The following is a 72,089-nucleotide window of genomic DNA, read 5'->3' on the forward strand; positions in this document are numbered from 1 at the left end:
AAATTAAAATACAGAACGTAGGTACGTTTGAACATTTTATTTCGGTTGTTACAATGTGATACATGTACCTTTGTGAACTTATTATGACAGCGTGATTACCTGTAAATACCACATTAATGCAATAAATGCCCAAAATGATGTCCGTCAACCTCAATTCATTTGGCAATACCTGTAACGACATTCCTCTAAACAGTGAGTAGTTCGCCTTCCGTGATGTTCGCAGATGCATTGACAATGCGCTGACGCATGTTGTCAGGCGTTGTCGGTGGATCACAATAGCAAATATCCTTCAACTTTACCCACAGAAAGAAATCCGGGAACGTCAGATCCGGTGAACGTGCGGGCCATGGTATGGTGCTTCGACGACCAATCCACCTGTCTTGAAATATGCTATTCAATAGCGCTTCAACCGCAAGCGAGCTATGTGCCGGACATCCATCATGTTGGAAGTACATCGCCATTCTGTCATGCAGTGAAACATCTTGTAGTAACATCGGTAGAACATTACGTAGGAAATCAGCATACATTGCACCATTTAGATTGTCATCGATAAAATGGGGGCCAATTATCCTTCCTCCCATAATGCCGCACCATACATTAACCCGCCAAGGTCGCTGATGTTCCACTTGTCGCAGCCATCGTGGATTTTCCGTTGTCCAACAGTACATATTATGCCGGTTTACGTTACCGCTGTTGGTGAACGACGCTTCGTCGCTAAATAGAACGCGTGCAAAAAATCTGTCATCGTCCCGTAATTTCTCTTGCGCTCAGTGGCAGAACTGTACACGACGTTCAAAGTCGTCGCCATGCAATTCCTGGTGCGTAGAAATATGGTACGGGTGCAATCGATGTTGATGTAGCATTCTCAACACCGACGTTTTTGAGATTACCGATTATGACGCAGCTTGTCTGCTACTGATGTGCGGATTAGCCACGACAGCGGCTAAAACACCCACTTGGGCATCATCATTTGTTGCAGGTCGTGGCAGACTTTTCACATATGGCTGACCATTTCCTGTTTCCTTAAACAACCTAACTATCCGGCGAACGGTCCGGACACTTGGATGATGTCCAGGATACGAGCAGCATACATAGCACACGACCGTTGGGCATTTTGATCACAATAGCCATACATCAACACGATATCGACCTTTTCCGCAATTGGTAAACGGTCCATTTTAAGACGGGTAATGTATCACGAAGCAAATACCGTCCGCACTGGCGGAATGTTACGTGATACCACGAACTTATACTATTGTGACTATCACAAAGCGAAAAAAGTGGTCCAGGTAAAACATTCATATTTCTTTACGTACTACGCGAATATGTAATAAAAAATGGGGGTTCCTATTTAAAAAAACGCAGTTGATATCCGTTTGACCTAGGGCAGCGCCATCTAGCGGGCCAACTGTAGCGCCATCTGGATTGCCCCTTCTAGCTAGACAAGTTTCGTTCTTTGTAGTTTTTTAGTTTGATGCTTATTTCGTGAGATATTTGGCCCGGTTCACTATCAGTGGACCACCCTTTATATGTGTTGTGTGCTAATGTAGTGTCAGATTCGATTGCGTGTTGTGACATAACAATTCCTCCGGCCTGGAATCTCATTGAGTCGAGTGGAATTGTCTTCAGTGATGAGTCCCGCTTGATGACCAGCGAAGACCTGTCTATAGACGCTCCGACAGCGGAGGCAGACCAGCCCGTCTGTAGTCCGCCAGCCGCCCGACGACCCGGAGTGCTGGTCTGGGAAGCCATTTCTTTCCGTAGCAGCACCTCATTGGTTGTCATCCGCTTCCAAGTTACAGCACAGCGGTACGTTCACAATACTCTACGTCCAGTTTCGTTTCTCTTCAGAGAAAGCCATCCTGGGCTTACAATTCAGCAAGATAATGCTCGTGTCACCGGATCTCTTCCCAATTGAGAAAATCTCCAGATTTTGACGATAGGACGCGCTAAGTAGACGGAATTTGGCACGATATTCCTCAGGAGGCCATCCAACAACTTTATCAATCAATGCCAACCCGAATAGCTGCTTACATAAGTGCTTATTTACTTGCTCAACTTGTGAAGCGCTTTCTCTTGGATAGATTACCCAGTTTTTCTGAAATTGTAATCGTTTCTTTGTGTGTACATGTACAGGGTGTTTCAAAAATGACCGGTATATTTGAAACGGCAATAAAAACTAAACGAGCAGCGATAGAAATACACCGTTTGTTGCAATATGCTTGGGACAACAGTACATTTTCAGGCGGACAAACTTTCGAAATTACAGTAGTTACAATTTTCAACAACAGATGGCGCTGCAAGTGATGTGAAAGATATAGAAGACAACGCAGTCTGTGGGTGCGCCATTCTGTACGTCGTCTTTCTGCTGTAAGCGTGTGCTGTTCACAACGTGCAAGTGTGCTGTAGACAACATGGTTTATTCCTTAGAACAGAGGATTTTTCTGGTGTTGGAATACCACCGCCTAGAACACAGTGTTGTTGCAACAAGACGAAGTTTTCAACGGAGGTTTAATGTAACCAAAGGACCGAAAAGCGATACAATAAACGATCTGTTTGAAAAATTTCAACGGACTGGGAACGTGACGGATGAACGTGCCGGAAAGGTAGGGCGACCGCGTACGGCAACCACAGAGGGCAACGCGCAGCTAGTGCAGCAGGTGATCCAACAGCGGCCTCGGGTTTCCGTTCGCCGTGTTGCAGCTGCAGTCCAAATGACGCCAACGTCCACGTATTGTCTCATGCGCCAGAGTTTACACCTCTATCCATACAAAATTCAAATGCGGCAACCCCTCAGCGCTGCTACCATTGCTGCACGAGAGACATTCGCTAACGATATAGTGCACAGGATTGATGACGGCGATATGCATGTGGGCAGCATTTGGTTTACTGACGAAGCTTATTTTTACCTGGACGGCTTCGTCAATAAACAGAACTGGCGCATATGGGGAACCGAAAAGCCCCATGTTGCAGTCCCATCGTCCCTGCATCCTCAAAAAGTACTGGTCTGGGCCGCCATTTCTTCCAAAGGAATCACTGGCCCATTTTTCAGATCCGAAACGATTACTGCATCACGCTATCTGGACATTCTTCGTGAATTTGTGGCGGTACAAACTGCCTTAGACGACACTGCGAACACCTCGTGGTTTATGCAAAATGGTGCCCGGCCACATCGCACGGGCGACGTCTTTAATTTCCTGAATGAATATTTCGATGATCGTGTGATTGCTTTGGGCTATCCGAAACATACAGGAGGCGGCGTGGATTGGCCTCCCTATTCGCCAGACATGAACCCCTGTGACTTCTTTCTGTGGGGACACTTGAAAGACCAGGTGTACCGCCAGAATCCAGAAACAATTGAACAGCTGAAGCAATACATCTCATCTGCATGTGAAGCCGTTCCGCCAGACACGTTGTCAAAGGTTTCGGGTAATTTCATTCGGGGACTACGCCATATTATTGCTACGCATGGTGGATATGTGGAAAATATCGTACTATAGAGTTTCCCAGACCGCAGAGCCATCTGTTGTTGAAAATTGTAACTACTGTAATTTCGAAGGTTTGTCCGCCTGAAAATGTACTGTTGTCCCAAGCATATTGCAACAAACGGTGTATTTCCATCGCTGCTCGTTTAGTTTTTATTGCCGTTTCAAATATACCGATCATTTTTGAAACACCCTGTACATCACATCTACCGATTTCCGCCCCATTCGGATAATTTCTGGGTGGTGTGTCGCTTTTTTTTCATAAAGTCTATTTTATGGACTTCGATATGTTTATATTTTTATTCTATTCCCGCTGTCGTAGTTATTGAGTTATTCACATCGGCGAACGAGCGTCTGTGAAAGGCTGCGGCTGCGAGATGGATCGGATTTCCCAGGGTCTGCGCTGTCAGCTGTACTGTGCGAACTCGAATGGAGAACTTAAATCTCCGCTTCCGATTGTCGTCAGTATTCATCAAGGTATTTTCTCTGCCAAAAAGAAAAAAGTCCCACTTAGTAAACGAAAAACGAGCCTCTGAACCAGCTTTGTGACTGAATTCATGACTTTAAAACATTTGGAAACGATCACATCGATAATGACGAGATGAAATCGTAGGGTATAAACAAAACATCGGGGGTCTCCCAAGGAAGTGTTACAGGACCACTACGGACTGCAACGTAAATGATCTGGTTGAAACGTCCCCTTAGAAAAATTATGAATGACTGTGCTGGTAAACTTCTACGTTATTTGATTTTCGAACAGCTGAGCAAAACTCAACGTACTCAAACAGTTTTCTCTTTGAAACTTCCTGGTAGATTAAAACTGTGTGCCGTACCGAGACTCGAACTCGGTACCATTGCCTTTCGCGGGCAAGTGCTCTACCAACTGAGCTACCCAAGCACGACTCACGCCCCGTCATCACAGCTTTACTTCTGCCAGTACCTCGTCTCCTATCTTCCAAACTTTTTTCTCTTTACTTACTCTGATCATCACTAAAGTGACACACAATATTTTTAGCGCAACGCAGTCTGACTTTCAATAATCCCTACAAAAGAATGGCCCTGACTAACAATATACCTTTCATGAATCACTTACCTCATAAAAATCTTCGTTACTCGAACTACTGCAATACCGCGAGCGCCAATACTGCCAGCTAAATAAAAGATTCTAACTACTGAAGGCACTAACTACTGATAGGCATCGTTAGCAAATGTTGATAGAGAACAAACAATGTATTTACCTTAATAATGTTCAAAAGTCATCATATATATCTATCAATTCATGACAACTCTCTTTACAAATTTCCTTTTTCTGGCGGACACACATAGTAAGCTCTCAAAACTCTGGAATCTCTCTCTCCACATCCACCACTGCTGGCGGCTCACCTCCAACTGCCCAACGCTACGTGCTGTTCACATCCAACTGACCAACACTACACGGGCGAATATTCCAACAATGAATTCAACCAGCCACAGGCTGCACACAGCACAGTCAGCGATTTTCATACACAGCGCTACTTGGCGTTACCAACATAAAAACCTAAACAGCCTACTTACATGGTGAATATCGTCGAGAATTCCGTAAAATTCTTGGCGAGTGATGCTGTTCCACGTAGGAAAGCTGCAACGCCTGGAAACTGAATCGAAATGCGGGAAGACATGCAGAGGGTCAACACGTGGTGTAGGGACTGGTAACCTGAAGGAGATACGAATGTGACACAGGGGTAAAGACAACTCTCCCACCTCCCTTTCGCCACCAGAGAACAGTTTATTAAAAGAATGCGTATAGTTTTGCACATGCTGGTGTTTTTGAGCCTTTCTGTCCGAAGACTGGTTTGATGTAGCTCTCCATGTTACTCTATTCTGTGAAAACCTCTTCACCTGGTAGAACCAGAAAGGAACAGGAGCAAATAGCACTAAGGGTAGATGACACATTAGTAACCGATGGGCATAGTGTGGCAAATCTATTTAACAAGTACTTTATATCCGTTACTGATGAAATGGGATTGTCAGGATCAGTAAATAATGCCCTTGAATATCTGAAACTAGCCTTTAAAAATAGCTTCAGGTACATGAATATGTCACTCACTTCACCAAAAGAAATAACTTCCATAATAAAAACTTTAAAAACAAAGCATTCTAGTGGTTACAATGAAATATCAACAAAGTTAATTAAGGCATGTTCTTGTGAGTTTAGTACAATTCTAAGTTACTTGTGAAACCAGTCAATTATAACTGGGACATTTTCTGACTGGCTGAAATACAGAGATGTTAAGCCTCTATTCAAGAAAGGGGATAAAGAGATACCATCAAACTACAGACCGATTTCACTTTTGCCAGCATTCTCAAAAATTTTAGAAAAAGCAATGTACAGGCAGCTTCTCAACCATCTGACCACAAATAACATATTATCAAGAACACAGTTAGGATTTCGGAAGGGTTCTGATATCGAGAAGGCTATTTACACCTACAGTGAAAATGTACTTAATTCATTAAATAACAAGTTGCAATCAGTAGGTATTTTCTGTGATTTGTCAAAGATATTCGATTGTGTGAACCATAACATCCTTTTAAACAAATTAGAATTCTATGGTGTCACGGGCAGTGCTGCAAAATGGTTCAAGTCATACCTCACTAACAGGAAACAAAGGGTGTCAGTGCAAGGGACTAGTGAATTAAGTCATCAGTCATCATCAGAATGGGAAGAAATTACATGTGGTGTCTCACAAGGATCCATCTTAGGGCCGTTGCTTTTTCTTGTGTACATTAATGATCTCTCATCAGTTACACTGCCGGAAGCAGAGTTCGTTTTGTTTGCAGATGACACAAATATTGCAATAAATAGTATGTCGAGTGTAGTTCTAGAAAGATCTGCTAATGATATTTTCATGTATATTAATAAATGGTTTAAAGCCAACTCACTGACATTAAACTTCGAAAAGACTCACTATATGCAGTTCAGAACCTGTAAGAGGTTTCCACCCAGCATCTGCATAAAGTATGAACAAGAGCAGATAGAAGAGGTCGACAGTCTTAAATTCCTGGGATTACAACTTGATAATAAATTCAGTTGGGAGGAGCACACCACAGAACTGCAGAAACGCCTTAAGAAATCTGTATTTGCAATACGAATGTTAGCAGACATAGGCGACATAAAAATGAAAAAGCGTGCATAGTTTGCCTACTTTCATTCCATAATGTCATACAGTATAATATTTTGGGGTAAATCTTCAAGTCAAACAAAAGTTTTCAGAGTCCAAAAGCGTGTAATACGTATTATTTGTGGAGTAAATTCACGGACGTCCTGTAGAAACCTCTTCAAAGAATTGGGTATACTAACTACTGCCTCTCAGTATATTTACTCCTTAATGAAATTTGTCCTAAAAAATATATCTCTTTTTCCAACAAACAGCTCAGTTCATACATACAATACCAGGAACAAAAATGATCTGCTCAAGGACTTAAAAGCACTTACTTTAGTTCGAAAAGGGGTCCACTACTCAGGAACACTCATCTTCAATAATTTGCCAGCAAACATAAAAAATTTAGTTACAAATAAAGATCAGTTTAAAAGGAGCCTGAAAGACTTACTAGTGGCCAACTCCTTCTACTCCACTGACGAATTTTTTAATAGAAACAAATGATGTAGTGTATATATTCATACTATTAGTATTGTTATTCCAGCTTAAAAAAAATTGACATGTTCCACATCCACGAGGATCTCCTCAGCACGGATCTATGGAACGAAAAACTAATCTAATCTACCCTCTGCATACACCTGGGGTGACAAAAGTCATGTGACACCTCCTAATAGCGTGTCGGACCTCGTCTTCTCCGCCGTAGCGCAGCAGCTCCACTTAGTATGGACTCAACATGTCGTTGGAAGTCCCCTGCACAAATATTGCCTCTACAGTCGTCCATAATCGTGAAAGTGTTGCCAGCGCAGGCTGTTGTGCACGAACTGACCTCTCGATTATGTGCCATAAATTTTCGATGGGATTCATGTCGGGCGATCTGGGTGGCCGAATCATTCCCTCGAATTGTCCAGAATGTTTTTCAAACCAATCGCCAACAACTGTGGCTCAGTGACATGGAACATTGTCGTACATAAAAATTTCCTCGTTGTTTGGCAACAATAAGGAGACTATGCATGGCTGCATACGGTTTCCATGTACACGGACATAGCCATTCCCAGTCAATGATCGGTTCCATGTCAACGCAGCCCACACCATTTCGTAGCCGCCACCAGCTTGCACAGTGCCTTGTTGATAACTTGCATCCGTGGCTTCCTGTGCTCTGCGCCACACTCTTACCAACTGAAATCGGGAATATCTGACCACGCCAAGGTTTTCCAATCGTCTTGGACCCAACCGGTATGGTCACGAGCCCAAGAGAGGTGCTGCAGGCGATCTCGTGCTGTTAGCAAAGGCACTCGGTCGTCTGCTGCCATAGACCACTAACGCACTGTCCAAACGGGTAGGTTCGTCGTACATCCGACATTGATTTCTGCGGTTTTTTTAATGCAATGTTGTTTGTCTGTTAGCACTGACAACTCTACGAAAACGTCGCTGCTCTGCATTGTCCGTGGTGAGACGTAATGCCAGAAATGTGGTATTCTCAGCACACTCTTGACACTGTGGATCTTGTAATACTGAATTCCCTAATGATTTCCGAAATGTAATGTCCCATGCGTCTAGCTGCCACAAACATTCTGCGTTCAGAGTCTGTGAATTGCCGTCGTGCAACCATGATCACGTCGGAAACCCTTTCACATGAATCACCTCAGTACAAACGACAGCTCCACCAATGCACCGCCATTTTATACCTTCTGTACCGCGCGGGATTAGCTGAGCGGTCTCAGGCGCTGCAGTCGTGGACTGTGCGGCTGGTACCGGCGGAGGTTCGAGTCCTCCCTCGGGCATGGGTGTGTGTGTGTTTGTCCTTAGGATGATTTAGGTTAAGTAGTGTGTAAGCTTAGGGACTGATGACATTAGCAGTTAAGTCCCATAAGATTTCACACACATTTGAACATACCTTCTGTACGCGACACTACCGCTATTTGTATACAGGGTGTTAAAAAAAGGTACGGCCAAACTTTCAGGAAACATTCCTCACACACAAAGAAAGAAAATATGTTATGTGGACATGTGTCCGGAAACGCTTACTTTCCATGTTAGAGCTCATTTTATTACTTCTCTTCAAGTCACATTAATCATGGAATGGAAACACACAGCAACAGAACGTACCAGCGTGACTTCTAACACTTTGTTACAGGAAATGTTCAAAATGTCCTCCGTTAGCGAGGATACATGCATCCACCCTCCTTCGCACGGAATCCCTGATGCGCTGATGCAGCCCTGGAGAATGGCGTATTGTATCGCAGCCGTCCACAATACGAGCACGAAGAGTCTCTACATTTGGTACCGGGGTTGCGTAGACAAGAGCTTTCAAATGCCCCCATAAATGAAAGTCAAGAGGGTTGAGGCCAGGAGAGCGTGGAGGCCATGGAATTGGTCCGCCTCTACCAATCCATCGGTTATCGAGTCTGTTGTTGAGAAGCGTACGAAAACCTCGACTGAAATGTGCAGGAGCTCCATCGTGCATGAACCACATGTTGTGTCGTACTTGTAAAGGCACATGTTCTAACAGCACAGGTAGAGTATCCCGTATGAAATCATGACAACGTGCTCCATTGAGCGTAGGTGGAAGAACATGAGGCCCAATCAAGACATCACCAACAATGCCTGCCCAAACGTTCACAGAAAATCTGTGTTGATGACGTGATTGCACAATTGCGTGTGGATTCTCGTCAGCCCACACATGTTGATTGTGAAAATTTACAATTTGATCACGTTGGAATGAAGCCTCATCCGTAAAGAGAACATTTGCACTGAAATGAGGATTGACACGTGGTTGGATGAACCATTCGCAGAAGTGTACACGTGGAGGCCAATCAGCTACTGATAGTGCCTGCACACGCTGTACATGGTACGGAAACAACTGTTTCTCCCGTAGCACTCTCCATACAGTGACGTGTTCAACGTTACCTTGTACAGCAGCAACTTCTCTGACGCTGACATTAGGGTTATCGTCAACTGCACGAAGAATTGCCTCGTCCATTGCAGGTGTCCTCGTCGTTCTAGGTCTTCCTCAGTCGCGAGCCATAGGCTGGAATGTTCCGTGCTCCCTAAGACGCCGATCAATTGCTTCGAACGTCTTCCTGTCGGGACACCTTCGTTCTGGAAATCTGTATCGATACAAACGTACCGCGCCACGACTATTGCCCCGTGCTAATCCGTCCATCAAATGGGCATCTGCCAACTCCGCATTTGTAAACATGGCACTGACTGCAAAACCACGTTCGTGATGAACACTAACCTGTTGATGCTACGTACTGATGTGCTTGATGATAGTACTGTAGAGCAATGGGTCGCATGTCAACACAAGCACCAAAGTCAACATTACCTTCCTTCAATTGGGCCAACTGGCGGTGAATAGAGGAAGTACAGCACATACTGACGAAACTAAAATGAGCTCTAACATGGAAATTAAGCGTTTCCGGACACATGTCCACATAACATCTTTTCTTTATTTGTGTGTGAGGAATGTTTCCTGGAAGTTTGGCCGTACCTTTTTGTGACACCCTGTATCTACATATCGGTATCGCATTACTGTTGCCACTTCACTGTTTAACTACTGCAGCCGACGTCCATTTGAACCTACTTACTGTACTGAAGTCATGGTGCCTTTCTACAGTTTTTCCCCCTCTCCTCCTCCTCCCCTCATAATTCCTTTGAGTACCACAATCGCAATGCCTGCATGGCTAAGGGTGTGTCCTATCAGACCGCTGCTTTCTTTCAGTCAAGTTGTGCCATAAATTTATTTTTCTCCAATTCAGACCACATATCAGAAGCTTCTGCCCTCTTCTTGTCTGAATTTCCTAACCCTCCAAACACATACCTTGAGAAAATGCCTCTTTATGAGAAATGCTGTTTTTGCTATTGCCAGTCTGCATTTTTTATAAATACCATACTTCGGCTGTCCTCCGTCTTTTGCTGCACGAATAGCAAAACTCATCTACTACTTTTAATATCTCAGTCCACAATCTAATTCCTTCAGCACCTGCTGATTTACTTCGACATCATTTCGTTAATCTTGTTTCAGTTTTATTGATCGTCGTCTTATAATCTCTTTCAAAGACACTATCCAGTCCGCTCAACTGGTCCTTAGTGCATATGATAATTCTTACGCTGCTGTACCCACATATCAGTGAATAGAAAAATCATTTGATAACGCTTATTTGCATTGATTGCATTACTGCACTGTATTTGTACCTAGTCAGTTTGTACATAATACTCGCATTATCTGATATTATTAATGAGACATATACATCATTCAGTTTTGCTAAGACGAATAATTAGAGAGGCGCTCACTGAGTAATTAATTTATTTTTTATTGCCAAATTATAGACCTATTACATGATGTTTTAAAGCAGGTCATATTTATTACGGTTTTAGTTTTTCATCTTTTTTGTAATTTTCCTTTCTTTTGTTTTTTATCTATAACATTTCACAAAGAATAATACTTTTTAATATAACAATAATTTAGAGTTGAAATATAAATAAAATTTAGTTGTTTTAAGAAGAATATAGAAAGACCATTGGATAGAGGAGAGATTCGTTAGTGCCATGACCGATTGTGGCTGGTGGTCAATGCCTCGGAATGGTTTCTTCGAGCTGTTGACCGCCGGTCACAACAAAAAATTTTGAAGAAAATGAAACATCTACAGCCATCCTTATGATCTTCTTTATTGTGAAGCTACCAGTATCGGCGCTTCAATGCGCCATCTTCACGCCGTAGTTGAAGGCGAAGGGGTTATCACGATCCATATACTGTATATGCTGCATCAGTGGTCCACATACCTGGTTTACGCAGACTATCTGTAACTGTAGTGTCAGCACTCCAGTAATCAACTGCCAATTGAGTGGACAAACAGATTTGTTGGCCAGTAATGCAGTGAATATATGGATCGTGATACCCCTTCATCAGCAACTACGACCTGAAGATGGCGCATTTAAGCGCCGAAACTCCCAGCTATACAATAAATAAGATGATAAGGGCAGCTGTAGGCGTTTAATTGTCTTACAATAGTGAACGGCCGTGGTCCCCAAGACCTCCCGTCAAAATGATGGACATACAAAAACAAAACAGTTTGGTTAGTACTAGAGAAATAGTATTTCTAATCCGTTGTATTAGCTTTAGGTGTTCATCCATGTACAACATTTGGTGCTATCTTGGTTAGAAGGCCAGCACCATACGCTTGTTTGCTGTTACATCTCGTCTTCCTCCTCCTAGTCCGCCCCATTAGCTGCATGGTCAGCGCGTTGGAATGCCACGCACTGGGGCCCGGGTTCGATTTCCGTCTGGGGAGGGAGATTTTTCTCTCCTCAGGGACGGGGTGTTGTGCTGTCATCATCATTTGATTCCCACTGTCGACGCGAAAGTCGCCCAATGTGGCGTCGCACTTAATAAGACCTGCACTTGGCAGCCGAACTTCCCAACTGGGAACTCGCGGCCACCATTTCCGTTTTCCTCCTCCTCCTGTTGCTCTTCAGCGTCACAGTTTTCACCGTCACTGTGAGTGTCGCTGTCCACTCTCTGGAGATTGTTGTTACGTTGCACATAGGCATGTCTGTTATGTCGTGTCCGAAGGTACTCTTCATTTGTTGCTTTTGAAATACGGTTCGTCAATGCGTTTAGTTGTGCCTATCGGTCTTCGTCTCTTATTGTTGTGCGTATATGTATGTCTGTTTCTGTGTAGTCTAAGTGTAGCACATGTCTACTGCTCGCGTATTGGCCGCAGCAGAAGACAGTGTGTTCTGGGGAACCTTCTTACCCGCATGTGCATGTACGTGTCTGCCTCAGATTCACGTGGTTTAACTGGGTGGTATAAAGTTCGCTTCCGGTTAAGAAATGTACCATACCGCAACTGGGATCGATATGTTTCATTCTCACCTCTGCCTTAAGTAAGAGAGAAAGTCGTGCAGTTTACGTCCCTTATCATTTACAGTCCACATCACAAGTGAAGTTCAGACGCAGTCCACGAAACACATTGGGACCTCCAATTAATTGCTGTTTATTAAATTGTCCAGCCAAGTCAATATCAATTGCTCTTAAGCTCCGATACACGGGTACACTGCGCCGCCAGCGACGACGGTAACCTAGACGTCGCAGAGGCATTGCTGTGGCACGTTTCGTGGACTGCGTCTGGACTTCACTTGTGATGTGCAAGCAGTGTTTGGAGGCAGTACATGGCTGACACTGGATGTTGTTTGGGGCAATCATGCAGATTATGGTGGCCTTGAAGCCTTTCCAGTCCGCCGCAGCTCGTGGTCGTCCGGTAGCGTTCTCGCTTCCCACGCCCGGGTTCCCGGGTTCGATTCCCGGCGGGGTCAGGGATTTTCTCTGCCTCGTGATGACTGGGTGTTGTGTGATGTCCTTAGGTTAGTTAGGTTTAAGTAGTTCTAAGTTCTAGGGGACTGATGACCATAGATGTTAAGTCCCATAGTGCTCAGAGCCAGAGCCATTCCAGATGCCAATATTATTACGTGGAAGACTTGGAGTATTGCTGAGACTACAGGACTGTTTGCTAAACAGCCTTATGGTACTCTTCTTCCTAGAATGCCTTTTGTTTTGTCTACCAGAAGAAAGAAGAAGTTGAATGCCGATGAGTACCTGTTTATACGGGCTAAAGTCGGCAATGGCAATTGTAAAATAAAGATCAATGGTGATTACCCTCAGCCGGTAAAAACATGGCGACGTTCTTCGGGGGCTGTGAAGGGGTTATTCTGTTTGATGTCGTCTCTCATGTTGTAACGATCAACTCCAAAGTTTGTTGTGCTGCCCTCAGGAAATTAAGGAAACGACTTCGGTGTGGTCGTCGCCACAAAAATGCAAACTAACTTTGTAACGTTGTTGCTTTATTTTGTTATGAAAGCGGTACTGATATTCAATAAAAGCGGGTTAAAAGCTGTGAGCTGTCTGGGGAAGTTAACCTTGCATTACTGACTAACTGTTTCACCAGGTATCCAGTCTAGCTTACCAAATTCCTAACCAGACTAACATTAATTATAATCTTTTAATAGTCATACGACAGCCGGTGATATAAATATAAAAGAGAATTTAAGTAAAAAGAAATAAATCAGTTTATATTTGGAAATTTATTTTAACATTGATCATTGAAATTTCAGCATATTAAACTTGATTCCTAACTAAACTGGTGCCTTATTTAGGATTGTGAAAATGTGAGATTGTAATCTTACGGAACACATCAAATATGGAGCCGAGATTGGGAGACTGCATACAACACTGCATTCATAAAATAACGCACGAAGAACGTTGAAACATATGCAAGAGGAAATTAACCACTACCAACCGATTCAATTTTCACCCAAAGAAGTTACGTTCATAGCACAATCCTGTCCGTCATATAATTACCACACACTGGTATACTAAATTCATATTAACTCTTTGTGAAATCTTCACGAAAAGAATAGCTGAGGGCTACTTTGATGGTTACACCACATGCTTCACTTGGTCAACTTGGTTTACACAAAGAGTGTAACTCCACAATAATTTTGATAATTAAAATAAATTAGATCGAAAAGCAATTTACGAAAGAAAAACCTCGAACTGGTTACTATCGTCTTACTATTAACCTGATGGGTCAAACAATTATATAAGCACGTGATAGTGGTCTCACAAAGTACATCCCACGTGGGTTGAACATAAAGAAAAGTTGCTATATTGAAAAATACTGTCAAGACGCGACGTTATAATCTGACGCACATTCGCATTTAAGATTGATAATCTTAGTTAGAGTTACTGATCAAAGTAGTGACAAAGCAACTACCGGAAAATAATCTGAACTTCACACGCGAATTACGCTGCGTTGCAATTTAAGATAACATTAGATATTTTAGAGCTAAACCTGAAATAAAGGTGATTAAATTTTCAGTTAGGCTGAACTTAAGAAATCCATTGTCCTACGGACTTAGCAGACACGCGCTTAGCCGGAGATCTTACCACTTCAGACGCTCGCCACGGACAGACTGACCTGGTCCCTTCCTGAGGGGTGGCTCACCAATACAAACGGAAGTAGTCAGAGGGGCAGCTTCCTATACCAACATGACAAAGGACGGACAGAACCATACTAAGGATAGAAACCTCTCTGCTTTTAGAAAGCGTAGCTACCTGTTCCGACGTTGGTCCTACTGTTCTCTAGCAGACAGGCTTGTCTGCTACCCTCAAGTATGCGACTAGAAATACATTTGCTCATTCATCCTCTCACACAGAAGGGAAGGAGGATGACAGTATCTTATCATATACAGTATATAAAAGAAAGCTGATGTAGGTTCCGTATGAGACTGTGTGACATGAATTACATATAAACTGTGTTTTAAAGTGTAGTAGTGTGACAGATCGTTCTCGTTTATGTGTAAAAGTAACGCGTTCCATTACTCAGTCTCCTCCCAGATAGTCAGAAACGCCACAGTAAATTTAGAAGAGGAATTTATGCCGTAAATGACAACAGATTCAAGAAATTAAACATGAAAGGAATCCAACAGAGACCTTTCAACTTGTCCAAGGCCCCACACAAGTTTGCACAACCCTGAGGAGCTCACAGAACTTCTTCCTCATCCACCCTGCAGCCCTACAGCCCCATCTGTTTGGTCCACTCCGTGGAAAGCAGTACGTGCATAAGGGGGAGGTCACTGACGCAGCAACACGTTGGCTCCGAAGTCGACCAGTAGGGTGCGGGCACACAGGCCGTCCCACTAATGTGTCGTAAGGCCGTCGCATTCAACGGAGAACAGATGTGCAGAACTATAGACCTATATCTCCAACGTCGATCAGTTCTAGAATTTTGGAACACGTATTAACTTCGAGTATAATGACTTTTCTGGAGACTAGAAATCTACTCTGTAGGGACCAGCATGGGTCTCGAAAAAGACGATCGTGTGAAACCCAGCTCGCGCTATTCGTCCACGAGACTCAGAGGGCCATAGACACGGGTTCCCAGGTAGATGCCGTGTTTCTTGACTTCCGCAAGGCGTTCGATGCAGTTCCCCACAGACGTTTAATGAACTAAGTAAGAGCATATGGACGATCAGACCAATTGTGTGATTGGATTAAAGAGTTCCTAGATAACAGAACGCAGCACGTCATTCTCAATGGAGAGAAGTCTTCCGAAGTAAGAGTCATTTCAGGTGTGCCGCAGGGGAGTGTCGTAGGACCGTTGCTATTCACAGTATACATAAATGACCTTGTGGATAGCATCGGAAGTTCACTGAGGCTTTTTGCGGATGATGCTGTAGTATATCGACAGGTTCTAACAATGGAAAATTGTACTGAAATGCAGGAAGATCTGCAACGAATTGACACATGGTGCAGGGAATGGCAATTGAATCTCAATCTAGACAAGAGTAATTTGCTGTGAATACGTAGAAAGAAACATCCTTTATCATTTAGCTACAATATAGCAGGTCAGCAACTGGAAGCAGTTAATTCCATAAATTATCTGGGAGTAGGCATTAGGAGTGATTTAAAAGGGAATGATCATATAAAGTTGATCGTTGGTAAAGCAGATGCCAGACTCAGATTCATTGGAAGAATCCCAAGGAAATGCAATCCGAAAACAAAGGAAGTAGGTTATAGTACACTTGTTCGCCCACTGCTTGAATATTGCTCACCGGTGTGGGATCCGTGCCAGATAGGGTTGATAGAAGAGATAGAGAAGATCCAACGGAGAGCAGCGCGCTTCGTTACAGGATCATTTAGTCATCGCGAAAGCTTTACGGAGATGATAGATAAACTCCAATGGAAGACTCTGCAAGAGAGACGCTCAGTAGGTCGGTACAGGCTTTTTTTGAAGTTTCGAGAACATACCTTCACCGAGGAGTCAAGCAGTATACTGCTCCCTCCTACGTATACTACAGCATCATCCGCAAAAAGCCTCAGTGAACTTCCGATGTTATCTACAAGGTCATTTATATATATTGTGAATAGCAACGGTCCTACGACACTCCCCTGCGGCACACCTGAAATGACTCTTACTTCGGAAGACTTCTCTCCATTGAGAATGACGTGTTGCGTTCTGTTATCTAGGAACTCTTCAATCCAATCACACAATTGGTCTGATCGTCCATATGCTCTTACTTTGTTCATTAAACGTCTGTGGGGAACTGTATCGAACGCCTTGCGGAAGTCAAGAAACACGGCATCTACCTGGGAACCCGTGTCTATGACCCTCTGAGTCTCGTGGACGAATAGCGCGAGCTTGGTTTCACACGATAAAATCAGAGAGATTAGAGCCCACACAGAGGCATACCGACAATGGTTCAAATGGCTCTGAGCACTATGGGACTTAACTTCTGAGGTCATCAGTCCCCTAGAACTTAGAACTACTTAAACCTAACTAACCTAAGGACATCACACACATCCATACCCGAGGCAGGACTCGAACCTGCGACCGCAGCGGTCGCGCGATTCCAGACTGTAGCGCCTAGAACCGCTCGGCCACTACGGCCGGCATACCGACAATCTTTCTTTCCACCAACAATACGAGACTGGAATAGAGGAGAGAACCGATAGAGGTACTCAAGGTACCCTCTGCCACACACCGTCAGGAGGCTTGCAGAGTATGGATGTAGATGTAGATTATTGGAAAACAGGATTTTGTAGCCAAAAGAGTGGGGAGGAATATGGTGTACTGGAATCCTGAGTAAAACCAACCTGCTTTCAGAAAAAAAAGCCTTGCATTACTTGCTGAATGCTCCCTGTAGGCTCCTCATAAACTGAACTTTATTAGTAGTTTTTAAGCCTGTTAGCAAGTCATTGAAAATTTGTGTTCCTGAATAATGGACACCTTTCTGGACAAAAGTAAGCGACTTTAAATCTTTGTGAAGACTATTATTATTTTCAGTACTGATTGTGTGAACTGAGCTGTTGGTTTGAAAAACATCTACATCTACATACATACTCCGCTAGCCACCAAGCAGTGTGTGGCGGAGAGCACAATTCGCGCCAAAGTCATATTTCCCCCCCTCTTTTCCACTGGCGGATCGCGCGGGGGAAAAACGACTGCCTGAAAACCGCAGTACGAGCTCTAATTTCCCTTATCTTTGAATGGTGATCATTGAGCGATTTGAAAGTTGGTGGTAATAATATATGCTCTAAATCCTCGGTGAACATCGAATTTCGGAATTTAGTGAGCAGCCCCTTCCGTTTAGCGCGCCGTCTATCTGCAAATGTGTCCCACTTCAAACTTTCTATGAGGTTTGTAACGCTCTCGCGATGGGTAAATGTTACCAGTCACGAATCTTGCCGCTCTTCTTTGGACCTTCTCAATCTCTTGAATCAGACCCAACTGGTAAGGGTCCCATACAGACGAACAGTATTCTAAGACTGGACGAACTAACGTATTGTATGCTATTTCCTTTGTTGAAGGACTGCATCGCTTCAGGATTCTACCAATAAACCGCAATCTAGAGTTCGCCTTACCAGTTACTTGTGTAATCTGATCATTCCATTTGAGATCATTTCGAATAGTCACACCCAGATACTTGACGGATGTTACCGCTTCCAAAGGCTGGGCATTTATATTGTACTCGCACATTAATGGGGATACGGTATATTTATAAAGACAAATTTCCTGCCGTCTGGTGTGGCCGAGCGGTTCCAGGCGCTTCAGTCTGGAACTGCGCGACTGCTACGATCGTAGGTTCGAATCCTGCCTTGGGAATGGCTGTTTGTGATGTCCTTACTTTAACTTCGCTTGATGGTTGAGGTCAAATCACTCCAGGCAGGCACACGTTTCTGGCCTCAGAGATTTTTCTGAATTAATTATACTTTGCTCCGACATGTTACTTTTTTTCGAATCATTATTCAGCACATCGTGTACTACCTTCGGAAGAAACACAGTTTATTCTACAGCCAGAAAAGTTGCTAGTAATTTGATATTACTCTTGCGACAGCATCAAAACTCTTTCTATCAAATCATGATACTATTTGTAGTTAATGTATGAATATGTAAACAGAAGTCAGTGATACACGTTTGGTGTTAAACAAATGCTTACAAACATTGCTCTGCATGTATTCTCAAAGCTTGTTACGAAACTTCGGCCTTTACACCGCTTTCGAAAGCGGGAGTATAACATATTTCAATATACCTTACGTAAAACTAGCCAATACCGACAGCGCCGCAAGTTCTCGTAGCAGCTGTTTCTGTCTCGTATTAAGAAAATTGTGGTACTCGTGTAACGTAACTGAGAATTGCATATGTTCTAATTTTCGCGTGAGAACAGACAATAAGCATATGTTCTAATTTTCGCGTGTGAACAGACAATAAGCAGCAAAAGATGCAGTACTGCAAGGAAATAATCTGACGAGAAAAGTATGACTTTTCGTGGTTGCAGATGACAAACTGTTTACGTCAGGTAAAATGAAGGATTAATTATTCGTGATAATTGCCACTATTTTAGGAGATTTTTATGCGTGGGCCCGTAAGTGATAAAGTATGTTTCTGGAAGTAGCAGCTCCACAGCTACTCTTTCCATACATGAATGACTAATATAACATGACACAGCAATACAATCTTCGTTTTTGTGGAAATAATTTTAAACATAATTGCCCGAGCAATTTCAAAAGCTGTCATCTTCAGATAAGGTTTTCATGATGTAAAATAATTTGACGGACCCCTGTTTCGAAGCATGTGGCGATATGGGGTCGGAATATAAAGGGGTAGCGTGTAGAAAAATATCCGCTACCAGTCACAATAAAAGGTTATTTATTTGTCACACGACGGGTTTCGGGCTTGCGCCCATCCCCAGGTGTTTATAGATTCATGTACGAGTTTATACTATTGGAGATCAATAAAGTTGAAGCACCATTATTACAGTTGATATCCAGCAATATAAACATGTACTTGAATGTTTAAACACCTGAGGATGGGCGCAAGCCCGAAACCGGTCGTGTGACAAATAAGTAATCTTTTATTGTGACTGGTAGTGGATATTTTTCTACACCCTATAAAGGAACAGTCACGGAGTTCGACAGCACCCACTATGGATAAAATTCATTTAAAGGGGTAGTGTCTTGCATAAGTCGGAATTTTGATGCCAGCTGCTCTAAAATCTGCTCTCTGCTATTCGCAGTGATTGAGTAAATACCATGTTCATTTCGTTTCTTTATCAGATATGCTATGCTGAATGTGTAGTCGGTACATTAACTGTCATTGGAGGAACTATAAATGCTGCAGTTCTGACTAAATTACAGCACGCCCCGTAATCGTACGCGCGTTTGCAGGCGGAGTAGCTGCGCGCGAGGCAGTCTCGCCTCGCGTGATCGCCAGCGCCCGCAAAGAACTCCGGTTTTTCTTTTCCTTAAAGACGATATTCTTGGAAGCGCGCCGAGGCAGATGTTTTCCGCGCGGCTAGTAGCGGGCGCACTCCCCCGCTGATGTGGCTCAGTAGCCCGGCCCGTGTCTGCGCATGCGCGCCCGAGCGGCAGCAAGTGTTCTGGGCCGTCGCCTCTTCTCGCCTTCCGGTGGCCGCGTCGCCTCCGCCTCCTCAGCTGGCAGCCTACCCATGCTGCCTCGCGATTCCTTGCCTCCTACTCCCCCCCCCCCCCCCTCCTCGTCCTGCTCGGCGCGTAACAGAAACCGGGCCGCAGGCTCTGCCACCGTTGCCACATAGCGCCTTCGCCTCCGCTCGGGGGAAAGGCGAGAAACTCACGAAAAGGCAACGCCGCCCCGTCTGGCTGGTGGTAGGAGACGGCCGCCTCAGCTCAGCTGCCTCACTGACTCATATGGGCCTCGAGGCTGCCACGGGCAGGACGGAGGCGCAGTCGCCACGCTTCTTCTGAATGGGCCAGTCGTAATCCCGAGTCTGCAGGGCAGCTCAACTCTCTCTCGCAGGCTAACCTTCTCGCCTGAGACTTTCAGCAGATTCTCAGAATATCTGCACAGCTCGCCGAGCCTTCGCCCTGGAATATCTCACGTCTGCTAGGTCGTTACGTTGCAAGTGAAGGCTACGACCAGCGCTGGCACGTGAATGAGTCACTGTTTAGCACTAGCTGGCGCTCGTAGTGGCCTTCGCTGAGTGCGAGCGCCGCCGTTGTGACGTCAGGCGGACGCGTGCCGGCGGCCGCGGCTGTGACGCCCGCGCTCGGCGCCAGAGGTCACCGTTTTCGCGAGGCGAGTCGGCCGGCGGTTGGCTGCAGGTGTCACGTGACCCACGCCGGTGTCGCAACGGACGCCCGCTTCGTCGCCAAACGCCAACGTTCCGTTCCCTTCCCTCTTCTCGAAATAGCCGCCGCTGCGGGCGGCCGTTGAGCTGGTCGCGGCCGCTCCTCGCGTCAGCAGCGGCACGACTGGCCCGCGTTTTCTTTAACGGAGAGGACACTGCACGACGGAAAAAGATTTAAACCGTGTTACCGTGCAAATATATTTAACACAACCCTTCCGCACTGGGACGTATTTTCGATCCCACGACTATACGTCTTCTGACGCGCCGCAGGCCGTGCTACCTCATCTTCCAATTGCTACACTTTGTTTCTGCATGACGAAATGTGTACAAATTTATCAGCTCTATAGACAGTCAGTGGTTTCAATTTTGCTGTGAACATTATACTACATCATATCTATTATTGGCGCGCAGATAATTACAGCAAACAGTGATAACGTTATTCATTACTCCAGTAAGTTCTGTGTACATTGGTATCGGTCATCAGATTTATTCGATAGATTCGTTCCGTCTGGCGGTAAATTCAGTCTTAGAAGTGAAGCCCTACGAAAAGCAGTATTACACGTTGAATAATTCATGGAAAGCAGAGTTATTAATCTGCACTTGTAACACAAGAAAGAACAACGGATATCTAGTTACCAAATATCGGACAAGTAATGTAATTTTACACAACTCGTATGTAAAGCAATTGACTATTAAGTAACGTTTTTATATAATCTGGATGGTCATCTTAGGATGAGATAATGCTTGAAACTTTGTAATGTCATCATCATCAGTGTTCTGCCTAAAGGCAGGTTTTCACATGGTAGTTCTCCAGGCTGTCCGGTCTTCTGCCATCCTCTTCAGGTCTGCATAATTTCCTCTTCCCTTTATGTCGTCTATCACCTTATATCTCCTTCTTCCTCTCAGTCTTCTCCCACAAACCAATCCTTCCAAAGCATCTACTAGCAACCACTCCATGTCCCAACCAGTTCTTTTTCCTTTCTCTTACAACCTTCAGCAGACATCTTCTCTCACCAACCCTTTCCAATACTCTTTCATTACTCACGCTTTCCATCCAGCTTATTCTCTCCATTCTCCTCCACATCCACATCTCAAATGCCTCTTTTTTTTCATCCTCTCGTCTCAGAGTCCATGTTTCTGCCCCATATAGTGCCACACTCCAGACAAAACATTTGGCAAGCCTTTTCCTTAGTCCTTTATCTAATTTGCCACATAAGAGTCTCCTCTTTCTGTTGAATGCCTCCTTCGCTATGGCAATTCGAGTTTTCACCTCCTGGTGGGGTCTTCAGTTATTGTGCTTCCGAGATATTTAAATTCACTTACTTGTCTAATGGTAGATTGTCCTATTTTAATATTGGACAGTCTGCGTCTTGTACTGAAGACCATACTCTTTGTTTTTGCTGTGTTTATTTACATCCCATATTCCACACAAGCTTCATTCAGATCTTTGAGCATGTTATTCACTGTCTGCTCACTTTCTGTCACTAATACCATGTCATCAGCAAATCTTATACATTCTATTCTCTTTCCACCAATACATCTTCGTCTTTTCCCATCTAAACTTTTCGCAATAATCTCTTCAAGGTATACGTTAAACAACAGTGGGGAAAGGCAACAACCTTGTCTAACACCTCGTCCAATGCTGCTTCCTTCTGACATTTCTTTTTCAATCCTTACCCTTACTTTCTGGTGTAAATATAGATTCTGTATCAGTCATCTCTCTTTCCAATCTACTCCTTTCCTCTTCAAGACATCCATCAGCTTGTTCCACTGAACCCTGTCAAAATCCTTTTCTAAATCTACAAAAACAGCAAAGACTTCTCTACCCTTTTCCATACATCTTTCCCCTTTGTAATGTAATAAAATAAAAATTATTTGTGACTCTTTTTCCTTGCTATCACTGTGATGTAATAGAATGAATATGAGCCGAGACTTATATAAAAAAGAAACACACAATAATGCAATGGCTCAGCATAAAAGAGACATAACTAATGTAGGAATGTTATTAACAGTGTAATATGTTGTTTAATTTAGCGCGACGTGTGTAAGCACTCAGTAAACTAGTTCAGTTCTCAGGGTAGTTACGTAATCGTCGATAATTAATTCAAAATGGCTCTGAGCACTATGGGACTCAACTGCTGAGGTCATTAGTCCCCTAGAACTTAGAACTAGTTAAACCTAACTAACCTAAGGACATCACAAACATCCATGCCAGAGGCAGGATTCGAACCTGCGACCGTAGCGGCCTTGCGGTTCCAGACTGCAGCGCCTTTAACCGCACGGCCACTTCGGCCGGCGATAATTAATTGTCCTTCTCTTATTTACCCAACACTAGACTCGTGAGAAGTCGTGTGCTTATTGCACCAGAGAATATTTGCCAAGTCTGTTCGATGTACACTACTGCAATACGTAACTTAACATCGTGGTTGCGTCTCGATTCCCCAATATAAGATAGTAAAAGTAGCATCTACAAATGAAATGCTATAATGGAACTGGAATCCTGTGACCAGACCTTTTCTGCCTGGGATGTTATCTCGTTATATAAAGAAAATCTGGAAGTAAAATTGTTAAATTGTTAGTAGCTGCCTCCGGTCTCGTGGGATCTGAAATAAAGTTAATTGTCCTAACCGACGGCACGTCTCGTAGATGAGCTGAAAGAAAAACGTTAAAGATTTTTCTAAGATGGCGCCTAACAAGGAAAATTCTTTGTTAAGGCCCATATCTACTTAAGACAATCCAGGTATCAGACTACCAATTGAGTGACCACATACACAAATTCTTTTGACAAAATAACCATTACATTTTTCGGGTCTTAAGTACAACTTACATTATCAGCTGGTACAGCAAGATGAGCTTTACACAAGAACGTCCTCTTAGGTCCGAATCCAAGCAGATAAGTGAAAGACAAAGGAAAGGTAGTTCATGCATATAAGCGCAAGAGTCCATGGAATAACATGTCCATTGTAGTTCTATCTCTTCTTCTTTGGCGTACTTGTCGATTATTTATAAAATTAACGCAATATTTAGTTTACATTTTTTTAAAACCCAAGTCCACCCAGGAGAAACAGTACAACTTGTACTAAGTGCATTTATCAGGGAGTTACGTTTAACCTGGAAAAGCAAGGAAATCCCTGGGAATTTCGTAAAATCTCAGGGAATTATGTGTTTTTAACCTAGCATTGGAATTTGAATGTGTTGAGGTTTATAAATCACAGATTTCAGAATACTTGATATTTCAAAGTATGTTAATTGTATCAATATTATTCCATGTTTAAAAACTGCGGTCATACTAACCTGGCCAGGAGGAAAGAAAAACCGTTACTGTGCGATACTCCCCCCCCCCTTTCCCATCCATCCAGTCATCGTTAATTATCAGGAACTTCTTATGACACCATCTGGCTTACGGAATTTTTCTTTTTTTCATGTGTGAATATCCACCCAGTATTAGTTTCACAGTGAAAGGCGAAATACTTTTGAAAATTTCATGGCAAATGGTTCTGGGTACACTTGCTACTGCTGGCCAATGTCCTTTACATGTTCTGTCCTTTTTTTTCCAGGCTGATACTAAATGATATGTCTGTATGTGTCGTCGGGCAGGACTCTCTGGGTGGGAAATAGAGGGGGGGGGGGGGGGGGGTAAGGGAATTGTTATACACCAGGCCCCTCGCTGGATACGCCCATGCCAACAAATTATATATGTAGCAAGTAAAGGTAATTAGCATAGATATGTAACTTGTACTGGCTTTTCTAATGTGGTGTAGAGGATTCTGTTGCCCACCATGACAGCAGATTCCTTTCATTCCACAAATGTCCAGTCCTCTCAGTAGTCTGGTATGAATTTTAAACACAACTATCCAGAAATCCCATTTTTAAGATTTTAAGAATTGATGTTACACTTACTTTCAGATAGGTAAATGTGGTATTGAGTGGCTATAGTCTTGAGTCCTGATCAGCCTACACTCATCACACGTAATTAACATTACGTTATGTCTGTCTTTTTTATTTGAAGATATAGTTGTTCACATGTATTGCCAGTTATCTTTTTTTCACTCTGATAAGTGGAGGACATCGTGTTTGCTGCGACAATATCCACTGCTTTATAGAAATTAAAAAAATCTTAAAAATCCGAATATATATGTATATATAGGCATCAAATGTTTAAATCGTTTCTAAGTACAGCGCTAAATTAGACCACAATAACAGGATAGTTAATTTGCTCTCTTTTCAGAACACTTTCCAAAAACTTCGACCTTCTTACGGTTCGTAGCACGGACCCTCATAGATTGTATCTTTAACGCATCCCCACAATGTCGCTACCTTGACGATGTTGATCGATTGTTTTTAAAGGATTCTGAGAGGAAGACAAACTGTTTGAAATTTGTTAACGCATCTGTAGTTTGCCACTTTCGATTATGCCTTTCACTAACCTGTTGAAGAGTAAGAAGTTCATTCCGGTCTACTACATAAAAACTAATGCACATACTACTTACTTACTACTCAAGCATTGTTGTTCATAAACATTTTATTTATGATTGCATTTTGTTGGTAGAGTGGTTTTTATGCGAAAACAAACAGATGAACACAACCTTATAGATGACAGTCAATGTTGATGTAACAGCAAAACCGTGGCATTTTGCAGCACGCGTTACTAAAATGCCCGAGACTGAAGCGAAGCGAATATTATACTCTCAGTCGGAAGCGACTTTCACCCGGCGTATGTGGAACTAGCGACCTCGGAAACTGATAGCAGTGGCTATTTTTAACTACGATATAACAAAGATCTGATGCCACAGTACGCAGCTGTCGTTCCTGCATGCCTCATTTCCTTCGATTCCAAGAATTAGCGCTATCGTAAAAATCCTGTGAATTACTGAGTCGGTTAGAACTCTTATCACACTAGATAGAAATGTTTCGTTATGTTTCAACGCCTGAGTTTTCTTGTGGTATAATGGAGACCAGCATTTTCCGTCCAACATTTACAGAGTTAACAACGCATTATTTTGTGCTATAAAAACAAGCTCACCATAAATTTCAGTGATGAATCACTAAGCAAGCAGTATACAGGTCGCCATGTGTTTCACAGTGAAGTACGCTAGCTACGACGTGGAAATTGATTCCCAATATATAAATGTCTGTAACAATAGTAAATCTGTGTCACACTTATTCATCATAATGAAACGACAAAAACATCTTAGATGAAATATTTTTCTTCCTTTGTCGTGCCGTACGACTTCCACAGTGCCACTGAAGCAACAACTCTTAATTAAATCAGAGAACTTCACATAAGTTATTTCCTGTGTGATATTTCTCTACAGATAATTTCTCGTTAGCTGTCACCAGTTTCTCAGTACGATGTTAATGAATGCTGTTCGAGTCCAAATTTGCCGCACTGTCGGCAAATACAATCAGCAATCTAGGTGTAACCATACTTAATTATTAAATGGATATATATACATAAAAAAAAAGTATTGCAGCACCCCGGTTCCCAGAACTCCTGAAGATAGACGTTGCCTGTGGATATTGTATCACAGGCACAGTCATCTGACCGCCTTAGACATACTGTTCAGCAAGTGCAGCAAGGATCAAATGGTTCAAATGGCTCTGAGCACAATGGGACTTAACATCTGAGGTCATCAGTCCCCTAGAACTTAGAAGTACTTAAATCTAACTTACCTAAGCGCATCACACACATCCATGCCCGAGGCAGGATTCGAACCTGCGACTGTAGCAGCAGCGCGGCTCCGGACTGAAACGCCTAGTACCGCTCGGCCACAACAACCGGCGTGCAGCAAGGTGGAGGTTCCCTGATGTTTTGGGGTGGCGTTATGTGGGGCAGACGTATGCCGCTGGTGGTCATGGAAGGCGCCGTAACGTCTGTACGATACGTGAATGCCGTCCTCCGACCGATAGTGCAACCATATCGGTAACAAAGTGGCGAGGCATTCGTCTTCATGGACGATAATTCGTGTCCGCATCGTGCACATCTTGTGAATGACTTCCTTCAGGCTAACGACATCGCTCGACTATAGTGACCAGCTTGTTCTCCAGACATGAATCCTAACGTAAATGCCTGGGATGGATTGGAAAGGGCTGTTTATGGACGACGTGACTCACCAATCACGCTGAGGGATCTACGGCGAATCGCCGTTGAGGAGTGGGACAATCTGGACCAACAGTTCCTTGATGGATTTGCGGATAATATGCCACGACGAATGCATGCATCAATGCAAGAGGACGTGCTACTGGCTATTAGAGATACCGGTGTGTACAGCAATCTGGACCACCACCTCTGAAGGTCCCGCTGTACGGTGGTACAACATGCAATGTGTGGTTTTCACGAGCAAAAAAAAAGGGCGGAAATGATGTTTATGTTGATCTCTACTCCAGTTTTCTGTACAGGTTCCGGAACTCTCGGAAGCGAGGTGATGCAAAACTTATTTTGATGTGTGTAGTTTACTTCGACTCCCTATTTCAAAGGCGCATCATAAAGCGGGAAATCCTGCACGTGCAGGGCGCAGCAAACGAGAGACAGGTTGTAGCAATAGACCGCCCGGTCTGGCCTCCCACATCACAGGTCTGTGCGCAGGTGGCAGCGACGGACCCCTGATGTCTCGTTATTCCCAGGCAATCAGATGACGTGAATGCGGCTTTTCGCGGATGATGCTGTAGTATACAGAGAAGTTGCAGCATTAGAAAATTGTAGCGAAATGCAGGAAGATCTGCAGCGGATAGGCACTTGGTGCAGGGAGTGGCAATTGTCCCTTAACATAGACAAATCTAATGTATTGCGAATACATAGAAAGAAGGATCCTTTATTGTATGATTATATGATAGCGGAACAAACACTGGTAGCAGTTACTTCTGTAAAATATCTGGGAGTATGCGTGCGGAACGATTTGAAGTGGAATGATCATATAAAATTAATTGTTGGTAAGGCGGGTACCAGGTTGAGATTCATTGGGAGAGTGCTTAGAAAATGTAGTCCATCAACAAAGGAGGTGGCTTACAAAACACTCGTTCGACCTATACTTGAGTATTGCTCATCAGTGTGGGATCCGTACCAGATCGGTTTGACGGAGGAGATAGAGAAGATTCAAAGAAGAGCGGCGCGTTTCGTCTGAGGGTTATTTGGTAAGCGTGATAGCGTTACGGAGATGTTTAGCAAACTCATGTGGCAGACTCTGCAAGAGAGGCGCTCTGCATTGCGGTGTAGCTTGCTCTCCAGGTTTCGAGAGGGTGCGTTTCTGCATGAGGTATCGAATATATTGCTTCCCCCTACTTATACCTCCCGAGGAGATCACGAATGTAAAATTAGAGAGATTAGAGCGCGCACGGAGGCTTTCAGACAGTCGTTTTTCCCGCGAACCATACGCGACTGGAACAGGAAAGGGAGGTAATGACAGTGGCACGTAAAGTGCCCTCCGCCACACACCGTTGGGTGGCTTGCGGAGTATAAATGTAGATGTAGATGTAGATGAATCGCTGACGACGTATCCCCTGTACGTGGTGGGGCGGGGCGGGTAATGAAATTGCGGCGTAAATGTTTGATCAGTGTCTCTCGTCGTACTCTTCACTACAAAAGCTCCACCTACCTCACTACGGCGTCTGATCACCAGCCCGCTTCTCTGCATACCTAGGTACTGGTCAGGCGACGTTGAAAGCAGCGTTGGTGAAAAATGTTGTCGATACTCACGTTGCAAATTCCGCGTAAACACCAGTAGCAAGCTATACTGTAATATCTTATAACAATCTTCGGGTGGAGGGCGACTGCTTCATCTCTTTAATAAAAGGTCAAAATGCTGAAACGAGTGTTTTTATTTTCTTAGTTCAACAAAAAACACCTGCCATCAACCCGAATTTACTTATCTAACAAAGGAACCTCCCCGTCGCACCCCACTCAGATTTAGTTATAAGTTGGCACGGTGGATAGGCCTTGATAAACTGAACACAGATAAATTGAGAAAACAGGAAGAAGTTGTGTGGAACTGTGGAAAAATAAGCAAAATATACAAAGTGAGTAGTCCATGGGCGACATAAGCAACATCATGGACAAAGTGACCTCAGGAGCGCCGCGGTCCCGTGGTAGCGTGAGCAGCTGTAGAACGAGAGGTCCTTGGTTCAAGTCTTCCCTCGAGTGAAAATTTTACTTTCTTTATTTTTGCATAGTTATTATCTGTCCGTTCGTTCATTGACGTCTCTGTTCACTGTAATAAGTTTAGTGTCTGTGTTCTGCGACCGCATCGCAAAACCGTGCGATTAGTAGACGAAAGGACGTGCCTCTCCAATGGGAACCGAAAACATTTGATCGCAAGGTCATAGGTCAACCGATTCCTCCACAGGAAAACAATTTTGATATATTCTATACGACACTGGTGACGGCATGTGTGTCACATGACAGGAATATGTTGTCGACCCACCTAACTTGTACACTTGGCGAATGGGTAAAAAGATTCTTCTACCTTGCCCGATTTAGGTTTTCTTGTGGATGTGATAATCACTCCCAAAAAAGTGATGAAAACATAAGAGTTTGTCACATAAACTGAAAATAAAAACTTAAACTTTTCACTCGATGGAAGATTTGAACCAAGGACCTTTCGTTCCGCAACTGCTCCCGTTACCACGAGACCACGGCGCTCCTGCTTTCGCAGTGTCCTTGACATTGCATATCTTCCCATGAACTACTCAGTTTGTATATTTTGCTTATTTTTTCACAGTTCCACACAACTTCTTCCTGTTTTCTCAATTGATCTTTGTTCAGTTTATCAAGGCCTATCCACTGTGCCAACTTATAACTAAATCTGAGGGGGCTGCGATGGGGAGGTTCCCTTGTAAGAAGATCACTGTTCTCAGTTCACAGTCACGCAATACATTTCACACGCAAGGAGTCAGAAATGCACTTGAGTCTGACCCGAATTCTAATATGATCTGCAGTCAAATATTTCGCTACAATGTATGAGTTTCACATTCAGTCCTTTTCAGTGGATTTATATTAAAGAAACTGCTCGCCAAATATTCCATAAGCGAATACGAAACATGTCACGCGGAATTTTTACTAAAGCCGAAAGTCCACATGCGGTTCTCTTTCCAACAAAACAATCCAAAAACTTCCAAACTTCACAAAACTGTACGTAAATGCAACTGCTATTATGGCCACACAATCTGGACCTGAGAAGCCAGTTATTTCTTCATTTTACACGTAATAAAGAACAAAGTGTTCAACATGACCTGCACGTCCGATAGCTGACTACCGACTCCTCTCCAGTCTGCTTGTCTACCAGTATAACTACCTAGCAGTGTGCGGGAACTGCTTAACTCTGATTGGTCGATCAAAATGATCAGCCAATCAGAACTATCCTTCGAGATTATTCTCGCGCCAGAACTGTCCTGCGCCAATCACTATTCACAGATGCATTTACGTAATTTCAATATGCAAATATTAATATAATGTTCAACAAGATCAAAGAAATAGAAAACTAATCTTGAAATAAATTTAGAAACTTATTGCTCTGAAAACGGCTATTCTGGATGCCTCCTCAGAAAAGCAATACGTCATAAGCAATGTGGGTAAAACACAATTTCCCACGACACAGTTACGTAATGGTGTATATAATATAACAATGAAATTTTACGTATGTCCCACATACACAGTCTCACTCATTCTCATTCATTCCACAACAGCAAAGCAAATAGTTATCAATTTTTTCTTGAATTTTTATCTTACAACAATGAAAAGTAGTTAAAGTTTTTAAATGTGAAAATCCTGATTAAATAGTGCTGTCCATTGAGAGTCCTAGAAATGTTTTCTAATGATACCAAAAGATAAACTATTATAGATTCTAACTGAATTTAATCTTATAAGTGTCGGGTTCTGATTTTTTAAGTAAATTTCTCTAACTCCGAAACTATGACAGATAGAAAGCATAAATTCTTAGACAATAGTCTCTTGATTAACAAAAGGTAGTGTACCGATGTTTAACTAGAATGAATTATATTTAATATAGTTTATTTAGATTCTTAGGGGTTTGAATACACAGATGCTCAAAGTGACACGAATACCGCTTCTCAAAGCTAGCACAGCGACAGGCGTGAATGACTCATTGCTAAGACACAACTTGCCGTCTCCTTCACAGCCAATGGCTCCAATGCTACGGGCTGTTCTGCAAAGTAGCTTACTGCAATAAAGTTATCTCGTATTGACTCGCGACGTTACAGTGGCGTTACAATATACAGAGTTTTAACTAGTGACTTAGATATCTTAGGTATTCATGAAACAACTTGACGCTTTATTAAATTTTAAACTTCTAAACAGTACGAGGTAATATTAAGAAGATACTTTAATTTTTTAGCACATACTATCTATTCTAAAGGTGACCTAATGTTCTTCCCATTTCATATAATTTATCTCTCTCACATACAATTTACAATGAGAGTTATGGGAACCAGCAGCCGTGCTATTGTTGACATTTTTATTGATACATAAACTTTCCAAAGCCCTAACATAAACACTTGTAGTTCAACTACGAGAATGAAAAAAAGAACTGAGTATTTAAAATGTATCGCAGGAATACGCACTAGAAAAAATGTGCGCAACGCACCTGGCGGTCGAGTTTAGGCTTGTTCTGAGCATTTGCGCCATGCATTCTCAGAGAGCCAATTAGCATTCAGATCACTCTGCTGTTAACACCGTAGTTTATACGAGCATTAGACATGATGGTAGCGAGTTGATTAGTTAATTTCTATTCCATTTGTTGCGAGTTGTCTTCGCTGACGGTGGTGGGAAATGATAAATTCTGCATAAGCAAGGGAGAGATATAATTTGAAGGATATACGCTTTTTTCAAGCGCAAAGAATGTGCATGCGCATACCGCAACTGCCGCTTGGAATCGGCAACGATGCAGTCCTCATCAGTGCCTCAATATGCGCGAAGCGCCATCGTTCGTGGTTCAGACTATAGCGAAAAATGTCATGTATTACGTAACACAGCCTGGAGACCCAAGAAAAGCGTTCCAAAATATATTTAATAAATTTCAACTCTATTTTCTTTCATTTGCTGTATTAGCCAACATACGCTTATCAGTTGCGTTTCTGCAAAATATAATTATAACTTTTCCACAGCACAACGTTACTGCAAAATGTCGTTTGTAATTTAAAATGTTTGGTAAGTCTCTCGTGTGTGGCGGTGTCGAAGGAAACGTCTGGTGGCGGGCGATATTGCTCTCGAGATTGCCAGCGATATATCGGTCGTGTGTGGGGTATTTGAGAACGTAGGCTTACGTATCGATGATCTAATATGTCTGAAAGGTGGCGGTGTTATACAGCATATGAAAATTTGTTTTCGTTGTGACGGTACATGTCGTGCAATAAGGATTATGCTATAAGGAAGTCAAGAATCAACTTGCTTTGCGTAATTGTTTTTTTTACACAGCTTTCGTAAGCAGAGGCGATTCTAGAAGTCGGTCAAAGGGGGAGGAAGTTAATGGCGAGGGGGGGGGGGGGTGAGGGGGGGCGGAATGGGATATCGCTTAACAAAGGGTTAGGTTAGGTTAGGTTAGGCCACCGACAAACTGGCAAAATTTGGTGTTGCTTAAAGTAGTTTTTGGTAACTGTTTTGGAGTTCAGGGTAAAAACGTGTCTACAGAATGTGTGTGACCGGGAAAATAATAAGATTTGACCCAGATCTCCGGCAATTTCGGAGTTTTTGTCTGGGGTCAGCAATTTAAGTATTGGTAGGCATTCCCGTAATATTCAGCATTCTTGAATCGTAAGTGGTACTCATACATTAATATACATCCAATGTATAAATAATAAGGCCCATTTTAAGTTAAATGATATTTATTGGTTTAGATAGTAAGCTATTTGCCACTCGCATTCTTTCGTTAAAATGTGTTTGAAATACATTTCAACCTATATTGCTACATAATTATAAAAAAAATGATTGACTCTGTTGAAATAATATATTAGCTGATTTCTGAAGTCATTTTATCCAAGGTAATACGATACTCCTTAGGGGCAGGGGAGCTATAGCCCCCATAGCCCCCCCCCCCCCTTTGCCACCGCCCCTCTTTGTAAGCACTTGTATTTGCACTTTTCACTGTTTCTATTTTTTTCCGCAGTTCAGTACACCTTGTTCCTGTTCTAATTCCTGCTCTGTGTTCAGTTTGTGATGGGCTGTTCATGGCCCCTCATACCTCTAAATTTGAGGGGCTGCGATGGGGAGTTTTCCTTGTGAGAACGTGCGCTGGCTTTCCTGCCTGGCTACCAGACAAGCATGGGCAGTTTAAAAGCGGTATATGTACACCTCTGGGCCGGATGCCCTTCTTCTCGCCTCCCTCACCCCCCCCCCTTTCCCCGTCTCACGGGACGGACGGAATATGTGTACGCCAACAGCCTGCGTGGTGAGAGGTGGGACTCGCTATTCACCTGGTGGGACGTGGAATACCGCCTAAAAACAACATCCTCTGAGTGGCCTTCACACCAGTCCACGCCGTTAATCCTCCAAGCAGCTTCAGTCTTGGCCGGGTGCACCTCCTCATCCCGGGAGCAGTGCTTTAACACGCACTGCTATCCAGATGTCACTTTCATTTCTGTTGAGCTTTCACCGTCAGCTATTGTCTACTGAGTTGTACAAGTCAAAAATCCATGGAGCCAGTTGCATATCTGGGAAGACGCACCATCATGCGGTCGCATCTCAATTATTAGTCAACAGTGTTACACAATGTCGAGTTCCGTTTGGATCCGACTCTTCATCTGCATCCATCATTTGCACGATATATGTGAATCAAACAACTTTTTGTCACACGACTGATTTTTTTCGTAAATTCTTTGAGAGAATGTTCTCGTCCAGGATAGCCATGTTGTTTGAGCTTACAGTGTACTCTTGGGTCCTGTAACGGACAGGTTTCATTAGACTTTGGGAATTACGGTAGCAAATTCCGCTTTCCGTGTGTAAGAACTTAGTAGAAAGCGTATACTGCTATTTCAGTACTGTTGTAATAGAAAGACGAGGCTTCCTCAGTGTTAGTAACACAGCTGGAGTCTTCGGGACGGACAGCAATGGGCATCCACAAAGTGTGTGTCGCACGATACTTGATGGCAATACGTTGTATGAAGGGGAGCTTGCACGCAACGATCTTTGCCGATGGTGACGTGCATAATTTACGTGGTAGTCCCCGCAACTAGCGATAACAAATCCGGCACAGGTCAATATCTGGAACGTCCGTGCATAACGGTATTAACTTGACAACATAACGCAGCTCGACAAAAACTCTGTATGGCATGGGGTGAATGATACGTTAGTAACTACGGGGACGGGTAAAAAAATGTGATCAGTTGTCTAATAAAAGTATTGAAAGGAAATCTGTCGCATACTGCCGCTCTATAGTACCGAAGAGTGTCAAATAGTGGGAGAGTACGTACACACGCTAAAGGATTCCTGCTGTGTGAGGATGACTCAGTAACAGCGTAAAATTATATTTTGACACTTTATATACTACGGATGTGGAACACTGCGACTATGATGAATAAAGGTTATCGGAAGAAATTGGAGCCAGTCCCATTTCTGATGGTCGAATTTTTTTACTTTACCATTCACGATTTCGAGTCACCTAGCGATTCAATATCAGGTGGTATACATCTCTTAATATTCTTTTATAGCGTTGTGGGGGTCGACAGGTAGAGTTATTTCCGACCATGTGGTTACTCTTGGTGCACAAATTACTTTGAAAAACATATTTTATGTTTTCCAGTTACGATAATTATGCAGCACTACGTACGCGATGTCACAATTAACGGCTCCCACTTGCTTTACAGAAGTGTTCGGCGTACCGTAGACAGCCGCTTTCAGCATTTGCGGCTCACCATTGAAAAGGTTAAGCACGCAATTCTTCTTGTAATGGCTATATCCATAACGCTGGCGTAATCCTGGATGGCTGAGAGCGTAAGTTTCAGCTTATCATTACCAGCTTGTCTGCCGGTGAAGAGATGTTTTCGGTTGCTCTTGAGCCAGTCATACAGGTGATATACGGTACGTCTTTGGGTATTGCAAGACGATTGGGGGGTTGGGGTGCTGTTGCTACGCTGTTACGTCATCATTTTCTTGCATGTCTTATTCAGTAGTTGGTGGCTAATCTACTGACCGTATGGGTGATTTGACCTGAGGTCCACCAACGGCCTGCTAAGTTCTCGTCATCGACTCACGTCAGACACCACACTATAGGGGCGTTATCATAAATCACCTGGTCATCGCCGTATTGATAGCTAATAAGCCCCGCCATATCCTCGTTATCTGGCTTCCTTGTATCAGAGTAGAGATAAATCATGACCGCTGCGATTGCTCAAAATTTCATGTTCCACAGAACGTGTATCTCTTTCTAAAAATACCCAAACTACCGCTTTCGCGTAAATATCCTCCCAACTCTAATAAAGTGAAACTACATTTCTACTATATTTTCCATGAAGCGTTTATGAGATTATACCTCCATTGTACGGTGGACTTTTGTGAATTAAGAAGACACTGAAGTTCTGTATTCTGTTTACGACTTATTTGGTGAAGTATGGCACTGTCGGGCATAGTTCAAAGCTATGTGGATATTTTCACTGCATATGTGGACACTTACATAACTGCAAATGCTTCTCTGTGGCCAGTCACCTTTTCCAGTCCTGTTTGTATCACGTATTCGCATGTACTCGCTATAACAACGTGAACTAAACAAAGATGGCGTATTAGGAGCTAACGGTGCCAACAGTGGCATATTTATATAATATTTTTAAGTTCTATATAATGTTGACGTTGTGTGCTTGTGTGTGTGTGTGTGTGTGTGTGTGTGTGTGTGTGTGTGTGTGTGTGAGAGAGAGAGAGAGAGAGAGAGAGAGAGAGAGAAAGAGAGACAGACAGACAGTGATAGATAGATAGATAGATAGAGAGAGAGAGAGAGAGAGAGAAATTGTACACGTAATACCTCCATGCTTTATTAACTGAAATAAATCACCTGGTGATTGACGTATAGTCATCCGACCCCTTTGTGGAAAGCATAATAAAAGCCACTGATATAGTAATTTCTACTTTAAATTGACATTCGATTAGGCATCAGGTTTATATCGCTCAAACTCGTATTTAATTCGAAAATAAACGAATTTTCCCTTGGATAATGATATTTCTTATCCTGCTTCAAGGGCTGGTAATATGTGTAAGCAACTAAAAGATAATTAATTTTGCCTAACGTATGGTATTACCTTGTCTCTGAAGTTGCTTCAGTTACTGAAAATGCTGTTGCTGCGCTGCTTCTTGTAACTGAAATTACTCTGTCTGTGATGCTGTATTGTGCACAGCAGACACAGTAGCCTGTTGTCCTCGTGAGAATAATGTGCATCAGTGGGATGACACTGGGACAAATTGTTCTGATTTATGATTTCTGGATGAAGAGATGCAATACCTAGGGCAGAAATTATTTTCAAAGGGTTGAATAAACGAGTTTATATTACAAAATATGTGATGAAGTCCGGCCAACTCGCTAACAAATAAACTTCAGTTTAGTCAAACTACCAATCACAAGTAAAGAATTGCTGTAAGTCACTCGCAGTATACACCGAGGTGAAAAAATGTTCAAATGTGTGTGAAATCTTATGGGACTTAACTGCTAAGGTCATCAGTCCCTAAGCTTTCACACTACTTAACGTAAGTTATCCTAAGGACAAACACACACACCCTTGCCTGAGAGAGGACTCGAACCTCCGCCGGGACCAGCCTCACAGTCCATGACTTAGCGCCCCTGACCGCTCGGCTAATCCCGCGCGGCACACCGAGGTGAAAAAATCAGAGGATTGCGACATGCAAATATACAGATGGCGGTAGTATCGTGTACACAAGGTACAAAAGGGCAGTGCATTAGTGGAGCTATCGATTGTACTCAGACGATTCATGTGAAAAGGTTTCCGACGTGCTTGTGGTCGCACCGGGAATTCACAGATTTTGAACGCAGAATGGTAGTGGCAGCTAGACGCAGCGGCGTTCCATTTCGGAAATCGTTGAAGAATTCTGTATTCCGAGGCCCATAGTGTCAAGAGTGTGGCGAGAACACCAAATCTCAGGCCTTGCCTCTCACCACGGAGAACGCAGTGGCTGACGGTCTTCGCTTAACGACCGAGAGCAGCGGCATTTGCGTAGAGTTGTCAGTGCTAACAGACAAGTAATACTGCGTGAAATAACTGCAGAAATCAATGTGGGACGTAGGATGAACGTATCCCTTAGGACAGTGCGGCGAAATCTGGCGTTAATGGGCCATGGAAGCAGACGACCGACGCGAGTGCCTTTGCTAACAGCGTATCTCCTACAGCACCTCGCCTGGGCTCGGGATCATATCGGTTGGACCCTAGACGACTGGAAAACCATAGCCTGGTCTGGTGAATTCCGATTTCAGTTGGTAAGAGCTGATGGTAGGACTCGGGTATGGTACAGAACCCACGGAGGCATGGAAGCAAGTTGTGAACAAGGGAAAGTGCAAACTGCTGGTGGTTCCATAATAGTGTGGGCTGCGTTTACACTGAATGGACTGGGTCCTCTGCTCGAACTGAAGCGATCACTGTCTGGTAAGGGTTATATTCGGCTACTTGGAGGCCGTTTTCAGCCTCTCATGGACGTTATGTTCCCAATCAACGATGGAATTTTTATGGAGGCAAAAGGTATATCGCAGGGACACAATTGTTCGCGATTGGTTTGAAGAACATTCTGGACAGTTCTAACGAATGATTTGGCCACACATATCGCCGGACGTGAATCTCGTCGAACATTTATGGGACAGTCCAGGAGGACAGTACGTGCAAAAAATCCTGCATTGGCAGCGCTTTAACAGTTACTGACGGCTGTAGAGGCAGCATGGTTCAAAATTTCTGCTGGAGGCTTCCAAGGACTTGTTGAGTCCATGCCATGACAAGTTGCTGCAATACAGCTGGCAAAAGGAGGCCCGACACGATACTAGGAGGTATCCCACGATTTTTATCACCTCTGCGTATTATTCAGTTTCTCATACAGACATGGCGGCGTGATTTCCTGGTATCATTAATGAGTGTTGTTTCAGTTTGCTCCGATCATGCAAATCTGGCCTGGCTCATAGACACAAGACTTCATACTTGTCAAGAAAAGACAAGAGAAGACTGCGTTAATTCAAGATTGTAATCGTGTATAATTTTCCAGCGACCGCAGTTGGGGTTCGATCCACCGGTCGCGTCAAGGGCAGCGTAGTTCGATCAAATGGCAACGTTATGTAACATTTATCACATGTATGAGCGTGTAAGAGAGTCCCCCATATTGGTAGCCCGTTCATCCCTCAGCAACCTTTCATACAAAAATCCTGGTAATTTAATTAAAACTTAAACATTGCGAAGACCAGTGCGTGTAACATGTTACACTGACCCAGAAAATTAAGAGTTGGTGTAGTGTCAATTTTTAAATATTAAGGACAGTACATATGAAATGACGAAAAAAAGAGTCTGTGAATAATATTAAATGGACAGGAGCGTCAAATTTATTATGAAAATTTATCAAATTAATTTCAAGGAAATATTATATAGTTCGTAATATAAAAAAAAGACATTATATGTAATGGATGAGATCGTAGTATATAACGTATAGACGCAATCATTATGATCTTTGTTCTTATATATAAAATGAAAAAAGACAATGAATTTTTCTTCTGCTGTTAGTCTGCTGTCTGTAAGGTACGATGGCATTTGTATTGGAGAGATTACGTATAGCGATAGCATTTGTTATTTGTTCTGTTTGTTCTCTTGCTTACGCGGCGTATTTAAAATTGCTATTTCGTGCAGATTACTTCAATAGCCAGCGTAGTAAAAAACACTCCAAGTCATTAAATTATTTAAAGTGGAAAAGTTCAATAATATTATTTCGGCAAAAACTAAATATTTTCAGAGATGCAATTATTTCCAGGTCAGTGGACTTGGCCGGAATTCCATCACGCTAAGAGCATTTGAAATGATTTGTAGGGAGCCTGGCTCTCAAGTAAATCATAACTACAAATCAGTTTTCTTATTACGGCCTCTATTGTTTTTTACGTAACAGTTGATACTAATAAATCAATATATCAAATAATAAATTACAGTAGAGGGACGTAATACCGGACACGCCTTTAAGACTCAAGCTACTATAATTAATGTGCACAACTGTAATGGATAACCCGATTTATTTACGGTCCTCGCTATGGATTCTAAAGTGGAGGACTGCAAAGAAAGTTTAACTTTTGTTTTTTAACTGAATGGAAGGCACGCGAAACGGCTTGGTGCGTTGGAACCTGACGGTCGCTGCAGGTGATCTGTCACAAGCTTCGTATCTATTACTGGTCTGCAGTTCCGTTACTCTTGTGACTTTTCCTTCGCCTAGCTTGTCTCTTCTTCGGCGGATCGACGAATCCCTCTGAATCCCAACTGCTCTTCGCCACCTGGCGTATTGTTGTCGTCTCTTCTCTCCCGTCTGTGGGTTGCTGTAGCGTGTAGGTACGCAGCACTTTCTACGTAAGAATGGTGGGAAAGATACGTCCACTCTTAAGTCTTCGTCCATCGCTGCGTCCGCCGTGTTCGAAGTTCCTATTGTCGCTGCAGTGTTCGTCATAAGCGGAGCCGCTCCTGGACAACTTGTGAGCCGGACGGCCAATTCGGAAGCGACCAGGTCCCTGAAAACGCAACTTGCAAGACGTTCTCTCGATTCGTCATGGATTACGGATACACTACTTTTGGCACAGCAGATAGGACTTACCTACATCGGCTGTAAACACAACAAAACGAAGACTACGAAGAATATTGCATATAGCGCACAACTTTCCTGCTGAACACCTGTACGAAGCAACGAAAGTGCTAGAAGTACTAGAACGGTTCAAAATACAGGCAGCCAACTTATGCAAGAAAGCAACAGCGTTGCAGAACCCACTGATTAGGGGCGCTGGCACCCTACTTGGGGGACGTGGTCGGTACAGTCCACCAGTAGATCGGCTGCACAGGCAGTGGGCGTAAATGGGTTAGACTAGCTGCAGACTTTACGGAAATATGTTGATAAAAAGCGTTGACTCAAAAATAAAAGAATCCCGACACAGAAAAGCTCTAAGAAGTAAAAAAAAAAAAAAAACGTTGTATGTATTGACCCTATAAGTGTAATATCAGAATTAGTATTTTGACCCAAACGTCGTCGCGTCGGGGGACCACTAAGCAAATAAAAAATATAAGAAGTTAACAGCAGCCATCCTTTCTAGAACAGCATACTTTCATTCTTGCTGGGTATGAGTCTCCTCCGTTTGGCGTCACCTCTTCCACTCTTGCGTGTCCCGCATCCACACCTCAAAATGGCGAATGAAGTTATAATTACTTATTACATAAAATAAGAAAATCAACCCGTCATTTATTAGCCTAACATTGTTAAACAATACAATTACCAATTTACTTCATATCATATTTTTATATAATTAGGCAAGAACTTATTTTCATGCACTAATCTATCTCAATAGGCTTATATCATGGAGCGGTTTGATGATACTAACTTAGCAGTGCAATATTTAAAAATATTTTTACATTTGTATCCAAGGTTCTCGGGTGTCCAGCCCGATTCGATCGTCGAAGTTCTACGATATTCCGCCATCATCAGATGGTGCTGATGGAAGATACAGCACATCCTTGGATACAGTACATTCGCCGGGAAAGCCTCAGATCACATATTTTTACATTTATGATACTTTGCAATTGTCACCTGTAACCACTATTAGTAAGTAAAGTGCATTAAACACTATCATCGTATTTTACAATTGTCACTTATGCGATTTACTAGTTTCTTATTTTAATTCACACATATATTTATTGACTATGTTTCAGTACATATTTAGCTAATTTAGGTAACTTAAGCGATTTGCAGTGGCGATTATTCTAAATCAAGTCGGAAGAAAGTGGGTTGCCATTGCACTCTCTTGCAATAGGCTGCCTAAACCATTAGCTCAAAATCATTTGATTTGGTACTCAATTGTAGACCTCAAAAAGAACTACAAGTATACGTTTATCATAATCACTCTCCTCTTTCTGCTTTGCAGGTCCTGAAACGAGCGACTTCAAAATACAAAAATCATCAGTATTGCTCACCGTTAAAGATAAACCTGTCTTGTAGCGGACTTTTATTTAGATCTTTTTGAGCTGTTCGACCTCGTGCTACGTATATTGATGTAGTTATTATGTATCACGTGGCGCATATCAAGAGGCGTGCTGGTGGAAAACATTCTTACTTAATTTTGCTGATGAAATTTAAACGGCTGAACAGACTTCCATGGAACATACTTGAGAACCATCTCCATTAAATTAGCTTTCAAATAAGAGAACTGCATTAAAATCGGACCTTTCGTCTGACAGCTACGATGCGACACACAGAACCCTTGTAGATTTTTAGTAGGTATTGAGTCCCATAAACCAACTTCTTACAGCACAATAACGATTTATTCGGATAACGTTCACAGGTTAACATCACAGTGCAAGAGTAAACAATCGACTCCTTCCAACTCTCCAGGCGAAGCAGACCCAAAGATCCTAAATAAAGCAAAGACATATACATAGGTATGCACGGAGGTACAGGTTATTACTGTACGATCGCTACACCCTGTAACATCCGTCTGTTTCCGTCGGGGGTTAATAGAATGAAGTTCTAATACCCTACACCTACCACAGAGTACAGTAATAAATACCCCCGAATAAAATGTACATTATCCGAGAAGATAGTGGGAATGTAAGTGAACAAATAGTCGCTGACAGTCTGGTGAGAGACAGACAGCCTTGGTGACTGCTGTCAGAGACACTGCTTATGGTAGATCAGCCACTGTCGCTGGAGTACCTGCGTCGTATGATGCTTGCGTGAACAAGCAGGAAATAACTTTGTTTTGGCGTTTGTTATTGCATATATTCTCTCAGTTTAATTTTGGAATCAATTCTGTCAATTAATTCATGAAACTGATGATTAAAACATTTTTATTGAGGCTTCTTCGAAGACCACGTCGCCTACATACATACATTAATCTCTATTCCATAGATCAAAAATACATTTCGTAATGATGTGGAACGCGTCACTTTAACATAAGTTTTCTTTACCAAAATAGTTAATTAATTTTTTATTTCTTATTTTATTTTTAATTTTATTTTTATACATTTTTTTACAGTTACTACTTGATATCTAAGAATTGAGCTATTGAGTAGAAGCAGTTGTCATTCAGAAATTCTTTTAAATTGCTTTTAATTGCTGGTTGGCTATCTGATAGACTTTTAATATTAGCCAGCCGAAGTGGCCGTGCGGTTCTAGGCGCTGCAGTATGGAACGGCGTGACCGCTACAGTCGCAGGTTCGAATCCTGCCTCGGTCATGGGTGTGTGTGATGTCCTTATGTTAGTTAGGTTTAGCTAGTTCTAAGTTCTAGGGGACTAAAGACCTCAGAAGTTGAGTCCCATAGTACTCAGAGCCATTTGAACCATTTTTTTGATATTATTTGCCAAATGACCAAAGATTTCTGTGCCAAAGTGAGATTTAATCCAGAATAGTGAAGATCATCCTTTCTTCTAGTGTTGTGGCTATGCACTTCGCTGTTATTTTTGAATTGGGGTGGGTTATTAATGACAAATTTCATAAGTGAATATACGTATTGCGAAGGTACTGTGAATATCCCGAGTTCCTTAAATAAATGTCTACAAGGTGATCTTGGGTGGGGCTCCAGCTATTACTCTGAGGAGACGGTTTTGTGCAATGAATACTTTCTCTCTTAATGACGAATTGCCCCAAAATATGATGCCATATGAAAGCAGTGAATGAAAATAGGCATAGTAGGCTAATTTACTGATACGTTTATCACCAAAAGTTGCAATAACCCTAATAGCATAAGTAGCTGAACCTAACCGTTTCAGCAGATCATCGATGTATTTCTTCCAATTCAATTTTTATCATCAATGCACACCCCCAGAAATTTGGAGTATCCTGCCTCAGCAAGAGACTTCTCTTCATAGTCTACAATTATCAGTGGTGTTAAGCCATTTGCTGTACAGAATTGCATAAACTGAAATTTTCTCAAAATTTAGTGAGAGTCTGTTTGTAGAGAACCACTTAATAATTTTCTGAAAGACATTATTTACAATTTCCTCAGTTGAGTCTTGCTAGTTGTGTGTGATTACTATACATGTATCGTCGGCAACTGGCCCGTTTTAATACAACTTGCTCGACTGTTACATAAAAGCTTTACCTTGCAGCTGTACTCTGCCTACAGTGAGGCCAGAAGCCCGTTTACGGATTGAGCGCCACAGACTGTACTTGTATTTCTACTACTGTACGGGTGTGCAAAACTTAAACACGATATTAACTTTGGCGTAATGCGTCACTGCTAAGTACTGTAACATATCTCGATGAACAGCATAGAACAGAAAGTACATAAAAATACGCAATGAGATGAACAAAAATAACACTTTTATTCAAAGACAATAATTACAACGATGAAAGACATCATGTTTACGCCAGTGACTGTTAAACTTTTTATTTCCCCATTTGCGATTTCGGCCTTTATCAAGTGCAGATGTTTTGGCTTTAAGCCATGTCAACTTCATACACGCTGACACATTTGTACGTCGTTGTCATTCCCTTTTATATACATTGGTAATGCTGCTAAGTGGTGCGAGCGCACATGTCCATGTATCGTAAAAGAGCACAGTCTGTAAATACACATGTTTGTTCCACCATCACTAGTAACTTTTGCACTAAACCACAGCAGCGAACGACTGTTTACAGACTACTGGTAGTCGTTTTGGGGCGTAAACGGACTACAGATCGTAATCACGTGAGTTTTTATAGCGGCGGTTTCCTAATTTTAGAGTTTTATTACTGCATACTTAAAACAACAACGATAAGAATTTTAAGATAAGAGGTAATACCAAGATGCATGGTTTTCAGTAGCTAGTTATTTGTTACGTGAGCCGTTAAGCTTGCGCTACAGTAAGCTTTTAAATAAGTTTATCTATATGTTATGGTGGTTTTGCAATTTTATCTGTGTAACGCAAACTATTTACATAAATTATTATCATAAAATTTGCACAGTAGTTAATATTTTGTTCGGTATCGTATTTATGTTTGCTGTTATTTTGTGCACTGTGTTAAGTGTTCATGGTTATATTCCATATGACTGAATATAAAATATTACACTGTACTTATTATTGGATAAGCTGACAAAACACCAGGATTGAGTTCAGCATTATATTTCACTGTTACCTAATGTTGTAAACTTTGGCCTCACATGACCTATATGCAACCCTACTGTTCGAAGAAAATAGTGTGGTTGTTAAGACTGTACGTATAACACCATTTTGTCTTGTACCAGGATTGGTAGATGACATGGTTTCTTTGACATTTACACTTTAACTGTATGCTATTCAAACCTATAAGATTTTAATCATGCATTGATCATGTAGAGAACTTTATAATCTCTCTGTAGTTGTTTTCTAATTGAGTTATTGGTAATAAAGATTTCTGTGTTGTTTCATAGAAAACCAAAACACTATGAAAAGACTCAAGGAGGAAGAAGATGCCAGTGGGTGAAATGCTGATCACGAGTTCCCATTGTAGTAATTATTTTACGGAGAAGGAAAAGGCATGTAAAAAACACTTATGTGAAACAAAAGATTCTGTAATAATCTATGTTAAGACATTGTATGTATATTTGTTTAAATTTTTCTTTGCTAAACACATTCAAGTAGTATGATAAGTTGATAATACTTACTACAATTATGTAACACAAACATATGTACACGTTACTGTACAACATAGTCATATCCTGATATGTGAATACTACGACAAAGTCTCAACCATACATATTATGTGCGATACTTTAGTGGTGTGTGCTAAGTAACAAAACAGGACGACTCTGAATGAAAACTGCGATTGCTGGCGAGCACACGCTGTAACGATATTAATTGAGTAAATTCATCAAACAGTGGTACTTTGAGGATAACAATGATGAATTATGAGTGAAGTGTCATGAAATATAATTTCTATTCAAGTGTATACTCAACAAACAGAAACAATAGTAGAAACTCAGAAAATTTAGACACTGAAATCTAGTTGTAAACAATTTTCAGCTTTATGCAAATGACGAGGATTTATGTTACCATAAAAGTCAAAGCTATACTTAAAAAGGTTTTACATTTTGTAAATTAAGTAGTATTGTAAATAGCTGTCTTAAATGTTTTGGCAATGGTAAATGTATTGATTGAGCTTGATTATTATTTCGAAGTGATTGTAGAGACTTATGAATCCAACTTCTTTAACTTTCTCTAGAAAATCAAATAATTTTTGATTATAAAATACGGAACAGTTTTAAACAATGCTTGTACTTCCGTTCCGATTGTTGTAAAGTATATAATGAACGGCGCCAACAGCCGAAGAGAATTCAGTTTGACCATAGACTTCTTGAAGCTCAGTGTGATGTCATCTGTGATTCATTAAAGAATTTACAAAGCACAGTTATTCATTTCCGTTGCACCATTTTATTAGATTTGTTTAATAAAGACAGGTTGATCTTGAAATTACAGTGAACCTAGAACATCTTACAGGTGGAGAGAAATTGCAGTGAAGAGATACACCCAATCTTCAACATCAAGAATCTTAGTATTAACTTCCGTAACGCAACAAAGAGGTTAAATTTTATGAAGTGATCAGACACATTTCTTAGGAACCATGTCCCGCCTTTTGTAATGTCCTGGGCATTATCATAAATCACGTGGCCTCAGTTTAATTCGTGGAGGTATGTTCCGCCTATGCAACTAATTGAAGACAGTTTGTTTATTGCCTTACGCGTTTCGATTCTTTTATTTGGGAAGCATATTCAGTGGCCTGTAATACATTTTTCTTTTCATACATACAGTAAACGTATTATGTGGTAGATACAATGTGCTGCTATGTTACATTTTGTCGTGTTTTGCTCTTGTTTCTTAGGTTAGAATCAGCTTTTTGTAGCACTAATTTTGTAATGTGAACTTATCGTTCGGTGTTACGATTTCCAGCGCTGTTAACTCATGCGTGTGGTCCTGGAGATGTATTCGTTAGTTTTCCATGCTCCAGCTGGCCGATTTCTGGCGTTCTTTCTTCCATATTTGTCACATTGCATATACCGCATCTTAATTAGTTTCTTTGAATAAAAGTGTGATTTCCGTTCGTTTCATTGCGTATTTCGTTCGGTTAGGTACTGTACTAGATCGTAGCAGTTCTTTCCATATATGATCCAAGCTTCATCTAGCTTGTTACTTGTCAGTGAGACATCATTCGAATGTTAGTTGCGTCTTGCACACCAGACTTCTGCTAGTACTACCACTGCTACTAACTTGCACAGAACGCATAGAGTTTGAGCAGATTCTGTTGTGCTTCACGCTTGCAAGCGAAATGGAGCAATGCTTAAAGACACTGAAGAGATTTTCGTGAGATGTGGTGTTCGAAGCCAGGCCTAGCCATCCTGGTTCAGGATTTCCATGTTTTCTCTAAGTGGCTTCATATGAATATCGAAATGGCTACTCGAGCAAGTCCAAGGCCATTTAGCTCCATCATTGCCCATTTCAACTTATACTCCGTCTCTAGTGACCTCATCTAGCGACATGATGTTAACTTTTACCTTCCTCCCTTCTAACCGTACTTCTTACCAATTCGCGTAATTATCAAGGCCTTGGTTTGGCTTAGGAACAGGTTACTGCAATGGAGAGAACACAATAGCCAGTTTTTGAAGGGTGTTACAGACCAAAGCTGTAACTAAGACGGTGAAATTAAACTTCAAAAAACACTGTTGTTGCCGGCCGGAGTGGCCGTGCGGCTCTAGGAGCTACAGTCTGGAGCCGCGTGACCGCTACGGTCGCAGTTAGAATCCTGTCTCGGGCATGATGTGTGTGATGTCCTTAGATTAGTTAGATTTAAGTAGTTCTAAGTTCTAGGGGACTGATGACCTCAGAAGTTAAGTCCCATAGTGCTCAGAGCCATTTGAAGCATTTTTTTTTTTGAACTCTGTTGTTGTTGTGGGCTTCAGAGACTGGTTTGATGCAACTCTCCATGCTACTCTAGCCTGTTCAAGCTTCTTCATCTCCCAGTACCTACTGCAACCTACATCATTCTGAATCTGTTTAGTGTATTCATCTCTTGGTCTCCCTCTACGATTTTTACTCTCCACGCTGCCCTCCAATACTAAATTGGTGGTCCCTTGATGCCTCAGAATATGTCCTACCAACTGATACCTTCTTCTAGTCAAGTGGTGCCACAAACTCCTCTTCTCCCCAATTCTATTTAATACCTCCTCATTAGTTATGTGATCTACCCACCTAATCTTCAGCATTCTTCTGTAGCACCACATCTCGAAAGTTTCTATTCTCTTCTTGTCCAAACTATTTATCGTCAACGTTACACTTCCATACACGTCTACACTGCATACAAATACTTTCAGAAACGACTTCCTGACGCTTAAATCTATACTCGATGTTAACAAATTTCTCTTCTTCAGAAACGCTTTCCTTGCCATTGCCAGTCTACATTTTATATCCTGTCTACTTCGACCATTGTGAGTTATTTTGCTCCCCAAATAGCAAAACTCATTTACTACTTTAAGCCTCTCATTTCCTACTCTAATTCCTGCAGCATCACCCGATTTAATTCGACTACATTCCATTATCCTCGTTTTGCTTTTGATAATGTTCATCTTATATCCTCCTTTCAGGACACTGTCCATTTCGTTCAGCTACTCTTCCAGGTCCTTTGCTGTCTCTGACAGAATTACAATGTCATCGGCGAACCTCATAGTTTTTATTTCTTCTCCATGGATTTTAAATCCTACTCCGAATTTTTTGTTTCCTTTACTGCTTGCTCAGTATACAGATTAAGTAACACTATTACGTATAAATTTCATTTTTTTTTATTCAAGCCTTATTCCTTTTCCCACTGTTTTCCATAAACCTAGTGCGGCTTGATCAGAAAAGGAATCGTATTCAATATTGCGTGGCAGCACTTCATTCCTTTATCATACCTAAGTAATATAGTCACGAAAGTTAGGGAAAATGAATAAGACTGTCGGAGGTAGAACGTTTTCTGTGACACTGCAGCACGAGCGCACAGCCGCGAACGCTTTTCGTAGCAAGCACGCCCCTTATCGGAAGCAGGCGACTTCCTCGTTGGTTGAGTTATCGCTGGACGCTCCTGGGAGATAGTTGTCGCCAGCCACGCAAGCGGCCGATAAGCGGGGGACTGCATGCGAGTTTGCGCGGCCGCCTGCTCGCTGTTCTGGTTCTTCTACACTGCCGGATTATTAAAACTGCAACACCGTAAAGGTGGCATGCAACAAGCGTCAAACTGGCATGAACTGTACGAAATGGTTCAAATGGCTCTGAGCATTATGGGACTTAACATCTGAGGTCATAACTCCCCTAGAACTTAGAACTACTTAAACCTAACCAACCTAAGGGCATCACACACATCCATGCCCGAGGCAGGACTCGAACCTGCGACCGTAGCAGCCGCGCAGTGAAGTGTACGGGAGGGTGCTGTACGTAGGGGGTAGTGTACACAGGAATCCACGATGTGTTATGGCTGGTATTACAGCCTAGCGTCTGATTTTAGAATCGCTCGACGAAACGCGCGCTAGGAAACGTCGTTAACAGTTTTCGCTATTTTTTACAGTCTTCTGTTGTTGTTAGACATCGGGTTGTGTTTTGAACAACATTTGTAAATATTTTCCGTTCTACACATTTCAGTACTGTTGTTGTGGTCTTCAGTCCGAAGACTGGTTTGATGCAGCTCTCCGCGCTACTCTATCTTGTGCGGCCCTCTTCATCTCTGAATGACTACTGCAACCAACATATTTCTGAATCTACTTACTGTATTCATCTCTTGGTCTCCCTCTACGACATATACCGAGCGAGGTGACGCAGTGGTTAGCACACTGGACTCGTATTCGGGAGGACGACGGTTCAATCCCGCGTCCGGCCATCCTGATTGAGGTTTTCCGTGATTTCCCTAAATCGCTCCAGGCAAATGCTGGGATGGTTCCTTTGAAAGGGCACGGGCGACTTCCTTTCCCGTCCTTCCCTAATGCGATGAGACCGATGACCTCGCTGTTTGGTCTCTTCCCTCAAAACAACGCAACGCAATCTACGACATATACCCCCACACTCCCCTCCAGTACTAAATTGGTGAACCCTTGATGTCTCAGAATGTGTCCTATCAACCTATCCCTCTTTTTTGTCAAATTGTGCCACAAATTTCTTGTTCCCCGACTTCTATTCAGTACTTCCTCATTAGTTACGTTATCGTCCCGTCTACTCTTCAGCATTCTTCTGTAGCACCACATTTCGAAACCTTCTATTCTCTTTTCACCTAAACTGCTTATCGTCCATGTTTCACTTCCATACAAGGCTACACTCCGCACAAATACTTCCAGAAAAGACTTCCTAATGCTTAAACCTATACTCCCTGTTAACAAATTTCTCTTCTTCAGAAATGCTTTTCTCGCCATTGTCAGTCTACATTTTGTATCCTCTCTACTTCGCCCGTCATCTGTTATCTTTCGTAACAAATTAAATCTATTTGGAATATATTGTTAATTGTTCGTGTACAGAATTTTATGCCGAGAGAAATGCTATACTTTTTAAGCTATTTACGTAACATGTGGACAGTAAGCCGTGCTTCGTCGGTGGTGCACCATCTTGTTCCCTGAAACAGATGGTCTTTTACGGTGGAACATACGATACTTGCAAATGAATTGAGTTTCTTTACTGTCTTAATAATTTTCCCTGTCTTGAAAATGGAAACTGGTTTTTCTTTCCCATAGCTACAATTTTAAAATGTATTTAGCTTGTAATTAGCTTTTGATACTACTGTTCTTTGATATGGTTTTACTTGCTGATTGTTGATGTTCAGTAGAGTAATTATGTAAGACATAGACGATTAAATACAATCTTCTTATTTTGCTTGTGCCTTTGTCCCGCTGTGGAACAAGGTCGGCATGGTTATTAACGGATTAGGCATGGTTAGTTTAAGGCGTAGTCGGGTGGCTTCCCGTTTCGCCCCAGGAGGGTGCGTGTGTGCTCCAAATGTCTGCGTGTAGTGTTATTCATACGGAAGTGAGCGAAAGTTTTCTAAGTGTTTGCGAATCTTGTAACTGAGGTGTCGTTAATCCGCCGGGAGGATTTGATACAGAAAGTAAAAGTTAAACAATTTTATGTAAGCATTACATCGATTAGAGCAACAGATAATATCATTTATGCAGGAAAAATTCAATGATCTTAATAATAACGTCGCGGAAAGAAATAAAAAAAGGTCGAGAATGATTAATAAAGTCGCTGGAATGATGAGTGATCTAATTAAGAGTATAAGTTGTAAAACTGACACGTTAAAAAACAGCTTGACGAGTAAAATTGACAGTTTCAATAATGAAGTGAAAAAAAAAACGAGATTGTGAGCCAATAATTCGACCGTGGAACTGAGAAAGGAACATAGAGTGGAGCCAGAACACAAACGATCAGATGAGCGGTTAGATCTTTTAGAAAACAAGTTCTGGATGTAGAATCAGCTCAGATAAATAAAGTTAAGAAAATTTGTATCGAGGAGGAAAGTGAAGTTCTATCCAAAAATACCTAAGATACAAATACTGATATGGATGGGCTGGCAGCAGTGGAAGCTTGTCACGAAACTTTTAAGCATTTCACGAACGAAACTGCGTAACTTTTGGGCACAATCCCAGAAAAGTTTGCAAATATTAATAGAAACAGAAGTTAAAGCATTGACGCAAAGATGAAATATTTGAAACAAAACACGCACGGCAATTCGGGTGGTTGGACGATTAGATACAATATTGACATGATTTTTCTCAATTTCAAAGCCTTTAAATTTCAGTCGAATGTTTTTTCGTCTGTACATGACCACGTTGTTCCTTGCAAAAATTTGTCACATTTGGAAAAACCTTAATTCCCCAGAGTAATTTCTGTAATTTCAGAAAAAGGCTGCAACACATAAATAGTGAGTGGTATCAGTGAAGGCGTGGATCAGGATGATTCTCGATTTTGGAACCGATATTCATGATTTTTTTTTCAAGGAAAGAACAAAGAAATTACAAAAGTGAGTCTAGATCATTATTGTACACCCTTAAGATTGTGTTATGCATTTATAAGTAAAAAAAATTACACCCAGAAAAGACTACACGACATCGACAAAACGCCTTTGCGGAGTGCGAGGGCAGTTGTCTGAGCGACTGGGAGAATCCTGCGAGCATCCTCCTGCACTCTCATTTATTACTGCAGTGATTTCATATAACCGACTGGCCCACAAACACCACATCTCTGCCGTGCCTTACCTCAGCGGTGGTGGTCACGTGACCGACAGATAAAAAACATCGCTGCGATCCAAAGCGACCAGTGTGCTCTATTAACGGGATGACTAATATTTTGTCTGCTGAACTTACATCTGTGACCAAGATGCTAAAATTAGATAAATTCGGACAATATTTCTCCCTGTGCACCACCATCCGTGCATGGAATTGAAATGGAGACGGAAGGGGTATTGGTATACTACGAACTCTCCCTGTCTCTGGCGGCTTGAGGAGTACACGCGTAAGCCATAGAACACCAAAATACACTCTGGGACAACAACACCACGAAGAAATTATCCGAATGAGACGGAAACCTGTAGATGTGATGTAAATGTATCGACAAATAAATGACTACAGTTTCAGAAAAATTGGATGATTTATCCAAGAAAACGGCTTCACAATCTGAGCAAGTCAGTAACTGCGTTGGTCCACCTCTGGCTCTTATGGAAGCAGTTATTCCGCTTGACGTTGTTGATAGAATTGTTGGTTATCTTCCTAAGGAATATCGTGCCAAATTAGACAGAAAAAAATCCCGAGCTCGTTGAAACAAAAAAAAATGGTTCAAATGGCTCTGAGCACTATGGGACTCAACTGCTGTGGTCATCAGTCCCCTAGAACTTAGAACTACTTAAACCTAACTAACCTAAGAACATCACACACGTCAATGCCCGAGGCAGGATTCGAACCTGCGACCGTAGCAGCTCGTTGAAACGTCCCTTTTGATAAAGTAAGAATGACAGTGCTGGAGAAACTCTTACGTTATTTGATACAGAAACAGCTGAGTAATACGCAACGTACTCAGTCAGTTCTCTCTCTACTTAGTCTGATCATCACTAAACTGACACACAATATTTTCAGCGCAACGCAGTCTGACTTTCAATAATCCCTACAAAAGAATGGCGCTGACTAACAATAACGTATACCTTTCATGAATCACTTACCTCACAAAAATCTTCGTTACTCGAACTACTGCAATACAGCGAGCGCCAATACTGCCAGCTAAATAAAAGATTCTAGCTACTGAAGGCACTAACTGCTGATGGACATAGTTAGCAAATGAAAGATTTTGATAGAGAACAAACAATCTATTTAGCTTAATAGAGTTCAAAAGTCATAATATACATACACATTTTAGATGTTTTGCGACCCGTGGCTCTACTCTTCATTCGATCCCTGCGAAACCCTACATTTCAGTAAAATAATGTTCGACCGCATGTTGCAGGTCCTGTACGTGCCTTTCTGGATACAGAAAATGTTCGACCGCTGTCCTGGCCAGCACATTCTCCAGATCTCTCACCAATTGAAAACGTCTCGTCAACGGTGGCCGAGCAACTGGCTCGTCACAATACGCCAGTCACTACTCTTGATGAGCTGTGGTATCAAGGCCGTTATTATGGCCAGAGGTGGTTGTTCTGGGTACTGATTTCTCAGGATCTATGCATCAAATTGCGTGAAAATGTAATCCCATGTCGGTTCTAGTATAATATATTTGTCCAATGAATATACGCTTATCATCTGCATTTCTTCCTGGTGTAGCAATTTTAATGGCCAGTAGTGTATATATATATATCAGTTCACGACATCCAGTCTTACAAATTTCTTTTTTCTGATGGACACACGTCCAGATGGTCGGCTCAAAACTCTGGCATGTCTCTCCCCACATCCACCACTGCTGGCGGCTCACCTCCGATTGACAAAATCCCGCAATGATTGGAGAGCCCTGCTGATACTGCTCCAAGCGTTCTCAAATGGAGGGAGAGATCCGGCGAGCTTTGCGGCCGAGGTGGGGTATGGTAAGCACGGAGACAAGCAGTATAAACTCTTGTTGTGTGTGGGCGGGCTTTATCTTGCTGAAATGTAAACCCAGGATGGTTTGTCATGAAGAGTGTAGACTATCATCGACGTACCACTGTGTTGCAAGGGTGCCGCGGATGATAACCAAAGCGGTGCTGGTAATGAGAAGAGATGGCAGCCCGGACCATTCTGTGATACTTCGAAACTGAATGTACGAGGGTGAGTAAAATGAAAACCTTAAATATTTTTTAAATATTACTTATTGTGCAGAAGTGGTACAAAGCGGTATCACTTTTCAACATAATCTCCCCACGCTTAATGCAAGTCCTCCTGCGCTTACAAAGAGCATAAATTCCTTTAGAAAAAAATTCTTTTGGTAGTCTGCACAACCACACATGTACGGCGTGGCGTACCTCTTCATCAGAACGGAACTTCTTTCCTTCCATTGCGTCTTTGAGTGGTCCAAACATACGGAAATCACTTGGGGCAAGGTCTGCTGAGTATGGTGGATGAGGAAGACACTCAAAATGCAGGTCTGTGATTGTTGCAACTGAACCCAGGTTTCGTCCCCAGTAACGATTCTTGCAAGGAAGCCATCGCCTTGTCGTTCAAAGTGCCGAAGAAGTTCTTCACAAGCATCAACACATCGTTCTCCCATTTCAGGAGTCAATTGCTGTGGCACCCACCTTGCAGACACTTTGTGAAACATGCTGCAGTGTCATCAGTGTCACTCGGCGTTTTTCCTTCACTTCGGCTTCAACTGCTGCAATGTTCTGTGGAGTCACAACTCGTTGTGCCTGATCTGCACGAGGAGCATCTTCCACTGAATTCACACCATTTGCGAACTTCCAACTCCATTCGTAGACTTGCTGCTGTGACAAACATGCATCACCGTACTGAACCTTCATTAGTCGATGACTTTCAATAGGCTTCACACCTTCACTACGCAAAAACCGAAAAACAGGACGTTGTTCTTCCCTGGTGTAAGTCACAAATGTGGCGGCCATCTTTATACTGATACTGCAACGGTATGTGTGCATCTGCACTATGCTGCCACCTACAGGACATTCTGCACGCTGTTTGTAGCACGCCTACCAACTTACAGGATAACGGCGCGAAATTTCGATTTGTTATTACAAATTTAAGGTTTTCATTTGACTCACCCTCGTATGATCGAAAACCCAGTGAAATTTTTCATAAGTAGTTAACAGAAATCATTTACTACCGGTTCGTCTCGGCGCAATTTATCTCCGTAACTCGGAGATTGTGTTACGTGCGCGTAAAGAAATGGCTCCTCTGAGAAATTGTACGAAATACGCTGTAAGCGTCGTTGCCCGTGCAGATGACAAATTTCGCTACGATTGTAGCCGTCCAGAAACCATGAAATAAGAAGAGACATGACTCAGTTCGAAGTACCTTTGCCAAGAAGGAGCTTGCTTCCCGGTGGTAAACGGCCATAATTAAGACATTGGCCTTAAAAAAAGGGAGTGTTGGCAGGCGAACAGTGGTACTTCTGATGCGTCTAGACAATGCTATCAGACACCACATCAGTCAGCGGGTCGTATGTGAATGAATGCAGTCTTATTCGTGCTACGACTGTAAGAAACAATGTTTTACACCCTGAAATATGCCGAATAAATCGGTAAATAAGTCACGTTGTCAGAACGACTCGAGACAGAGGGTAGCTTCACAATTGTGTATCCGGAGTCTGGAGTTTTATCGAATGCAGTACATAGAAACATACAGACTATCTAATCAAACGTATCCAGACACCCCTGCGTAATACAGAACTGGCCACTAGATGTCACGGACCCTCCACTAGAAAAGATGGCAGGTCGTACCACTGGTGTGAAAGCTACATGGGGGAAGAGGCAACAAGCCACGTAACGTAGTTTCTTCCAGACCACTAGAGGTTCTAGGGGTCAAACGAAGTTGGAATTGACCAATGAGAGCTGTCCAATGACGGTTGTTAATATTATATCGTCTTGCTCTGTACTGTCTTCTTTGCATGTGTTTCATATTTACATACTACTGATCTTCATCATACGAAGGGCGTTTGTAAAGTCTGTGCAAAAATAAAAACTACTTATGTGTTTGGGGTAAACCTTTTTTATTTTTCAACATAGTCTCCTTGTAGACTTATACACTTCGTCCAACCTTGTTCTAATTTGCTGATCCCTTCCGAATAACAGGAATCGTCCAAGTCTGCAAAATAGCTATTAGTTGCTGCAATCACCTCCCCGTTTGAATAAAATCTTTGTCCCACCAGCCAGCCGGCCGGTGTGGCCGGCCGTTTCTAGGCACTTCAGTCTGGAACCGCGGGACCAGTACGGTAGCAGGTTCGAATCCTGCCTCGGGTATCGATGTGTGTGATGTCCTTAGGTTAGTTAAGTTTAAGTAGTTCTAAGTTCTAGGGGACTGATGGCCTCAGATCTTAAGTCCCATAGTGCTCAGAGCCCACCAGCCATTTCCACTAATTGGGGAACAAATAGTAGTCTGAGGGAGCCAAGTCTGTAGTATAGGGGGAATGTGAAACGAGTTGGAATCCTATTTCCATTAATTTTGTGACAACAACTGCTGAGGTGTGTGCTGGTGCATTGTCGTGATGGAAAAGGTCTTTTTTGCTGTCCAATCGCCGGCGTTTTTCTAGCAGCTCGGTTTTCAAACGGTCCAGTAACGATGAATAATATGCACCTGTAATAATTTTACCCTTTTCCAGATAGTCGATGAGGATTATCCCTTGCGAATCCCAAAAGACAGTCGCCATAACCTTTCCAGCCGAAGGAATGGTCTTCGCCTTTTTTGGTGCAGACTCTCCCTTGGTAATCCATTGTTTAGATTGTTCTTTGGTCTCTGGAGTATTTATCCATGTTTCATCCACAGTGACGAAACGACGCTTAAAGTCCTACGGATTCTGCCTGAACAGCTGCAAACCATCCTTTCAACACTGCACACAATTCCGTTTTTGGTCGACCGTGAGCAATCGCGGAACCCATCTTGAGGATAACTTTCTCCTGTCCAAATGTTTATGCAAAATATTCCCGTTTATTCGAGATGCCCACAGCACTAGCAATCTCACGCACCGTAACTCTTCTGTCATCCATCACCATATCATGGATTTTATCAATTATTTCTGGAGTTTTAACCTGCACAGGGCGTCCAGAACGTTTAGCATTACTTGTACCCATGTGGCCATTCCGAAAATTTTGAAACCACTTATAAACTGTTCTAATCGAAGGTGCAGAGTCACCGTAATGTTTATCAAGCTTCTCCTTAATCTCCTGAGGCGTTTTGCCTTTCGTAAGGTAATGTTTAATCATCACACAAAATTCTTTTTCGTCCATTTTTTGACAATCACTCGACTTCTTTGATTCAAACGAATGCCAAACGCAATGAAATAGACCAATATGGCTGAAACTTGGTGTGCGTTCTTTCCAGAGATGCTAGTAACTAAACATGACCTCGATACGCACCGGTGGTGCCATCTCTCGGGCTTTGCCCGGACTTTTCAAACGCCCCTCGTAACCAGGTTTTTACTTTAAATTTCATAAAGTTCACTGTGCAATTTAAGAGATTTCCTGTTGAAAAAATTTCTGCAATAAATCCTAAGGTTGGACATTTAATTTTCAGTAAATTATCTCATAGCCTATAAATGAAATGTGTTCTCTTCTATCGTGATTTAAGCTGTGTGGTTTCCATTTGTTTATTTAAATAATTTTGATATGTCAGTAGGAGTTTTTTTAAGGAAGAATTTTATGGTTTTTCAGAATATTCAACACAACAAGTTGACGTTGAAATACTCCTGTAAATTCCCTAGCTGTTCATCTGGGTATTACGTGGGTTCAACGGATAGTGTTAGCAACGAGTATTTCTACAGGTTTCCAAAGCAACCTCAAGAATTGCTTCTGAAGTGGAAAAGTGTTTGTAAACTTAAACTGTCACCTGATGTGAACTGTCCTACTTATTTTGTTTGTGAAGATCATTTTTTCGAAAATTTTATGAATAAAACTAGGCATAGGCTAAAGAGGGGTGTGTTTCCAAAACATGTGGCAGGTGTTCCTTGTGAAATTGCTAATATCAGTAGCGAATCAGGTGAAGCTGTTGTTAATAGTGAAATTTTTATAGTGTGATTGAGAAATAAAAAGTAAATTTTGTTTTCATTTTACTGTTTTTATCCACCTTTCCTATTTTTGGTACTTTATACTGATGTCTTCTTTTTTGTGTTGATGCATTTACAATCGTAGGATGTAGGAACATTTCTACTCAGAAATTACAGTCCTGAAACATAGTTGTAGCAAATTTTAGAATTCTTCATTAATTAACACTGTGATACAGGTTTATTAATTGTACCTCTTTAATTGCCGATTATTCTCGTAATAATAGTTTTTTTTCTCCATTGACCTCACAGCTTGTAAGGCGTCCAAGTATGACACTATTCAGGAATATTTGTAGTCCAATTTAGCTGCTACAGTTTTTATTTAGCTTGTGACAGTTATTTAGACTACAAGCTTGTTTCGACTTACTGTCAGTTTCAAGTGTGGCGTTTAGTTCCTATGACGCACAAAACGTCCTGGAGCTTTTATATGTTGATAGAAATCAATACAAGTGTGTCAGTTTGCAAATCTGTTCTTGACGTTTGCGCCTGAAGTTGCTGCTCGAGAAAATATCATAGGAGCAGTGACTATCAGACAAAAACGTCAAGAACAGACTTGCAAACTGACACAGTTATATTGGTTTCTGTCAACATATAAACGCTCGAGGATGTTTTGTGCGTCGTAAGAATTAGACGCAACACTTGAAACTAATCTCTCCCCAATTAAGAACGCGTGGAGCATTATGGGCAGGGATCGAACCATCTCGGGACATTGGCTATCGAACACGCCAGTTGGAAAGAATTTGACACGATATCCCTCAGGAGGACATCGAACAAATCTACACCGAAGCGCCAAAGAGACTAATATAGACATGCGTATTCAAATACACAGCTTCTCCGAGGTACCGATGAAGTGCGGATTTTCCGTACGATCATTCCACAAGTGTACCGCGAATATCAGGAACCCGGTAAAACATAAAATCTCCGACATCGCTGGGTCGGAAAAACATCCTGCAAGAACGGGACGAACGACAATTGAAGAGACTCGTTCAATGTGACAGAAGTGCAACCCTTCCGCAAATTGCTGCAGATTTCGATGGTGGGCCACCAACAAGTGTCAGCGTGCGAACCATTCAACGAAACATCATCGAAGGCCCACTCGTGTACCCTTGATGACTGCACGGCACAAAGCTTTACGCCTCGCATTGGCATGTAAACACCGACATGGGACTGTCGATGACTGGAAACATGTTGCCTGGTCGGACGAGTATCGTTTCAAATTGTGTCGAGCGGATGGACGCGTACGGGTATGGAGACAACCTCATGAATCCATGAACCCTGCATTCAGCAGGGGACTGTTCAAGCTGGTGGAAGCTCTGTAGTGGTGTGGGGCGAGTGCAGATGGAGTGATATGGGACCGCTGACACGCCTATATACGACTCTGACAGGTGACACGTACGTAAGCATCCTGTCTGATCACCTGCATCCAGTCATGTCCACTGTGCTCTCTGACGGACTTGGGCAATTCCAGCAGGACAGTGCGACAGCCCACACGCCCAGAATTGCTACAGAGTGACTGCTGGAACACTCTTCTCAGTTTAAACACTTCCGCTGGCCACAAAACTGCCCAGACATGAACATTATTGAGCATATCTGGGATGCCTTACAACGTGCTGTTCAGAAGAGATCTCTACCCTCTTGTACTCTTACGGATTTGTGGATTCATGGATGTCGGTTCCCTCCAGCACTTCTTCAGACATTAGTCGAGTCCATGTCACGTCGTGTTGCGGTACTTCCACGCCGGTATGCCCATTTCCTTGGCTCTTCAGTGTATTAATTAATGTTAAGCCGAATAACTAAAAATGGCTCTAAGCATTATGGGACTTAAAATCTGAGGTCATCAGTGCCTTAGAACTACTTAAACCTAACTAATCTAAAGACATCACACAAATCGATGCCCGGGGCAGGATTCGAACCTGCGACTGTAGCAGCCGCGTGGTTCCGGACTGAAGCGCCTAGAACCGCTCGGCCACAAAGGCCGGCGCCGAATAACTGCTCGCTTAAGGGCGAGAGGTGGACCAATACGTTGCTGACTTCCTTAGTTTATGACGCTGATTCTCCTGAATGTATTATCCAATTTTTCTGAATTACAATCATTTATTTGTCTGTACATGTACATCGCATCTACCGATATCCGTCCCATTCGGATTTTTCCTTCGTGTTGCGTCGTTCTTTTGTCTCAGAGTGCATATAAAAAAACGGTGGAGCGACGAATGGGGAACCATTCTCTCCATTATACGGGTGACAAATGGGGGACATCCACTCATAAAAGCTGTCTGATAAGCGACAGATTGTTATGGCTGGCACCTGGAAATGACCATCTCCGGAACAGTGAAGTCGGTCGGCTGATAGCGTCCTACTGTCATGAACATCTACGAAAAGTGGTTGAAGGACGGTGAAACCTTGAACAAGCATTGGACGCCCGCACACTATCACAGTACAAGGAGTTTGGAGGCTTGCCCACTCTCTGAGGAAGGACAGTCGGCGGATCTGATGATTGAACACAATTTCTGGTGGAGACACTAGTGTTTCAGAGCATATCGTTCAGCACATATTGTTAAACATGGAGCTCCACAGCAGATGACGCTACATGTTCCTGTATTGTCGGAAAAATATTGCAACTCCGAAAAGTAATGTAGAGTAATAAAATTTCAGAAATAACATTTGTCTGGCCGGCCGGAGTGGCCGTGCGGTTCTAGGCGCTACAGTCTGGAACCGCGAGACCGCTACGCTCGCAGGCTCGAATCCTGCCTCGGGCATGGATGTGTGTGATGTCCTTACGTTAGTTAGGTTTAAGTAGTTCTAAGTTCTAGGGGACTGATGACCTCAGCAGTTAAGTCCGATAGTGCTCAGAGCCATTTTTTTGAACATTTATCTAGGTAACATATTTCAGTGACTAACATTGGAAGATCACAGGTTAATGTAAGCGCGAGACAAGCTATTGCAAACGTGAAATGCTTATATATTAACAGCCGATGTAACCACCAGAATGTTGAACACAAACATGCAAATGTGCGTGGATTGTGTCGTACAGGTGCAGTGAGGCAGCCTGTGGGACAGAGTATCATGCCTGTTGCACTTGGTCGGTCAATACAGGGACAGTTAATGATGGTTGTGAATGACGCTGGAGTTGTCATCTAATGATGTCCCATACGTGCCCGACGACTGGAGACAGATCTAGTGATTGATCAGGCTACGGCAACAATTCGACACTCTGTAGAACATATTGGGTTACAACAGTGGTATGTACGCAAGTGTTATCCTGTTGGAAAACATCCCCTCGATGCTATTCCTGAATGACAGCACAACAGGTTGAGTCGCCAGACCGATGTACAACTTTGCAGTCAGGATGCGTGGGATAACAACGAGAGCGCTCCTGCTGTCTCACGAAGTCGCATCCAGATGTAGGTCCAGTGTGTTCAGCACGCAGGTAGGTTGGTTGCAGGCCCTCAGCTGCCCTCCTAACCAACAAACGGCCATCACTGGCACCGAGCCAGAACGAGCTTTCATCAGAAAACGCAACAGACATCCACCATTCTTCCAGTGATCTCTCGCTTGATACCGCTGAAGTCGCAAATGTCGGTGGTTTGGATCAGCGGAATGTACGCTACAGGGCGTCTGGCTCGGAGCTGTCCTCGAGGTAACCGATTTCCGATTTGTAACAGTTATTGTTTCTCTATTGTGCCAACTGCTGCTCAAATTAATGCTGTAGTTGCAGTACCATGCATCAGAATCATAAGCCGAACTCATGGATATGACGGGGTATCTAGCAGAATACTGCAGTGTTGTCCTATGTATGTTAGCCCAGTTCTCAGCCATATCTGTAACTTTTCCTTTAGGAGTGGTCGGTTTCCTGACCGATTAAAGTACTCGGTAGTGAAGCCACTTTATAAAAAGGGAGACATTGATAATGTTGACAATTTTAGACCTATTTCTATGCCATCGGTGTTTGCTAAAGTTATCGAGAAGGTTGTATGTACAAGGTTACTGGAGCATTTAAATTCACATAATTTGCTGTCAAATGTTCACTTTGGTTTTAGAAATGGTTTAACAACTGAAAATGCTATATTCTCTTTTCTCTGTGAGGTTTTGGACGGATTAAATAAAAGGGTGCGAACGCTAGGTGTTTTCTTTGATTTACCGAAGGCTTTTGACTGTGTTGACCACAAAATATTACTGCAGAAGTTGGACCATTATGGAGTAAGGGGAGTAGCTTACAATTGGTTCGCCTCTTACTTTAAGAACAGAAAGCAGAGGGTAATTCTCCGCAATATTGAGAGTGGTAGTGATGTTCAGTCCCAATGGGGCACTGTTAAGTGGGGCGTTCCCCAAGGGTCGGTGCTGGGGCCACTGCTGTTTCTTATTTATATAAATGACATGCCTTTTAGTATTACAGGTGATTCAAAAATATTTCTGTTTGCTGATGACACCAGCTTGATAGTGAAGGATCTTGTGTGTAATATTGAAACAGTAATAAATAATGTAGTTCATGAAATAAGTTCGTGGCTTGTGGAAAATAATTTGATGCTAAATCACAGTAAGACTCAGTTTTTACAGTTTCTAACTCACAATTCAACAAGAACCGATATTTTGATCAGACAGAATAGGCATATTATAAGCGAGACGGAACAGTTCAAGTTCCTAGGCGTTCGGATAGATAGTAAGCTGTTGTGGAAAGCCCATGTCCAGGATCTTGTTCAGAAGCTAAATGCTACTTTATTTACCATTAGAACAGTATCTGAAATAAGTGACACTTCAACACGAAAAGTAGTCTACTTCGCATATTTTCATACGCTTATGTCGTATGGTATTATTTTTTGGGGTAATTCTTCTAATTCAAAAAGGGTATTTTTAGCTCAAAAACGGACTGTTCGAGCTATATGTGGTGTAAGTTCGAGAACCTCTTGTCGACCCCTATTCAAAAATCTGGGAATTCTCACACTGCCCTCACAGTATATATTTTCTTTAATGTCGTTTGTTGTTAGCAATATTACCGTATTTCCAAGAGTTAGCAGCTTTCACTCAGTTAATACTAGGCAGAAATCAAATCTGCATGTAGAATGCACTTCCTTGACTCTTGTGCAGAAAGGAGTGCAGTATTCTGCTGCATCCATTTTCAATAAGCTACCACAAGAACTCTAAAATCTTAGCAGTAGCCCAAACCCTTTTAAGTCTAAACTGAAGAGTTTCCTCATGGCTCACTCCTTCTATTCTGTCGAGGAGCTCCTGGAAGAGCTAAAAAATTAAGCAAATTCCAGTGCTACATTGTTGATTTTCTTCATTTAAACTGACGACTTATCACCTGAATATGTTTTTTTATATTTCATTTTATCTGTTTCTAATATCGTGCGATAATTTCATGTATTGACTCGTTCCATGACCATGGAGACTTCTCCGTAATTTGGTCCCACGGAACAATAAATAAATAAAAAATAAAATAAACGCCATGGTTGTAAGTAGGCTGTTTAGGTTTTTTTATTGGTAACGCCACCTCTGTATGAAAATCACTGGCTGTGCTGTGTGCAGTCTGCGGCTGCTTTGTGATTCTGTAATGCATTTTCATGCCGCGAAAAAATAGGTTGAAAATGCTCACAAATTTGAGTTTTTACGTCATTACAGACCTTTTGACATTTCGATTCGATGTTATGTAACTCAGTGGTTAAATCTTCACGTGTTTGTTCAAGTGTAGTGTCTAACTTTTGAAGATTTTGTTCCATTGTGTCTAACTTTTTGAGATTTTGTTCCATTGTGTCTAACTTTTATGAGATTTTGTTCCACTGTGTCTAACTTTTTGAGATTTTGTTCCACTGTGTCTAACTTTTTAAGATTTTGTCCCATTTGTCTCTGATTTTGTTCCATTTGTTGCATTAATTGCAATAATAATGTATTAGTGTCTGGAATCTGTTTCTCTACGCTTTTCGGCAGTGCATTTGCACCGGCAACATTCACATTTTGACAAGCAGAAAATGTGTCTTGACTTATTTGAGAAAACGGTGATAACCCAAAACCTGAATCTACAGTATTTGCGAAATTGTGTCCTGTCATTTCGGATTCCTGAGGCGAGCTGTTGCCGACCGATCGATCGATAATGCTTCCCTGTTCACTACCTGTTTCACTGTCTACACCATTGTTTGCAGCCCGCTCCATTTCCCTATGCACAATTACCAAATTACTACTTTGAACATCAGTTAATTCATTACTCGGTGGCGCTAACACACTGCTTTCATTTTCACTGTCATTTCTCAGTTTACTTTGGAGCCTAGTATTACGTTTTTCACACGCCATTATTGTCACAATATTTCACACGACAACACAGATAAGCACAATTTGAAGAGCAAAAATAAGAGAACACATTAACATAACACTGAAAATAATATCTAGTTAATTGCAGCTGCGAAATACTTGGTGCAAATCTACATGCATGCCACAACTGTTTTACTGTACAACAATGAAAGACTGCAACTACAAAGGAGATTTTCTCTACAATTACGCGCTAGCAATAAACAAAATCTACACTAATTACACGAACTACAACAAAAAATCAGAAGATTCCAGTGAGGTATCCTCGGCTAAGGGTCGACATATGAAACGTCCCCTTTTGATCATTTATACATGACTGTGCTTAAACTGACACACAATATTTTGTTAGCGCAACGCAATCTGACTTTCAAAATTCCCTACAAAAGAATGGCCCTGACTAACATTAAACTATACCTTTCACAAATCACTTACCTCACAAAAATCTTCGCTGCTCAAGCTACTGCAATACAGCGAGTGCCACTACTGCCAGCTAAATAAAAGATTCAAACTACGGAAGGCACTAACTACTGATAGGGATAGTTAGCAAATGAAAGATATTAGTAGAGAACAAACAATGTATTTACCTTGATATCATCATATATAAATATAGCAGTTCATGACAAATTTCAAAACTCCGCCATCTCTCTCCCCACATAAATAAAAAATAAAATAAACGCCATGGTCTTCCCTCTCGGCAGTTCTACGTGGCCATCTGGAGCTCAGTCTTCTTGGGACCGTACATTTTCGTGACAACCGCTGCCAGCAATCCTGAACAGTGGCTACATTCCTGCCAAGTCTTTCTGCAGTATCGAGAAGGAGGATAGGCTGCATGATGCGCAACTTCACACCCCACGTCCACGGCGAGGTCCATCTTTGCGACCACGACACCATGCAGCAAGGTACAGATGACCCAACAACATGTCGAAAGGACAGCTCAGTACTGGCATCACGTTCTCTTCACCGATGAGTGTCGCATATGCCTTCAACCAGACAATCGTCGTAGACGTGTTTGGAGGCACCCCGGTCAGGCTGAACGCCTTAGGCACACTGTCCAGCGAGTGCAGCTAGGTGGAGGTTCCCTGCTGTTTTGGGGTAGTATTGTGTGGAGCCGACGTATGCCGCTGGTGCTCATGGAATGCGCCGTAACAGCTCTACGATACGTGAATGATATCCTCTGACCGATAATGCAACCATATCAGCAGCATATTGGTGAGGCATTCGTCTTCATGGACGACAGTTCACGCCCCTATCATGCATATATTGTGAATGATGTCCTTCAGGATAACGACATCGCTCGACTAGAGCGGCCAGAGTGTTCTCCAGACATGAACCGTATCGAACATGCCTGGGAGAGACTGAAAAGGGCTGTTTATGGACTACGTGACCCACCAACCACTCTGAGGGATCTTCGCCGAATTGCCGTTGAGGAGTGGGATAATCTGCACCAAAAGTGTCTTGATGAGCTTGTGGACAGTATGCCACGACGAATACAGCCATGTGTCAATGCAAGAGGAAGTGCTGCTGGGTATTAGACGTACCGGTGTGGACAACAATCTCGACCACCACCTCTGAAGGTCTCGCTGTACGGTGTTACAACAAGCAATGTGTGGTTTTCATGAGCAATAAAAAGAGAGGATATCATGTTTATGTTGATCTCTATGCCATTTTTCTGTACAGGTTCCGGAAGTCGCGGAACCGAGATGATGCAAAACTTTTTTTGATGTATGTAAGAAAATGTCTCTGGAGCCATACAGTTTAATTTACTTACTCTTAATGCAGCTGTCTATTTTCATTTGACTACCTCTTATACAGGGTGGTAGGAAATTCCCGTTACAGTCTTGTAGGACTTGTAGAGGGGAGTGAGTACATCGTATTTTGAATAGGAACCCACATCTGGAAACGTCATCCAACGAGACTACAGAGCATCAAAGTTATAGGCTCGGGCGTCGGTAAATGTACGTACACACGGGGTAATTCCGTGATGATGTTACAGACTTTCTAGGATGATCGAGAACGATAAATGTATCAATTTGAAGTAGTCGAAAGCTATAAACGAAAACCGTTCTGATACCTCAGACAGTTGAATACAGGTACCGGTTCTTGTGTTGCGAAGAGTGTAGGGCTGGTAACTTTCAGTGGTGGTAGTGTGGACAAAAACGAGAAAAAATGTCCAATACCTGAGGAGCTATGACCATTCGTTCATCTTCCCTAATGCGAAACAGATCTCCTCTACTGAGCAAATGTTCATAGCTGTTAAAGTACTCACTCTAGAGCCCACGTTTATTGGACATTTTTTCTCGTTTTTGTCCACACTACCACCACTGAAAGTTACCAGCCCTACACTCTTCGCAACACAAGAACCAGTACATCTTTTCAACTGTCAGAGGTATCAGAACGGTTTTCATTTCCTTTCGACTCGTTCGTTTCCGGTACAGGGATCCTTACTTCAAATTAATACATTCATCGTTCTCCATCATCCTAGAAAGTCTGTAACATCATCAGGGAATCACCCTGTGTATACGTACATTTAGAGATGCCCGCGCCTATAGCTTTCACGCTCTGTAGTTTCGTTGGATGACGTTTCCGGACATGGGTTCCTATTCAAAATACGATGTACTCACTCCCCTCTACAAGTCTGTAACGGGAATTTCCGACCATCCAGTATATGTATACCCATCTGGCGCGACAGTTATTGGATCCGTGTAAAGCTCATTTTCTTTTGGCTCATTTTCGAACCTGTAACTTTGTGATTTATTTGACTTCACTAATTTCAATGTATCAGACGTTACATTTTCGAAGCTTGTTTACGCAAATGCTAGTCGGGTCCCTCGATATCCGCTTCGCATAATAGGACACACAAGAAGATAACCATGGACATAAAAAAAGAAGTGAGGCGGCAGTACAGACAGTACGTTGGTTTCTAGCCAGACGGGCCGACATTTTAAGTAGCCCAAGAAATCAGCAGACTACTGTTTACGAGTACTCCTTGTTGATTATTTCTGTCGTGTGCGTGCAATAACTGTTTCAAATGCTAAAAACTATAGGGCTTACATGAATAACACAGTGTCAGGAAGGCAATTTCGAATGTTTTACAATGTTTTTCTGTTCCCGAATGCGTATTTGCTCTAGTAATACGACACAGTCAGAGTGACGTCACGCGGAAGTGTCACCGCGGGGGTACTAGTAGTAGTAGTAGTAGTAGTAGCTTTATTCATCCGTAGATCTCTTTTTACAAGGACAAAGGACATGTCAAAGTATTTACACGTTTAGACCAAATTAAAATAAGCTAATTCGTATACACATATATTTACAGGCTTCTAGTGAATCATTAGATTTTGTTTCTGGTATACAATCCTTTTTTTTACTAATAACTTATTAAATAATGTAATGCCACACTGTTCACTCATATTTCACTATCAGTCACTGCACACACTATACACACATTGTTTCATAACAGTTCACTCACTACACACACACACACACACACACACACACACACACACACACACACACAGAGAGAGAGAGAGAGAGAGAGAGAGAGAGACAGACACACTAGTGATCTCTGGGCCATTTTCTGTACAGCAATTTCCCATTTGCTATCCTGGAAAACTGAGTCAGCAACCCTCCATAATGAATGCGTTGAACCTAATGTCTCGGCTAGTTAAGATGGCGGCCATTGGTTTCAAGTTTGTGACGTAACGCCACTTCCCTTCTTCTTTTACCTCCATGCACATAACGAACGATAAGACACAGGACAAAGTTTACACAATTTAAAGACAGATGGCGCACTTTACTTCCCTCCCTTAGGTTGAACGACGGTTGTGGCGACATAAAAGGGCATCTGGGCACTATGTTGAAATTTAAAACAATAAATTTGCTAAACCATGAAAACAGCGAACTCCGTACGCTGAGGTGAACAGGTTGATATCCAACAAATGAGGGAAGTCCGGACAGTCGCGGACTCACGGCAGACGTCTTGCGCGCGGGGGCCCAACTTGGCGGGCAGCCATCGGGGGAACACAGGGCCCTTTTGTCTTCCGGCCTGGCCGAGAAGCGACCACACCGGCCGCAGACGCCTTGTCGCTGTCCCAGACAGAAGTAGGACTCGCCGCAAGTAAAGCGGAGGCTGACGACCGGTTCGGTACTTACGCGGAGCTAATTGCAGGTCGACGTATAGTTGAGGCAACTTACATACAGAGCGTGTTCGTGCCCAGAGCAGCTTAGGTGCAAAAGACAGTGGTGAAACTGCCCATCTTAACGCGGTTATTGCAGTTCTACTGCCACTAATTGAGAAACTTGGACGGGGAAGGTAAAGGAAACTAGGTGATGTAGTTGGTCTCAGAGTCGCATTTCTTACCCCCTCTCTGGTAATTACGAGGCGTGGTTTTTATGTTAGTACCGTTTTGCCACACCGCGGCCGCAGCGCTGCGGTCGGCGTTCTACGCATGCGCACTGGGTACCTACATCTGTTGTCTACGCACTGACGCCATTATAGTCTGATTCTTCCTTGTTTACGTTGTGTACTGAGTGTTTAAGATGCCTCCGATAATCGTGAGTCCCATCGACTGTGATGTATAGGCTGTTATAAGATTTCTTAGTGCTAAAGGCCTAAAAGCGATGGATATTCATTTTGAGATCTGTGCAGTTTACGGAGAAAACATTATGAATGATGGAATGGTAAGAAAGTGGGTGAGAGCATTTAAAGATGGCCGCACAAATGTGCGTGATGAACAACGGAGTGAGCATCCTTTGGTGGTTAATGAAAGTTTGGTGCAGGAAGTGGACAATAACGTGAGAGAGAACAGACGCTTTGCGATTTCCTCCTTGGAGGATGACTTTCCTAATGTTTCTCGTAGTGTTTTGTATGGCATTGTGACCGAGCACTTGAATACTGAAAATAGTGCACACATTGGGTACCAAAAATGTTGACAGATGTGCACAAAACCAAACGTTTAGGCAGTGCATTGACTTTCCTTGAGCAGTACCACAACAACGGTGATGATTTCTTAAGCTAAATTGTTACAGGCGATGAAACATGGGTAGCCTACGTCACACCAGAATCAAAGCAATAGTCCATGGAATGGCGGCATTCAGATTCACCCAGATAAGTGAAGTTTAAGCAAACAATTTCTGCCCGGAAAATCATGTGCACAGATTTTTGGGAGAGAAAAGGAGTATTGCTTGTGGAATTTCTGCCTCATAATGAGACAATCAATGCAGCAGGCTACTGTAAGACAGTGCACAATCTGCACCATTCAATTCAGAACAAAAGACATGGCAAGTTGAGCAAGGGAATCGTTTTGCTGCAAGACAGTGCCCGTCCGCATGTGGCGAATCAGACCAAAGATCTCACCACATCTTTTCGATGGGAAACTCTAGATCATCCTCAGTACAGCCCCGATCTTGCGCCCAGTGACCACCGTCTGTTCCTGCACTTGAAGAAACACCTGGAGGTCAGCGTCTTCAAGACAATGACGAAGTCAAAACAGTGGTGACACATTGGTTAACAAGCCAGGCGGCAGACCTCTATGAGGAGGGTATTCAAAAACTGGTACAACGTTATGACAAGTGCCTCAGTATTGACGGAAATTATGTAGAGAAGTAGATTAAGGTACAGGCTTTCATGTAAAAATAAAATTATTGAGGTAACTTAGCACATCTTTTTTTAATTTCTAAACTGTACTTACTTAAAAAACACACCTCGTACATTTTGGGCCCCTTTCTGCAATCAATTTTCAGTACTGCAGGTTATTTAGAAAAATCACAAGTCCTCAAACTCTTAAGTCCTAATATGATGGCGTGCAGAACCTATGGACGAAAGTAACTTTCGCATGATGTGTCAATATAAGGTACCGAACGTTGGTAAGGAGTTGTTTGTGCTAGGGCATTCCATCCCTCCAACAGTGCGGTCGATAACTGCTAAATGCTCGTCAGTGGGAGTGGATGTACCGGAATATGTCTCCTCAACGCATCCGATATGTGCTGGATGGGATTTAAGTTGGGGGAAAGGGCAGGCCAAACACACATTGGGAAACAGTACAGTGTTCCAATAAGGCAGACTGGTGAGTGGACCTTGTTCGAGGATTTACAGTGGTGCCGAGCGCTTAAGGACTGAACTAATGAGAAGTGTGACAGCATGCTCTTCTTGGGTTGGAGGGGATACAGTATAAGTCGTGATTCTGGACGTACCCTCATGTGGCTGTAGGTGGAAAACGTAATGCACCCAGGAACAATGTGGAACACGATCGTTTTGGTGGTCTGCGTCTGGGGAGACGTAATGTTGCATGGGCATACTGATTTCCAAATCTTTGAACACGGTACACGACCCGGCCAACATTTACAGGGTGAAAAGTATTTAAACCGACAAACTCTGGGAGGTTGTAGGTGATATCAAAACCAATATTTTTCCCTACTGTCATTTTTTCCTATGAGGAGTATTTAAACCGGTGGAGGAAGATTTCTCTGGCGGCAAATTAATTAAACCGAACAAACACTTTTCCATTTTTTTATGACCAAGAGACAACACATTAACACAATCCAATTTCAATTACAGTAGATTTTCAAAAATGCTCCCATTGAGACTTAAACAAAGGTTACACTGTCGGATCATGTTCTGTCTGACACGGGCAAAAACCCCAGGAGTACCCTGAATTGTTCTTGCTGCTGCTACTATCCGGGCAACCACATCCTCTTCTGATGCAACAGGACTTGCGTAAACAAGGTTGCGCATCTCTCCCCACACAAAAAAGTCCAGAGGGGACATATCTGGGGTCGAGCAGGCCGTGGTACAGGACCACCTCTGCCAATCCACGTTTCTGGGAACCGTCGGTCCAGGAATCGACGCACACGACGACTGAAATGTGCCGGCGCCCCGTCATGTTGGAACCACATGCGTTGTCTTGTAGGGAGCGGGACGTCTTCCAGCAATTCTGGCAATACCCTGGCGAGAGAATTGTAATAGTGCCTGCCATTTAATGGCCTAGGTAACAGATACGGCCCAATTATACAGTCCCCAACAACACCGACCCACACGTTAACGAAGAACCGCACTTGATGAGCGCTAGTAACTGTGGCATGCGGGTTATCCTCACTCCAAACATGCGAAATGTGCATGTTGAAGACTCCATCACGCCAGAACGTTGCTTCATCGGTAAACAACACAGAGGATGGAAATGTAGGATGCATTTCACACTGTTCCAGGTACCACTGCGAAAACTGTGCCCTGGGTGGATAATCAACTGGTTCCAGGTTGAGGACACGCTGTAAGTGAAATGGAAGTAAAAATTGCTCTCGAAGGAATGTTCTTACATTCGTCTGATTCATCCCCATGTTACGTGCAATTGCACGAGTGCTGATTGAAGGATCCCGCTCCACATGCTGCAAGACAGCTTCCTCAAATTGCAGCGTTCTTACCGTGCAACGGCGACCCTGTCCAGGTAATCTGCTAAATGAGCCGGTCTCACGCAGACGTTGGTACACAGCAGCACAGGTCGTATGATGCGGGATACGACGATTAGGATATTGCTGTTGATAAACCCGCTGTGCAGCTCGTCCGTTGTGGCGCGCTACATAGTACGCACCAACCATATCAGTGTACTCACTCCAGGTGTATCGCTCCATTAGTAAACAGAGACAATGCACTGCTACACTGGTGAACAGCAGTTGCCTACAACTGAAGAGCGTAATACGGCTTCTAACAACTGAAGAGCGTAATTCGGCCTCCACCGGTTTAAATAATCCTCACAGGAAAAAATGACATTAGGGAAGAATATTTGTTTTGATGTCCCCTACAACCTCCCAGAGTTTGTCGGTTCAAATACTTTTCACCCTGTATAGTGACAGTGTACTGCTTCCCCAGGTGCATCTTTTCATGTGAGCATTCAGCCCTGACTTCATTTTTATGGATGACAACGCGCGACCGCATCGAACAGTACAGTTGGAGAGCCTCTCGGAACGAGGGGGTATTCAGAGAATGGACTGGCCTGCCCGCTCTACCAACTTACATCCTATCCAGCACGTGTGGGATGCGTTGGGAGACGTATTGCGGGGCACCCACACGCATCAATGAGCATCCTGCAGTTATCAGACACACTGGTGGAGGAATGAAATGGTCTACCACAAGAACTCTTCACCAACCTAGTGGCCAACAGTTGAGCTCGTTGGAGAGGATACTTTGCCGTACGTGGTGCTCACTGATCACACACCGCTGCTCCTCCTTTTGTAATGTTCGATAGACCATCATAAATCTTAAGTGTAATTATTGTCTTTGAGATCGACAGGAAGTGCAAAATGGCTAATCAGGGATGGCTAGAGGACAAATGTAAGGATGTAGAGGCTTATCTCACTAGGGGTAAGACAGATACTGCCTACAGGAAAATTAAAGAGACCTTTGGGGAAAAGAGAACCACTTGTATGAATATCAAGAGCTCAGATGGAAACCCAGTTCTAAGCAAAGAAGGAAAAGCAGAAAGATGGAAGGAGTATATAGAGGGTCTATACAAGGGCGATGTGCTTGAGGGAAATATTATGGAAATGGAAGAGGATGTAGATGAAGATGAAATGGGAGATATGATAATGCGTGAAGAGTTTGACAGAGCACTGAAAGACCTAAGTTGAAACAAGGCCCCGGGAGTAGACAACATTCCATTAGAACTACTGGCAGC

This window comes from Schistocerca americana, chromosome 5, assembly GCF_021461395.2.
Source record: "Schistocerca americana isolate TAMUIC-IGC-003095 chromosome 5, iqSchAmer2.1, whole genome shotgun sequence".
Lineage (NCBI taxonomy): Eukaryota > Metazoa > Arthropoda > Insecta > Orthoptera > Acrididae > Schistocerca > Schistocerca americana.